Raw genomic sequence first — 71,566 nt, forward strand, 5'->3', positions numbered from 1 at the left:
AGGGCCTATTGAATTAATTTCAATTTACTGATTTCCTTATATGAACTGTAACTCAGTAAAGTCTTAGAAATTGTTGCCTGTTGTGTTTATATTTTTTGTTCAGTGTACTATACAATCGAAGTTACCTGCTGCAGTTTATCTCCGAGTTCTGTGCTTAGCTCTTTTGCCGTCAGTTGCTCTCGGTGTATCATACAACGCGTCCATATGGCAGAGGGAGACACATTAATAACTAAAGTGCAGAGGCCTGCCCGCCATCCCGCCATAGATGGAGCCCCATCCGTGCAAAAGACCACCATTCAATCCCATGGAATATGTTTTTCGTCAATATAGCCATGCAGCACACTGAACATCCCCTGTGCTGTTTCATGCTTGGGGAATCGTGAGACAGAACAATATGTTCTCATGAATATTATCCCCTGACATGTATAGCGAACAAAGGTCAAAACATMGGCATCTCAGCCCTCACAGCTAATGTCCACTTGGAGAGCATAAYCTGGGGAGTTTTTGAGTCGTTCAGTCAGTTTCCTCTTGATTGCTAGCAATAGCATAAATTCTTCTTTTAACAGTGTTATCTGACAAAGGTATTGATGTGAGTTTCTGTGCATCTGTCTCCACACACATAGCTTTTACTATATCAATTGTGGCCAGTAATATCAAAGTCTCTGCAATAGTGTGTGGTTTCATAGCGTAGCAGGCCTAYCCATTCACCGTGGGAATGATTCAAGTGCAATGGTCAACTGCGGAGTTTTCTCATGATCTAAGGGCGCTCTCTGGTTGAATTTTATCTTTTAGATTTGACTGATTTTCATTTAGATTTTTAAGGTTAACCACATTACAATGACTTTAAAATACAAAGACCACATTTTTTTTGTATAGATACAGTATATGCAGTGCATTCAGAAACTATTCAGACCACTTTACTTTTTCCACATTTTGTTACATTACAGCCTGATTAAATAATTATTTTCCCAATCTACACACAATACCCCATAATGACAAAGCGAAAACAGGTTTTTACATTTTTGATAATTTATAAAAAAWTTWAAACAGAAATATTCAGACCCTTTGTTTTGAGACTCGAAATTGAGCTCAGGTGCATCCTGTTTCCATTGATCATCCTTGAGATGTGTCTACAACTTGATTGGAGTCCACCTGTGGTAAATTCAATTGATCTGACATTATTTGGAAAGACACACACCTGTCTATATAAGGTCCCACAGTTGACAGAGCAAAAACCAAGCCATGAGGTCGAAAGGAATTGTCCGTAGAACTCCGAGACAGGATTGTCTCGAGATACAGATCTGGGGTAGGGTACCAAAACATTTCTGCAGCATTGAAGGTCCCCAAGAACACAGTGGCCTCCATCATTTATAAATGGAAGATGTTTGGAACCACCAATACTTCCTAGAGCTGGCTGCCCGGCCAAACTGAGCAATCGGGGGAGAAGAGCTCCAGAGTTCCTCTGTGGAGATGGGAGAACCTTCCAGAAGGACAACCATCTKTGCAGCACTCCACCAATCAGACCTTTATGGTAGAGTGGCCAGGCGGAAGCCACTCCTCAGTAAAAGGCACATGACAGCCTGCTCTCAGACCATGAGAAACAAGATTATCTGGTCTGATGAAACCAAGATTTAACTTTTTGGCCTGAATGCCAACCGTCACGTCTGGAGGAAACCTGGAACCGCGCAAGGTGGTGGCAGCATCATGCAGTGGGGATGTTTTCAGAAGCAGGGACTTGGAGACTAGTTAGGATCGAGGGAAAGATGAACGGAACAAAGTACAGAGAAATCCTTGAAGAAAACCTGCTCCAGAGTGCTTATMACCTCAAACTGGGGCGAAGGTTCACCTTCCAACAGAACAACGACCCTAAGCACACAGCCAAGACAACACAGGAGTGGCTTCGGGACAAGTCTCTGAATGTCCTTGAGGGGCCCAGCCAGTGCCCGGACTTGAACCCAATCTAATGTCTCTGGAGAGACCTGAAAATAGCTGTGCAGCGACGCTCCCTATCTAACCTGACAGAGCTTGAGAGGATCTGCCAGAAAGAATGGGATAAACTCCCCAAATACAGGTGTGCCAACACTCAAGGCTGTAATCGCTGCCAAAGGTGCTTCAACAAAGTACTGAGTAATGGGTCTGAATACTTATGTAAATGTGATATTTCAGTTTTGTATTTGTAATAAATTTGCTAAAAACTGTTTTTGCTTTGTCATTATGGGGTATTGCGTGTAGATTGAGGGAGAAAAACAATGTCAATAAATGTTAGWATAAGGCTGTAACGTAACAAAATGTGGAAAAAGTCAAGGGGTCTGAATACTTTCTGAATGCACTGTATATATTTTTTCTTCAGAGTTCTGGGTCTGAATACTTATGTAAATGTGATATTTCAGTTTTGTATTTGTAATAAATTTGCTAAAATGTATAACCTGTTTTTGCTTTGTCATTATAGGGTATTGCGTGTAGATTGAGGGGGAAAAACGATTTCATAATTTTTGAATAAGGCTGTAACGTAACAAAATGTCGAAAAAGTCAAGGGGTCTGAATACTTTCTGAATGCACCGTATATATTTTTTCTTCAGAGTTCTGGAAATTCTCCCATGACCCCATTTTCATTTCAGGGATGCAACCCTTAGTTTGGGAATCGCTGATATAGCCTATTCTTGTACAATCATCCTAGCACCTGTGACCCAGTACACATTATCACTGAAGTCAGAGGGTGCATCCATCAATCAGCCAGTTGTAAACAATATGGTGTTTTTGTTATGGGAAAGTGCAATAGTTTGAGTCTGAAAATAGTCCGTCACCTTGCAGCCTTGCACTCACAAATAAGAATGCTCTGCATTAGTCATCTCCCCATTAGTCACTCTTCAATGGCCTCTTCGAGGTGGTGGCTGTTGAGGTAGAAATATGCTGAGTAGAGTAAAACTGAGGTTGGTGAATACCACAAGAGGTTGGTGGCACTTTAATTTGGGAGGACGTGCTCGTGGTAACGGCTGGAGTGGAATGGTATCAAATACATCAAACAAATGCACTGTGTTCGAATACTCATACTAACCGTACTATTTGTGATGTAAATTGAGTATATAGTATGTTTATTGGTCATAGTATGGATATAGTTAATATGCCAAAAGATCCCGGATATCGTACTAAATTCTCCAAAATACGAAATATACACGCAGTGGACAACATTTCCGTGCTTTTGGGGCCCATAATGCAATTCTTCAGAAAATGGCGTGGCTTCACAAAGTTTTCAGATTTGAAGAAATTGGTGGAAAATATGCAGCCGAAGTCCGACGAGAGCGGATAGAAATTAATTGCTTTAACTAATTATGACAAATGTTAAGAAAATGTTGAGCAATGTAATAAAGTAATGACTTTTCAAATAAGTTATGTTACACGTTATGTTGGCTGTCAATTTGTTTGCTACGCTATCCTTACGAACCGCATAGCATTAAAGCAGTATGTACCGGTATGTTACTATTGTTAGCTAAGTTAGTTACCTAACGTTAGTTGGCTACTAATACACCGAACAAATGCCAGGAAGTATATTAACTATCTGCTATCTAACTAACTACCCAACGTTTATTGACTTGATTATTCACATCATTCTTAGCTAAGTGGTAGTATGGATATAGTTAATATGCCAAAAGATCCCGGATATCGTACTAAATTCTCCAAAATACGAAATATAGTCGTTGTGCGCTCTCAATGGACATTGTTAATTCTGGCTATCTACTACGATTTCAGAGCACTCTCGTCTAAGTGTGCCAGAGCACAGAATAACTGATTAATTTACTAATGCTCAACACCTGTTGAATATGGCCGGTGTCAGTAAACGTTGGCAAAAAAAGTGGAATTAAATTGTTGCCAGCAGCACAGTTAGTTACCAACTTTCTAGATAACATGAAAASAGCCAAACCAGCTTTGCTAGGGCGAGTAAAATGGTCACAGTGAGGTGTTCTCTGTGTCTGGAAGTAGCTAGCCAACGTTAGCCAGTTAGCGTGGGTGCTTGACTGCCGTTGAATGCTTGGATCAATCCTACTCCTCGGCCAGAGCGGTCCAGTGTGCGCTCTGCACACTCTGAATTTACGAATGGACAATCTGACAACATTAGGGATTTACAGACACCCAGAGTGCACTCTGGCACTCCAGATTGAATTAACGAACACTTCAAAATTGTAAAATGTTTAGCTAGTCATTTGTTATGCTAACAAGAGGTTGCATAGCAACAGCATAATTTCCCAGTAGACAGGCGAAGCGCTAGTACGCTCAACTGAAACGATACCATCCATTTAAAATATACTTAAATTAACTAATACTATATAGTATATTGTACAAAAGACTATTGAGAGTAAATATTAGTTCATCATAGGAGAGCTGTAGCTCCGCCCACCGGTGATGTGACGCAGAGCTTGCTGCGCAATCTCTAACTGAGTAGGGAGTAACTAGAGAAAGTACACAGGCCGTGATAAGTTGCAGCCATCTCCTGTGATTACCACTAGTTAGTATTCTTTGTTTTAGCCAAGGCCAGTGTGTGTCCTTCAGAAATGTGAGTTAATATTTCTCACAATTCATGTCAATTCACGCACTCCTTTGTTATGCTAATTATAGTGTTTACTGCGAACTAGCAACTGTAAGCTTGCTAACCCTGTTGTTTTTGTCATCTCATTTCAGACATTTAGTCACAGCCATGTTGTTAGGTTGTATTGCACTGTGCAGAGGATAACATATTGTAGCCATATTATTTATAGCTTATGTAATTGGAGGTTGTATTAAGCCTATACCTGCCATTTGCGATTGTATTTAATTTCCCCTTTTTCAGAACCACACACACTCTTGGTTTACACAATTGTCAGGCCATACACTGTGCTGAGCTACCACAAAGAGCCACCAGCCAAAGGCAACCAGAGCACCCACCAGGTCACTGACCAGGTCAGGTTCCATGGATACCTAGGCCAGACACTCAACCCCATCCGCAGCCCACTAGAGGCTTCACTGCCGCAGCAGCAGTGCAGACCTACAGAGGGCCTAGGCCAACCATCCATAACTTCAACAGCCGAGACCCAAGTGAGTTTGCTCTCCTGAAGATCATACTAGGGAACCTCATGCCAGCTGACGGGAACGAGCTCTTCTTCTGATCCTAGTGGATCACTTAAAGCTAGAAGAAACCTGGCTAGTGGCAGATTCATACCTCAACTCCCCCATGCCTTACTCAGACACTATGGCAGCCCTGAATGAGAAGTTTGGACAGCCACACCATGTCGCCCTGAAGAAGATAGCCAGTGTCATGGACTCTCCCGATGTACGCCGTAAAGATACAGCTGCTTTCGAGAAGTTCACACTACAGGTCCAGTCCTTAGTGGGCATGCTCCAGACACTGGGTCCAGATGGCAACATAGAGCTGATGTGTGGGTCTCATGTGGCATGCCTACTCAGCAAGCTACCACCCGAGATGAGGTCAGACTTCTGCCGTTGCATGTTTCATCAGTCAGGTACCACATACACCTTACTCGAGTTCTCAGAGTGGTTACAGTATGAGTCCTGGTGTCAACACTATGATGGCCAGTCATCAAGCAAAGGGCATAAGGACAGACTTCAGAAATCAGAAGGGCACCATGGGAAACGTGCAACGTCCATCCTTCACTGAGCTAAAGACAACCCTGAGAGTGGAGTCGCTGCCTCAGCATTCAACAGTTCAGCTGCAAGAAGAAAGGCAAGGTGAAGCCATACTGTCCTTATAGCAACAGCCCCGAGCACTATCTCAACAGTGCTCAGCCATCCAGACACTCACCAAGGAGCAAGTAACAGAGTGGATCAAGACCAACAAGAAGTGCTGGCGTTGTGGAAGGGACCATCAGGCATCCCAGTGCACCTTCAAGAAGCCCGGCAGTCTCTGCAAGTTAACGCATCTACAAGTCCTTCATGAGGTCAACCCCCAAAGAGGCACCCAAAGAGGAGAGCTGCCTGGTAAGCACAACCACATAGGTGCTCTACCTAGACAGACCAGCTGACTGTAATCGCATCCTACTGAAGGTGATCAGGGTGCTCCTACACCACGGAGACCGTACCCTCGACACTTACACTATTCTGGATAACGGGCCCGAGCGTACCATGCTCCTTCCAGATGCTGCACAGAAGCCTGGGTTACAGAGGATCCCAGAAGAACTAGCCCTCAGAACCATTCACCAGGACATCCAGACCCTCCGTGGTGCATCAGTGACCTTCCGCATCTCTCCTGCCGCATCTCTCCTGGTTTCGGAGAGGATTCCCACAGATGACATCACAAGAGGCAAGACTCTGAAAGACCTTGCAGAGCCCAACAGATGGAGCCAAGGARCACCGTTTCTCCTTCAAAGTCCAGACGAGTGGCCAGCTAAGCCAAACGCTCATCCTAAAGAGGACATGTCTGAACTCCAGAAGCCCACCTTCTGCGGTGTCACTGCAGTTGCTGGTCCCCAAGACCCAGATGTCAGCCAGTGTACCACATGGAAGGAGCTTCGAGAAGTCACTATGCAAGTGCTACACAGGGCGACAGGTCAGGGTAGTGACCCTACTGCCGAAGACTACCAGAAAGCGGAGACCGTCAGCTACAAGAGAGCCCAGCGAGAGTTTCCCAGGTGAGCTCCGTCTCCTGAAAGCTGGTAAGCCTGTCCTGTCCAGCAGTCGCCTACTTACTTTGTCACCTGAGCTTGACAAGTCCGAAGAGCTCATCGGAGTTGGTGATAGACTACGTAGTGCCGAAGATCTAGAACATGCTACAGTTCATCCCATCCTCCTTGATCCTGGTCATCCATCCACCAGACTCCTGATCCAAGATTACGACAACCATCTGTGCCATCCTGGCCCTGAGAGGGTGTTTGTGGAGATCCGCCGCACCCTTTGGATCCTCTGCGAGCGGGAAGTCATCCGGCGCTTCCACCACACCTGTACAGAATTCTGTAGATGGAAATCCAGACCTGCTGTCCCCAAGATGTCTGACCTGCCAGCTGCACGCCTGCACCTCTTCAAGCCAGCCTTCCACTCCATGGGCATGTACTGRTTTGGGCCCTTCCAGGTCAAACTGGGGCAGCGCATTGAGACGAGATGGAGGATAATCTTCAAGTGTCTCACCACGAGGGGTGTATACTTGGAACTCCTGACCAACATCGATGCCGACTCCTTTTTGATGGCCTTTAGAAGATTAATAGCCTGCCATGGGATGCCGGCTAAGCCGTTCTCTGACCAGGGAATGAACTCCCGGAGAGGAGAGAAGGCCTTTGCTGTTTTGGCTCCCAACCTGCAAGAGCAGCTTGCAAAACAGAAGATTCCCTTCCTCTTCAACCCCCCTGCAGCACCGCACTTCGGAGGAGTTTGGGAGAAAGAGATTTGCTCTCAAGACTGCCCTCTACACTACAGTGGGTGCCCAGTCAATGACCGAAGAAGTGCTCAGAACTGTCCTCATTGAAGTGGAGGGTATCCTGAATTCAAAGCCCTTGGGCTATGTGTCCTCCAGTATCGCAGACCTGGACCCCGTGACCCTTAACCTCCTGTTGATGGGGCGGCCAGACGGATCCCTACCGCAAGTGGTGTACCCGGAGACTGAGCTCCTCAGCAGACATCGATGGAGACACTGCCTGTTCCTGACGGATCACTTCTGGTGCAGCTACATCAGGTACTACCTCCCCAGCCTTCAAGCCCGCCAGAAGTGGCATGCCATCCCTGCCGACCTCAAAATGGATATGGTGGTCATGTTGGTGGACCCCCAGCTTCCGAGAGCCCTCTGGACCATCGAACGTGTCATTAAAGTTCACCCAAGCGCAGATCGTCATGTGAGATCTGCCGAGGTAGGATCAAGGACAGAACATACACCCGTCCTGTTGCCCAGCTGGGAGTCCTTCCAGCTCTCCCAGACAGAGAATACGAAGACAGTACGCCTGCCGTAACCACTCCCAAGAGCCCTAAGCCTTTCTCAGGAGCAAATTGACGTTGCAATTTGGGGTATGAAAGACTATTGAGAGTAAAAATTAGTTAATCATAGGAGAGCTTTAGCTCCACCCACCGGTGATGTGGAGCAGAGTATGCTGGGCGATCTCTAACTGAGGAGAAGGAAGTAACTTGAGAAAGTACACAAGCCGTGATAAGTTCCAGCCATCWCCTGTGATTACCTCTAGTTAGCATTCTTTGTTTTAGCCAAGGCCAGTGTGCGTCCTTCAGAAATGTGTGTTCATATTTCTTACAATTCGTGTGTTGTGAACGCACTCCTTTGTTATGTTAATGAGCGTTTTTACCACGTCCTAGCAACTGTACGCTTGCTAACCCTATTGTTTCTGTCATCTCATTTCAGACATTTAGCATTTCAGTGTCTAGTCCTATATGCCCTGTGGATATATGGATGTATACTGTATAGATTATGTGGGTATTTTGTTAGCAATGTGCCTTGTGGATGCATTATACATTCAAGTACATGCAGTTTTGTGAAGATGATGGTGSTGCTCAGTYGTGCTGTGTAGTTGCACTCATTAGTGAAGTCACAGCCATGTTGTTAGGTTGTATTGCCCTGTGCAGAAGATAAGCTATACATAATATGGCTACAATTGGTTATGTAATTGGAGGTTGTATTAAGCCTATACCTGCCATTTGCGATTGTATTTAATTTCCCCCTTTTCAGAACCACACACACTCTTGGTTTACACAATTGTCAGGCCATACACTGTGCTGTGCCGTTACTGCTCTATGTGAATCAGCGTCATTAAACAACCACAACTGGAATCCTACCGGTCTGTCATCTGTGCCCTTACAAGCACCTAGGAGAGAAGTAACCCTTAAGAATATACAGTCCACCAAGTCCTCAACTACATCATATATACGATTTAAGTATGTTGTATGTTAGTATGGGTATTCAAACACAGCTCAGGTTTCTGTGTTTTCCATTCGCTCCATTCCGGCCATTATCGAGCCATCCTCCCCTCAGCAGCCTCCTGTGGTGAATACATATAGTATGCCTATACTAGTGTGATAAGAACATGAATCATTTCCATTTTTACATGTGGAAACATGACACAGGAAATAAACAATATTTGACCAAGTCTGCACAACTTCCCAAGTGCATGGAACCCCACGGTGGATGTTATATGGTACGGCAACTGCTCGGCCTCCGACTGCAAGGCACTACAGAGGGTAGTGCGTACGGCCCAGTACATCACCGGGGCCAAGCTTCCTGCCATCCAGGACCTCTATACCAGCCGATGCCTGAGGAAGGCCCTAAAAATTGTCAAAGACTCCAGCCACCCTAGTCATAGACTGTTCTCTCTGCTATCGCACGGCAAGCGGTACCAGAGCGCCAAGTCTAGGTCCAAGAGGCTTCTAAACAGCATCTACCCCCAAGCCATAAGACCCCTGAACATCTAATCAAATCACTAACGAGACTATTTGCATTGCCCCCCTCCCCCACTACTGCTACTCGTATCTATGCATAGTCCCTAACTCTACATGTACATATTACCCCTATACTCCCTGTATATAGCTATTTAATGTTATGTGTTTTCCCCTTTAGGTATTTTCTTAACTGCATTGTTAGTTAAGGGCTTGTAAGTAAGCATTTCACTGTAAGGTCTGCACAGGTGACAAATAAAATTTGATGTCTGGGCTGCATACTGAAACTGGTTAATTCCTTTAGCCTTGAAAGTGAGAGTAGCGCTATTGCTGTTTTCACTGAAAACTCATATTTCCTTTGCCCTAATCCTTCATGACAATAATGGAATCTTATTACTGGTCTGTTCAATTCACTGCTACCAATAAAATAAAATAAAAAGCACACATTAGATGAGAATGAATGAGAACATTTATTGAAAATGTTAGAGCAGTCAAAATAAAAAAAATTAAAGTCAACAACGCCACTCCGTAGCAACACCCCTTTATCCCTGGCAGAGCATGGAAAATGTAGTGACAACCAGGTTACAAATATCTTTAATATTAGTCATCCAGATCCTGTGCCAAGCTTGGATGTGTGTAAACACCATTCTTTTTTGATTGAATGGTCTCCCCAAGGCTGTCACATAACATCTACCCTCCCCTACATTCTATTAACCCCTGCCCTTCTCTCGCCATACATGAACCATCTCCTCTCTATGCCTTCTCTGACTGGTACTGTTGGTGCAACATTAGGACATCTGACTGGGACACTCTGGTCCAGCCCTCACTGTGGACGTGGTAGAGGTTGACCTGTCCTCCACTGTAGGCGTCACGGTATGTGGCCTGATAGATGGCCCTGCGACCCAGATCACAGGCCTCCTCCACTGTCAGGTCCTTCTGCTTCAGACCGCTGTCCACGATGCCATACGCGTACATGGAGCCAGAGCCCACCGCAAACAGGTCCCCACACACACGGTTCCCCTCAGAGTCCACGTAGTAGAGACCTGGAAGGGGGAGAAAGTGAAATGTTAATATTAGCGAACGTTAGCCATGTGCAGTAAATCACCTGTTGGTGTCGACGAATGGAGGAGATTGAACATGTAGAATCGTTGGGAAATAAAAATAAATGACGGCTGCTGTACTGTGGTCTGAGGTGATAGGACGGTGTGTTCCTCTTTTCGATTTTTGTCTTTAGTGCACCTTAATAGGAGCTTTCCCTCCCTAAGGGGAAGGATGTGCCATACATTTATAAAATCATGGGAGATATGACATTTACGCTACTTCAACATGTAAACTCAGCAAAAAAAGAAACATCCCTTTTTCAGGATCCTGTCTTTCAAAGATAATTTGTAAAAKAAAAWAAWAAAAAATTAAGCTTCACAGATCTTCATTGTAAAGGGTCTAAACACTGTCTCCCATGCTTGTTCAATAAACCATAAACAATATAGAACATGCACCTGTGGAACGGTCATTAAGACACTAACAGCTTACAGACGGTAGGCAATTAAGGTCACAGTTATGAAAACTTAGGACACTAAAGAGGCCTTTCTACTGACTCTGAAAAACACCAAAAGAAAGATGCCCATGGTCCTTGCTCATCTGCGTGAACGTACCTTAGGCATGCTGCAAGGAGGCATGAGGACTGCAGATGTGGCCAGGGCAATAAATTGCAATGTCCGTACTGTGAGACGCCTAAGACAGCGCTACAGGGAGATAGATGGACAGCTGATCGTCCTCGCAGTGGCAGACCACGTGTAACAACATCTGCACAGGATCAGTACACCCGAACATCACACCTGCAGGACAGGTACAGGATGGCAACAACAATTGCCCGAGTTACACCAGGAACGCACAATCCCTCCATAAGTGCTCAGACGGTCCGCAATAGGCTGAGAGAGGCTGGACTGAGGGCTTGTAGGCCTGTTGTAAGGCAGGTCTTCACCAGACACCACCGGCAACAACGTCACCTATGGGCACAAAACCACCGTCGCTGGACCAGACAGGACTGGCAAAAAGTGCTCTTCACTGACGAGTCGTGGTTTTGTCTCACCAGGGGTGATGGTTGGATTCGCGTTTATTGTCGAAGGAATGAGCGTTACACCGAGGCCTGTACTCTGGAGCGGGATTGATTTGGAGGTGGAGGGTCCGTCATGGTCTTGGGCGGTGTGTCACAGCTTCATTGGACTGAGCMTGTTGTCATTGCAGGCAATCTCAATGCTGTGCATTACAGGGAAGACATCCTCCTCCCTCATGTGGTACCCTTCCTGCAGGCTCATCCTGACATGACCCTTCAGCATGACAATGCCACCAGCCATACTGCTCATTCTGTGCGTGATTGCCTGCAAGACAGGAATGTCAGTGTTCTGCCATGGCCAGCGAAGAGCCCGGATCTCAATCCCATTGAGGACGTCTGGGACCTGTTGGATCGGAGGGTGAGGGCTAGGGCCATTCCCCCCCAGAAAGGTCTGGGAACTTTCAGGTGCCTTGGTGGATGAGTGGGGTAACATCTCACAGCAAGAACTGGCAAATCTGGTGCAGTCCACGAGGAGGAGATGCACTGCAGTACTTTATGCAGCTGGTGGCCACACCACATACTGACTGTTACTTTTGATTTTGATCCCCCTTTGTTCAGGGACACATTATTCAATTTCTGTTAGTCACATGTCTGTGGAACTTGTTCAGTTTGTGTCTCAGTTGTTGAATCTTATGTCCATACAAATATTTACACATGTTAAGTTTGCTGAAAATAAAGACAGTTGACAGTGAGAGGACGTTTCTTTTTTTGTTGAGTTTGTGGCTCACATGTGTGTAATTCAAAATTCAGATCCCTAGTTGTCCAATCTTGCAGTCTAAGACCGCAAGATCTGATAGAGATTAGGGTCTAGATTTCATCCAGACCACGGAATATCCGCATTATAGTGATTGAAATTTAAAGATGTTTGCCGTAAAAAATGCACGTCGGCTCAATCGGAAAATCCCTTTACATTTCAATCGCGCTATAACATGGATCTTCCATCCTGATTGAACCTAGTTTTAGATTTATCAGGGCTGATCTTATGTTTGATAGAATGGGTTAGCTAATATATATTGTCCCTATCCAGCTTAGACTATGACGTCAGTTGGTGCACGTGTAACAGAGACAAGATCGTACTGTAAGTTCACTCCACAGCTTCAAATGTCTCCACTCATGTTGCTGAATGGCTTACTTTTTGGTGGAGCAACTGGCTAGCAAGTTGTCAAGTGGGCGGTCCTGTGTGTTTGCAAAGCAGAGGATCACTTGTTTGAGCCCAGTAAGAGGACATCGACAGTGAGGGATACTATACTGCTATTAAGCTAGAACAGTGACGCACACAGTTCATATCATATCCATACCTGGTCCAGTCTTGTCCCAGCCACACACCATGGTTCCCATGCTAAGGCCCATGCCTTTGTACTGGTACACCATGTTGGCCAGCAGTTTTGAGGCAGCTGCCACTGAGATGCGTTCCTTGTTGCGGAGTTCATAGACACGGCACTGGCGGGCCAGCAAGCGCTCCCAGAAACTGCAGTCAGCTGCACCTCCAGCCATGGTGCCCAGCAGGTAGGGGTTGATCTCTATCACCTTCTTCACTGTCTGGGAGGCGATGTAGGAGCCGGCTGTGGCTCTGGAGTCCACAGCCACAATGACACCATGCTGAAACTAGGGAGAATGGATATGAGGCAGAAGACAATGGTTAGCCTTGATTATTTCAGATGTAATAGTTTAAACAAGTAGCCTATCGAGATGGCTCCTCCATGGCCATTTTAGCTATTTTAGTCTGACTATGTTCTCATTCAATATGTTGTTTGTGTTGTCTGTCTAAGGATGTTACTAGGAGCCCTTTCACATGGGGTTATAGGTCACTTGTAGGTACACAGGTGACCTGGAAGTGTTAGCTGTCACAGGTGAGAATTGCTTATGGGCTGCACCTCACGTTGGTTCAGTAAGTTAATGTTTTTGCATTGGAACGCTGTAGTTAGTTATTTCATATTCAGTAATACATGGCCCAACTAAAGATCTAACTAACGTTAGCTAGGTATAGAAAGCAAAATGTACGTGGACGCGTGATTAACTTCTCTTAAATTGTGACAATGGCGTTTCATAACGTTAGCGTTACAGTTAATTCCTTGATGATACAAGCTAGCTAGCTATCGTGCAAACTGTTGGCGAACTATTCTTAACTAACTAAAGTTAGCTATGTCGATAGCCACCGTTCGCTAGCAAGCATATTAGCTAGCTACCATGAAAATTAGCTAGCATACTTACTTTGAAGGCTAAAGTGGTTGTGCCATGGAGGAATTCAATCTTTCTATCTGGTCCATCTCCGTTAGAGCACGAAGTTCTCAGAGCGAAAGAGAGGCTATCTCCTCCAACAGACTCCAAACCCAACTCTGTTTCATACAAACCACTGGCGAAGCCACGACGCTGGCGACCATAGTTGGAAAAATCTACTGACTCACTCTGCAACACACTAGCAAGAGCCATCTTTGAACTACGGATGATGATGACGATAGGGTAGGGCTTCTGTTGTTATCGAACCAATTTTGCCGGRAAAAGGAAATACGTCACTGTTTTGAACATCGTTCGGGGTTATCTCAAGATAGCCAAAGGACGCAGCATTGTATCCAATGATTATTTATAAATAATGCCTTGTTCAAAATCACTGGGAACTCGGAAATATCCGACTTCCGTACGTTCAAATCTACTGGGAATTCGGAAAAATCGAGCTCCGACTGGAAAAAATCGATTTGGGGAAAAAACGATTTGAACGGTCATCCAACTCTGAATTTCAACTRGGGAACTTAGACCTCTTTCTGGAGCTCCGACTTTTCGACCGGAACGGATCACCGATGTCATGATTTGACCTCGTATTTTTCCGATTTCCCAGTTGTTTTAAATGCGGCATTTTATTTAATTTTTTCATTTTATTTAACCATTATTTAACTAAACAAGTCAGTTAAGAGCAAATTCTTATTTACAATGACGGCRTAACAAAAGGCAAAAGGCCTGCAGGATAKAAAATAAAAAATAAATACAATATAAATATAGGACAAAACACACATCACAACAAGAGAGACAACACAACACCATATAGAGACCTAAGACAACAACATAGCAATCAAAAGCTTTGGCCAAGTCAATAAAAATAGCAGCACAATATTGCTTAGAATCAAGGGCAATGGTGACATCATTGAGGACCTTTAAGGTTGCAATGACACATCCATAACCTGAGCGGAAACCAGATTGCATACCCGAGAGAATACTATAGACATCAAGAAAGCCAGTCAGTTGATTATTGACAAGTTTTTCCAACACTTTTGATAAACAGGACAACATAGAAATAGGCCTATAACAGTTTGGATCAGCTTAATCTCCCCCTTTAAATAAAGGACAAACTGTGGCTGCCTTCCAAGCAATGGGAACCTCCCCAGAAAGCAGAGACAAGTTAACAAGTTTGGAGATAGGCTTGGCGATGATAGATTCAGATTTAGTGTAAGGGGCCAGGAGAGAGCTTAGGGCAGGTAGGGTACAGGCCGGTGCTGATGGAGGACGATAGCACCCAGCAACAGTCAACAAAGAGCTATTTGAAAGTTTAATGCTTAAAACCAACAAATCAAATTGTTTTGGGAGAGAATTGGTGGAGACAACTGAGCACTGAAGTTGATCCTTGGTAAAGATTTCCACTCCCCCACCTTTGTAAGATCTGTCTTGCCAAAAAAGGTTAGAACCAGAAAGGTTAACATCAGTATTCAAAACACTCTTCCTTAACCACGTCTCAGTAATGACCAACACATCTGGATTGGAGCTGTGAACCCACACTTTCAATTGATCCATTTTAGGTAATAAGCTTCTTGTGTTATCATACAGAAAACCCAGGCTTTTACGAGAGCAGAAATCAGTGAAGCAGATATCAGCACAAGTCAGAATTGAGGCTAGCAACAGAAGATGGGCCAGGGTATACATGCACATTTCCAGATGTCATCAACAGTAATACAATCAAGGCACGGCATAGGACAGGGAGAGCTCTGCAGTGCTGATTTATGACATCTGAATGTGCATCAGATGGCAACAAGATCATATTGTACAGCAATTTCATCAGGTAACATGATTACAAAGCGAGAGGTGGTTAGAATAGGATGGGAGGCCAAAGTCTGAGTAACCAATAGAGAGTCAGAGTCCCTAGTGTGGGAACATACATAGTCTGTCCCATGGTTGGGMAAAGAAAGTTTGTAGTCAACAAAGTGTGCAGGAGTCATGAGGCAAATAGCAAAATGCAGAAGAAAAAAATTAAATATATAATGACTTTGGGATAGCCATTGTAAGTTCAGAGTCACTCACCCCAACAGTGTGTGAGTGCTGGAGGCGAGCGAAAGCTCGGGAGAGAGTGGTGAGTGTGGTGGGGGTACCTGTACCAGACAGGGGAGACAGGCCATGGCAGACTGTGAACAGATCGCCAGGTGGAATCCAAGCAGCAGTGCAGCAGGTACCGGGAGTAGGTGTCACACCCACTTGGGAGAAGCTTTTATTTCTGAGGCAGATTTCTTGTAGAAAATGGCAGTGAATGGTCTTTGAACAGCAGGAGGGGGCTTCAGAGGATGCTTCAAAGACTCCTGCCACTTGTTGGGCCCAAAGGCCTCGACACCTTTTACTTCACTCCTTAGTGCTAATTTAATTTGTATCTGGTCTGTCCTTGCAAGCCTGGGAGCCTTAACTCAGCATTTAGTCCCCATAAAGTAAAATATATCATTGCCATGTACTTTATTTTGATTTTTGATTTTTATTCTTGGCTTTCAAAATAGCATCAGACCAAACACTACTCACTCAGTTCCAGGTTGGATGGTGTCCTCAGGTCTCTGCTGTTTGTTTACTAGAGTACCCTCTGTATGGCTTGGCATGATCCTATCTGTGTTGTATCTGTCCCATTATGGCGTCTGTGAAAGCATGGGCACCACCATTGAGGCCATCTACTTCTATAAGTTGGTAAACAAACTAAAAGGGTATGTACTGCCACTTGGAGTGTGTTGTTTGAACCGGTATAAAGCCAAGGTTGGCGATTTACTGCCACCTGCAGTTATGGAATGTTTGCTCACAAGTATAATGCATTGGSCGATCCCTCCTGATGACCTGTGTGGAATTATGTGACCCTTCCTTAACGCATAGGAAATCGCACCCAGCTGACTACTTCAAAATGGAGAAAGTCCTCAATGGGGCTGCCCATGCTAAAATGGGATTTTGGACATTAGAGTCCTTCATCTCRAAGAGATGACCCAGTAATTGTAGTTGGCCCCACTAAGATATTTGGATGATTCCCTATAGTTCATTGTCAGCTACAGATGGGTTACGAAAACGATGCACATGCTTCAATGGGGCAGAAGTCTGTGTGTTGTTGTGATTCTGGATGGCCAGATAGCTAGCCACAATGTCAAGAAGCTGCCATGTGTGGAATCATAGGTGGCTTGTTCTTGATACCATGTCTTGTTTTGAGATGCTTTGACTGATGTCAAGTCTATGCTAATATGGCAAAAAAATTGCTCGCTAGCTAACCAACAACTGTAACAATGTATTTGAGAGACAACAACTGCTCATTGTGCACATTTATTTAAAAATMTTCAATAAACATTGGTGACGAAATATAGTTTTTATGTTGTCAACAATCTAAGCCAACCCCCTTTGTTTTGCCCCATAGTTCTATAGGCAGAGAGGAAAAGGGTATTTCGATATTATAGAAGTTCATTATGGGTTATTATTTGGTAGAAGTTTGTTTACACATGATAAAGAAAAATCTTTATGAAAATATGATGGTTCACAATGATGAAAATGCAGTATTAGGCTTCATGATACATATTTCTTATTTGTTGAGAGAAATGACATGTAGTTTTACTGTACTGAAGATCTCTGAACACACAGTATGATTGATTTACCTTCAAAAATTATTTTATGGATTTTACAGCCTCACCTCATCTTCAACCTTGGTTGACCTGTCATGATATATTGCTTGTTTGTTTTTTTGCTCTTGAAGCGCTTTGAGATTCTATGAAAAGCGCTATAGAAATGTAATAAATTCATATCATTATTATTTTTATTAACCTATCCCGCCTCCACATTCTCCCCTCCTCCCGTCAACATACCTAAACAATGAATGACATCACAGTTCTTATAATGTCATAAAAGCTGTATTGTGTTCTGTTTCCATGGCAATTTTTTTTGGTATTTTTCTTAAAACTGCATTGTTGGTTAAGGTCTTGTAAGTAAGCATTTCACTGAACATGTTGTATTCGGCGCATGTGACAAAAATAATTTGATTTGATTTTGATTTAGATTTGAATTATGCTTCTAAATTCTTATTTTATTTTATAAAGACAAGAAACTTTCCAAGAGCTTAATTTTGAAAATTGAAAATTGAAAATGAAGAGGAAAGGCGTGAGTACATGTTTCTTATGGATAGTTTCAGAGATTACCTGTRTGCTGGTGACTGTTAAGTCTTGGAAGTCTCAACCATACTACCCCAAGGAACCATGCATATCCTTTGATAAGATGCAGGCGCACCCAACAGTGACCTCTTGGCCTTACTTCTTTCTACTGGCAGATCGTGCCCCTTTTATCTCCCGAGAGGCACAGAGCCTCCATCATGTGGACAGGGCCCGCACATCCTCATCCAGCCCTGCAGCCTGGGCCGACCCCAGAGGAGAGGAGCCTCCTTCACAACCTCTATGAGCCTTACCGTAGACTCCCTGTGGTTGTCTCATTCACAGGAAACAAGGTAGATGCAGGTTGAGGACCAGGTTGTGGCCCACCTTCCTTCTGCAGTCCAGGGACATCTTGCATTAATGCCTCCAGAGACGTCTTGGCAATTCTCCGAAATTATTTTTCTGATGAATTCTCCGAAATAAATATGTTTTTAATTCAACGTCATTGTGGTTCAAGACTAAATTCTAAATCAAGCACTACATTTCTATCAAGAATAAATGTGAATAATGTGAATAATCTAGTCCATAATCTGGTTTTGAACATAAATTAACATAAATTATGTTAATTTAATTTATGATGTTTACAAAAAGGATCAATATTCATTGGTCTACAAACAATCTCAGTAAAACCCTGTAGGGTACAGTTTTTGGTCGCTTACAAGTTTCTTGTTTTCTTTCTTCTTCTAAGCCTTTATTTCCAACTCTCTTTATCCTTCTTTAGTTTCACTTCTTTCTACCACTGCTCTGCCCATCTTCCACTCCTTCCTGTTTCTCCCTCCTTTCCTTCACCTTCACTCTTTCTCTCTCCTTCTCTCTGTAATACTCCTCTCTCAGTTCCTCTCTGTCCCTGCGAGTCCACCCATGTGAGGTGATATGGTACACATCGACACAGTTCCCAGAGTATGCATCCCTGTGTGTGGCCCTGTACACAGCCTCTCTGGCCAGTGAGATGGCCTCCTCCACCGTCAGCCCCCACCGTACCCCTCCGTCCAGCACAGAGTAGGCATAGGGCGAGCCAGAGCCCACAGAGAACAGCGCTCCCTGCAGGCGAGTCCCGTCACTGCAGACGTAGTACAAGCTGGGGCCAGAGAGCCCTAGCTGTTTACCTCTAGCAGAACAGTGCTGCCGACTCATGGCTGGTGAGAGGCACGGATTCCTTCCCCGTGCCTCTGCTTCAGAGATTGAGTCACTTTCTGATGTCTTTGACAGATCGTCTGTTTCATTCCCCATCTTTGATCTGTTCTCTTGCTGATCCGCCCCTTTGCTGCTATGCTCAAGAGGACATGTTTCCACCTCACCTCCGTCCCAACCACACAAGATGGCTGCCACACACAGCTCAGTGCCCTTAAACGGGTGCAGCATGTGGGCTAGTAGCTTGGCAGCACCAGCTGTGGACAGCCTTCTGCCATGGCGGAGCTGGTAAAGCCGGAGCTCCCGAGCCAGGATCCTCTTCCATAGGGCACAGTCGGCGGATGTGCCCGAGGTGGTGCCCACCAAGTGGGAGTGGACAGGCAGGATCTTCTGGGAGGCTGGGCAGGCCACAAGCCCATTGCAGCTGGACCGTGTGTCTGCTGCAGCTATCACTCCCCCCTGGAACATGAAGGCCAGGGTTGTGGTACCATGAGACATGGGGAAAGGCAGAGGGACAGAGGGAGAGGAGGAGGGAGGAAAGCCAGGAGGAAAAGAGAGGAAAGGTAGGTTTGAATCCTGGTGAAGGGGGGTGATATGGTTTGTTGCAGTGTTGGGGTTGATTTGGCCAAACTGTATTGGGCTTTCACTGAGGTATTCCGCAGCTGGTATATAAAGATGCAGTGGGCTCTCACTGTTGCTCCACGACAATCCCCTGCTTGATATATCTCTGGTTCTCTTCCCAAAAAGCATGCAGGTGTCTTCCTGGGCCATGCGATGTGAAGCTGGAAAATTCCATCTAGAGTTGAGAAAATAGTCCTTGAAACCGCACAGATCCTGTAATGCCATTGAAAAATGTGTCACTCAATATGGAAAGTAACCTATTTATCCATATTTAATTCCCCTCCACTGTTAATCATTGATTCTTATGTTTTTTCTTCTTTGAGAGTCCAGGTCGGGGTCTGTTTGTCTCTGTGATTGGGGATGCACTGACCTAAATGTAGTAAATTGCATCCTTTTTATATAGTAAATGATCCCTCAGTTGTATTGTCCAAACAAGTAGCATGACATCAATAGCATTACATTACCTCATTACTGGGACGCATAAAAAGTGTGGAGTAAGCCACGCCAGTCATCGAAAACTGTGCTTTTGAACACGATACCTGTCTCATAAATCATATTGATATGCTGATTGTACTGGCGTTGATTTAGATTGATGAAATGAGATTATGTGTCTGTAGTTCAGTCTATCCCCTATTGGTGAGTATCACGCCCTGACCTTAGTTCCTTTTTTATGTCTCTATTTTGGTTTGGTCAGGGTGTGAGTTGGGGTGGGCATTCTATGTTTTGTGTTCTATGTTTTCTATTTCTGTGTGTTTGGCCGGGTGTGGTTCTCAATCAGAGGCAGCTGTCTATTGTTGTCTCTGATTGAGAACCATACTTAGGTAGCCTTTTCCCACCTGTGTTTTGTGGGTAGTTGTTTTCTGTCTTTGTGTCTGTACCAGACAGGACTGTTTCGTTTCATTCTCTTTGTTATTTTGTTTAGTGTTCTGTTTCTTAAAAATTTAACAGAAACACTTACCACGCTGCGCTTGGTCCGACTACTCTTCATCCGACGACGAAAAACGTTACAGAACTACCCACCACCAACGGACCAAGTAGCGTGGTAACGAGGAGCAGAGGGTTCAGGACTCCTGGACTTGGAGGAGATATTGACGGTAAGGGACCTGGAAGACAGGCTGGGGAATATCGCCGCCCGAAAAAAGAGCTGGAGGCAGCTATAGCTGAGAGGCAGCAAATGAGGCAGAGCAGCGCAGCAGGCACGAGAGCAGCCCCAAAACATTTTTTGGGGCACACAGGGAGATTGGCGGAGTCAGGCCGATAGACCTGAGCCAACTCCCCGTGCTTACCGGAAGCAGCGTGTAGTGGTCAGGCACCGTGTTATGCGGTGAAGCGCACGGTGTCGCCAGTGCGCGCTTCATAGCCCGGAGCGCTATAGGCCAGCCCCCCGCAAGTGCCATCGAGAGTGGGCATCAGCCAGGGTGGATTGTGCCAGCTCAGCGTGTTGGGTCTCCGGTGCGCCGTTTCGGCCCAGGGTATCCTGCGCCGGCTCTGCGTACTGGGTCTCCGGGGCGCTGGGAGGGTGCTGTTCGTCCTATACCTGCGCTCCGCCCGTGCCGGGATAAAGTGGCATTGAGCCTAATGGAGAGGTGCGAACGGTAAGCACCAGATCTCCAGTGCTCCCCCACAGCACGGTTCGACCTGTGCCTGCACTCTGGAGGGGCCGGGCTAAAGTGGGGCATTCAGCCTGGAGGAGTGGTGCCAAGGCTGCGCACCAGAGCTCCAGTGCTCCCCCACAGCCCGGTTTATCCGGTGCCTCCTCTACGCACCAGGCCTCCTGTAGGTCTCCCCAGCCTAGTGGGCCCTGTGGCAGCCCCACGCACCAGGCTGTCTCTGCGTCTCTCCCTCCAGAGTCGCCCTCCAGCCCGGAGCTGCCAGAGTCGCCCTCCAGCCCGGAGCTGCCAGAGTCGCCCTCCAGCTCGGAGCTGCCAGATCGCCCTCCAGCCCGGAGCTGCCAGAGTCGCCCTCCAGCCCGGAGCTGCCAGAGTCGCCCTCCAGCCCGGAGCTGCCAGAGTCGCCCTCCTGTCCGGGAGCTGCCAGAGTCGCCCTCCTGTCCGGAGCTGCCAGAGTCGCCCTCCTGTCCGGAGCTGCCAGAGTCGCCCTCCTGTCCGAGCTGCCAGAGTGCCCTCCTGTCCGGCCAATCGCCTCGTCCGGAGCTGCCAGAGTCGCCCTCCTGTCCGGAGCTGCCAGAGTCGCCCTCCTGTCCGGAGCTGCCAGAATCGCCCTCCTGTCCGGAGCTGCCAGAGTCGCCCTCCTGTCCGGGGCCCGCTGCGAGGGTCCCCGTCCGGTGTCGGCGGCGAGGGTCCCCGCTCCAGAGGCGCCACCTAAGTGGGCCACGCCTAAGGTGGAGCGGGGTCCACGTCCCGCACCAGAGCCGCCACCGCGGATAGATGCCCACCCAGACCCTCCCCTATATGTTTAGGTTTTGCGGTCGGAGTCCGAACCTTTGGGGTACTGTCACGCCCTGACCTTAGTTCCTTTTTTATGTCTCTATTTTGGTTTGTCAGGGTGTGAGTTGGTGGGCATTCTATATTTTGTGTTTCTGTGTGTTTGGCCGGGGTGTGGTTCTCAATCAGAGGCAGCTTGCTATCGTTGTCTCTGATTGAGAACCATACTTAGGTAGCCTTTTCCCACCTGTGTTTTGTGGGTAGTTTTCTGTTTTTGTGGCTGTACCAGACAGGACTGTTTCGTTTCATTCTCTTTGTTTTGTTTAGTGTTTCTGTTTTAATAAATTAACATGAACACTTACCACGCTGCGCTTTGGTCCGCTGATCCTCATCTTCAGACGACGAACGTTATGAGCCAAAAACTTGCACACCTGTGTTAAAAAATGGTAGGCTACACTGGTCAGGAATCGTGAATTTGCCCAAGGTGTGGAAACTCTGTATACAAGGATAAGGCGAACAAATTCTATAAAGGTTTATTAGACAAACAATAGACAGACATATCCGTATGGGGAGACAAACACGTTCGTCCTCCAAGTGTTCAGGGCCCCTGGTCAAAACATTAAATCAGAGCTGAGACCATTCTGGTCAAAGTAGGCTACACAGGCTCAAAGTAGGCTATACATTTGAACATCTTAATTGCTGGAGAATAACCCTGACTGGATTACAGCTAAGGGCCCGGATACCAAGCAGGTTCTGCTTTATGGTGACCTCTGACCCTAGAGAGGTTACGCAGAGGCTAAATTCCAATTGGGAATAAGCATACATTTTTTTTATTCTTAACGTTACACACTTTTTCTTTGGAGGAAAGTGACTCTCTTTTCCTCCTCTCTATCAGGACATTTCAAACAGTGGGAGAATGAAAGCAGCTTCCATGAACCCAAAAATCCTTCCAGAAAATGAAGAATGATATAAGGAAGGTAAATAGACTTCATGGAACTAACCTACTCTATTGAATAATTGTACTGGATAGGAAGAAAAGCCATTGACCCTGAAGCGATGTTGTGCAGAGGGGCAAAAATCAACATCACATTATTATACTTTATTAAACATCTCATGCATCATGGTACTCATGGTCTATCAGTTGAAGTCAAGTGAAATGAGTGTTGACTGTATGGTTCATAGTAATATGTTATTAGTAGCTTTCGGCAAACACTTTAAMAATGCAATATCTTAGTAAGATCAAGTGTTGACAGCATTCCATTGTTTGATTTTATTACGCTCCTAATCGAACTGAGGGATCGAGGTTGCCATTCCTCTCCCTCCCCAGCACATCTGGTGTTTGGGTGAAAGATAAGATGTGCTCCTGGCGTTGTGAACTCAAACAGGCTGTAAGAGACGGTGGAAAATGTTTAACATACGTAGGGTATATAAATAATTGAATAGGATGCGTTTTTGTTACAGTTTCTGTTTTATTTTGAGTGTGTTTCCTTAGGTTACTGCTGGATGGCCTTGTTTCTAGTTTCCAGTTTACCCTAATTGTTTCTTATTGGTTTCACCTGTGTGTGATTGCCCTCTCTGGTTGCCTGGCTATTTCGGTTCCTTTGTTGGCCTGGATCCTTGCTTAGGTCTTATGTTTTGTTTAGTGCACTCTTGTGCTATTGCCTTGTTTCTGTCAAGACTTTAAGTAAAGATCTGGATTTACCCTTACCTCTGCTTGCTGTGTTTCTCTGCGACTGGGATCGAGTTCGTACAAGCATCACTGTAACAGTGTTTGTTAATCTGACATGATTTCAAATGATTATTTCTCAATTCGATAGAGTTTGAATAACTCCAGTGAATTAAGTGAGACGGTAATTTCAAATAAAACATTTATTTTCCATTGCGTGGAACACTATCCAAAATGTCTTTATGTGTTTCTTTTTCTTTTTTGGTTTTGTATGTATTGCTTTGAATGATGTATTACTGCCACTTTGGAGCTAGAAACATAAGCATTTCGTCCCACTTGCGATAACATCTGCAAAATATGCGTACATGACCAATAAGATTTTATTTGAAAATTTAATTAAATAGATCCAAAGAAATGTTTTTAGTACAAGGGTTGTGAAACAAAAAGAGCTGATAAGCTGGCACCTACTTTTTCAGGCCTTAGCAGAATTGTTAAACAACATATTTTGACTACTTGATCTCCCAGGGACAGAAAGTACAGAACTCAAGCCATACGTCAATGCAACAGGTCTAGACGATAAGATTACAAGTGGAAGGAGGTCTGGGATTGTTTTACTTTAGTAGGTTCCTATTTGCTTAATGGGACCATGTGTTGTCTGATGTGTCTCCAGTATGAGTATATGTATGGTTTTATCTAGGTTTCCTGACAAAATGCAGTAAGATTGATTAGAAAAGAGAGGGAGGTACAGTAATAGGCCTAGTAATAGTGAATATTGACTTTTTTTGGACTGATTTAAGATTTAGCATACTGAAAACAAATTAAAATATATATATTCCAGGAGAGGATGTGGGGTCCCCTACCCAGTATTCTGATGAGTTTAACAATTATTCTGTATCACTCCATTTGAAATGCTTCCTGAGGCCTGCTGCCTTGAGAGAGCAGTTAGTGAAATTCTGCAGCTCTATAAAGGTACCCAAAACTGGCCATTAAGGGAGCTCCCAATTAATTAAGGCCTGGCCATTTGTTTGTTTTTGCCCCTACATTTTCTGAAGTATCGATTGTCTGAATTTTGGTTTCACGCATACAAGTTCTCCTGATGAAAAATATACTGGAAAACAATGTGAGACCTTGGAAAGTGTTCTATATTTGTTATTTGACTTAGAAAATGTGGAGTAAATTGTGTAGTCCAGTAGGGGAAAAAATCTAATTTATTCTCTTTGAGGTTTAATTTTAAGGCAGCAAAATATTTAGACTATGCAAGGGGTGTGTAGACTTTCACTAGGGACTGTATTTCTACCTTTCTGTAAGTGTATGTTCTGCTAGTGTCTGTTTTGTGCTAAATTGGGTCTTAAATTCGAATGGTAGACTCATAGTTAATTTTGACGCCAGGCTATTGAAGGTAAGGACAGTTTCTAAACCCAGATGCGCAACATCGCGAGACTTCCGGGAACGATTGCGAAACAGACCAGGCATGTGTTTGAGAAGTCAATGAGAGAGGTGAACAATTCTTCCTTAGTTGTAAATTTTTTCAAAATCTAAAGGCACAACCTAGATTCCAGCAAATGTTTTACATAGTTGAGCATGTTATTACTCCAACCTCGTGAAAGTGACAAACTGACACATTTTCATTTGAGTCAAAAACAACTTTATATCGAACGAGTGCCTAGGATTGTAAGACTTGCACATGCGCAGTTGATGTGATTCTGCACAGCCAACACATCGCCTACAAGTGTGATCGGGGATTTCTGTTGGAGAAGCACTTTCTGCTTATCTTCACACTGTACTGTCTTTGGCTTTATCGTGTGATAAACTGATTTCCTCGTGTTTATAGAACATTGGTGCTGTGAGATTATGATGTATGAGGAGAAACGTGTTGCTGAAATACTGCCTAGAAATATATCCAATGATGATGTTTATGAGATGTTTAATAAATAATATGTTTTGCCACTCTGCACAACCTCGCCAAAGGATCACTGGCTCTGTCGGAGGCGAACGACAGAGTAGCGGAAGGATTTAGTGTGTCGTCAGGCTAATTTTGCACGGCGTAATAGGCTCCACCTGCAGAACAGGTGCTACCACATAGCTCCACCTGTATCACGGAAGTGAAGAATAACGAGGCAACGCAACAGAAAACTGTATTTGGATTAATAACATTGAATTGATCACATTAATACAATTATAACCACGATTTGAACATTAAATAACATTCGATATAGTCCTAAAAAAATCGGGAAGACAGAATTCAAGGATTGTATGAAATGCACACTTGAAAATGAAAGTTTTTGAAAGTTTTAACCTTTGTGGACATGCTGTCACCGTTGTAATTGTTTTGTCGCTGGTAAGAAATATACATAATTGAGTATCTAATACAAGAATAATGAATATGGCTATGTAAACGGTAGTCTATTTGAATAAATTGCAAACTTGTGTAAATATTTGTGTGTAGTTTACAGACTACCACCACACATCACAACTCACAACTAATATCCACAAATGTCACATTTAGTGCCTGGTCATTAGCTGACCTCGTTTCAAATGTGATGTTTAATAGGTACATACCAGGCTAGGCCCACGATGCTTTTTGGCCATTTTCAGCAATTTAAATCTGTATGAATATGCATTTTACCAGTCTTAAATTCCAACAAAAGTGATTATATTTCAGCCATAACACACTGATAGTCACCAGTGCTGCCTGGAGGCATCTCCGAATGAATCTTACAAACAAGTTAGAGTGAGGAAAATTCCCACAGGCTTTACTCATTATTTCAGTTTTCTTGGTTTTATAAAGGGATAATACACTAGAGACATTACCCATTTATTATAGTAAACCATTCAAGGAGAGGTCTTCTGAACACCAAGCAAGCATGCTATGCAATGGACATAACGTTACTGTTGAATCCAGCTAATTTCCACCTATATTTAATTAATCTCGACCAGGCACTATGTGAGTCTTCATCCCACATCATGCCTACCTCCTCATCCCCAGCTGGAGAGAGCTCAGTGCTGCATGGCGATTCCATACAGTTTGACTTGGTCCCAGACATAGTGATGCATGGCTCAGTGGTCCAAGTTAGTTACCAGTGCTCCAGGGCCTGTGAGGTGGGAGTGGAGGTGGTGGTCTCCACACAGACCAAGACAGGAGTGGCTGTCTTCAGGAGGAGATGGACCAACCACAGACGCCTCCATGTCCCCAGGACTCATCCAGTGAAGCTTTGGTTCCCTCCAGGCATGGCCTACAGAAAGGACCTTTTCATGAGGCGCACATTGGACGTCCATAATGTGATGGTTCGAGCCTGGTTGGACCACCTTGAGCAAGGCATAGGAGACAAAGGCCATGTGAATAGGACCAGCACATACAATGGGTCCCTGGTGAGAACGTTCAAAGTGCTTCAGGCAGTACTTCCCTCTGAGCGTCCAGCTAGACATTATCCTGGGTGCCCCTCCTGGATGGCTGATCTTATGTGGCAGCTGACCAGAGACAGAATCCGCCAGTGCCCACATGAGTCAGGTCTGGTCTCAATCAACCAATCATGTTTTGTACTATATGTGTGTGTTACAATTAGACTCACATTGCTGTCAAGTACACTTTATGATAAACAGTTTGGTGCCAGTGAATTGAGACATAGAAAGAAAAATACTGACATATTATTTATTTTGTTAAAGAAGGTATTCTCAGTCCTTATTATAGTTGTAGCGTATACTAATATTTTCTTGAATTGATTTGTAGACACTGTGGATATGTTGACATTTCCAATGGTTAGCACTGGAAAGAGTTTTGGAGTGATTCGCAAGATCCACCCTTTCATCAACAGAGATCTTGAGAGAGATCGTGTCCTCACTGTGGAGCAGCCCAGGTTTGAATTCAACTTCCCTCTAAATAGTATTTATTTGCATTCATGACACATTTCCCTACGTTATCATGAGAGCTGATCCTTTGGGTAGTCTTGTGGAAAACAACTCAGCAAGTGCACTGACAATGTCACCTGGAATGACTCACATAAACATGAATAGTTATAACCAGTATAATGCCAAATTAATTATACAATATATTGTGACCTCTCTTACAAAGTGAGTTATTTTAAAGTTCAACTAAAAGGGTCCATGATTTAGCATTTTGAAAATGATAGTTTCAGTCATCTGATGTTTCTGACTCCATGCACCTCCTTAGGTCAGTTACAGAAAGATCTCTGTCTTTTCAATGCTGACAGCTCATTTCACTTCCATTTTTAATTCACTTAGCATATACATTTCCATATGCTACAGTTCTTTATTGTTTACATGCTTTAAACAATGCATTGAACGATCAGCGAACGAACCTATGTAGAAGATGATACCAGTGGGCATGCTTTATGGATGCATAATCAAAAATTTAATTAAGATATAATCACAGATTACAACTACACAAATTCATTAAATCTCCTCCCTGTGGCAGCTATGGAACAGTGACACAGAAAATTGAATGTGAAAGATCTCATTAATCTCCCTTTCCCCAGTATCACAGTGTCTATATGGGTCTTTCTGGTGCAGTGGTGTGACAAGAAACTGTGTGGAATCATCCATCATGTTGATCAGAACAGCAAATACGACACTCCTCTGATACAGCTCACTGACACAGGTGAGGCATAGCATGGAAGCTTGTTGTGGATTCACCTGATAGGATGTTAGTGTGTATTTGTTCTGTTTCGGTCTCACTTGATACTTATGATGTAATGTTGGGCTGTGAATGTGATCAAGCTGCTGTGTCTTTGAGCGGTAGGTAGTGTTATGATTAGATATCAGCATGCATTATGGTAGATGTCTGTCTTATGATTTAATAAAGTACTGTCTAATGTTTAGGAGATATCATAATTCAGGTTCGTGTGGTGTCTGGGGGAGATCAGGCATTCAGAGCCCACACAGCTCTGCCTCTCTGGACCTGGATCAGACTAGACTGCTTCATACAAGGCTCTAAGGTACCATACAATTCAATTTAATAAACTATTATTCCAATGATGGGAAATTGGATTTGTCACCAGCAAGATATACTGAAAAGAAATCTAAATGCAACATGCATCAATTGAAAATATTTTACAATGTTGCATTTCATATAAAGAAATCAGGCAATTTAAATGAATTCATTAGGCCTTAATCTATGGATTTCACATGACTGGGCAGTGGTACTAGGGAGCCAGGCCCAGCCATTCAGAATTTGTTTTTCCCCACAAACGGCCTTTATTACAGACATAAATAATCCTCATCACCCACCGCCCCTCAAACGATCCCACAGGTGAAGATGCCGGATGTGGAGGTCCTGGGCTGGCGTGGTTACATGTGGTCTGCGGCCGGTTAGACGTACTGTCAAATTCTCTAAAACGACATTGGAGGCAGCTTATAGTAGAGAAATGAACATGAAATTATCTGGCAACAGCTCTGGTGGACATTCCTGCAGACAGCATGCCAATTGCATGCTCCCTCAAAACTTGTGGCATTGTGTTGTGTGACAAAACTACACATTTTAAAGTGGCCTTTTATTGTCCCCAGCACAAGGTGCACCTGTGTAATGGCCATGCTGTTTAATCAGCTTCTTGATATGCCACACTTGTCAGGTGGATGGATAAACTTGGTAAAGGATACATGCTTACTAACAGGGATGTAAACACATTTGCACACAACCTTTGAGATAAATAAGCTTTTTGTGTGTATAGAAAATGTCTGTGATTTTTAATTCAGATGATGAAACATGGGACCAACACTTTACATGTTTTGTTTACATTTTTGTTCAGTGTACATACAGCAACAACATATGCATACAGTACATCAGAGACACACTTGGTAGCTTAGGGTGCTACAGTTAGGAATGGGGTATATCATTAAAGTCCCATTTCAGAATCTACATACCATCTTTTCACATCATGATATTTATACATACTTTATATATTGGAGTTTGTAGTTGTGAATTTATGAATTCATGTCTTGTGTGTCTTTCAGGTGACACTGCAAGTTAAACCTGAAATGACATCGGGAGGAATGGTGGGGCACACGCACATATTTGAGTAAGCCATCAAAGCTTTTTGGATAATTACAAACTTTTTTTAGCCATAAATATTTTGATATGTAAACACAGAAAAGGGATTGGAGTGAACGTAGGTGTTTTTAAGACTAGCTCACTTCAAACTGCACCAAAAGCCTTGAGGAGGACTTTGCATAACTTAGTGTCAATATTTCTTTCAAATGTTGAGTGTTGAATATTTTGCAGCTTTCAGAGTGACATCCATTACAATGACACTGGTGGATACTTTGTGATTGGAGGGGGCAGGTTCATGCCAGGTTTCCATGGCTATTTTGGACCAATCAAATACTATCGTTTGGGCACAGAAAAGGTGTGTCCAAATGCCTTGAAACTTTTTTTTWAACAATTGTTCAATATGAGAAATGAAAATGTACAGAAATGTATTATATAGGCCTTACTGTACTACTGTATTAAGAGGTATAGGTTCATGTTGTTACAGTATCATGACAGTTAAATATATTACAGGTGATCAACTTCCTTTCCCCTGCCAAGACATTAGAGGGCCTGGAAAAGACTCACAGAGAGTGTGATGTTATCAGAGAAGTCACTGCAGCCTTTCTTCAGGCTGTGACACACAACCAGGAAGTCTTTATGACAGGTGAGCTCTATACTGTGTAGATTCATGTTTAGTCTGTGTGAGTGGTGTGCCAACACCAAATGGATCTGTGTCTTGAAGGCAAACCCTAGCACTGTGAATATGGAGTCTGGGGGAGTTTTATGCCACATTATTATGGATAAACCAGATCTGACTGAGTTAGATTTTTCAGGTTTGTGTCACTCTCACTACATCAGTTTATGGAGAAGGTTTGGACAGAATACATGTAGGCAGACATGGACCTGGGAAGCACAGAAGAAGCACCGTGCACTTTTCACCTTCTTAGAGACCCAGCAAAAGGACTTCCCCACAGGTATATTACCTATAGGCTACCCATCTCATACAGGTGCCTTATGTACTACATCACCTGCAGGTAGTGTTTGACTGCACCTCACATATTCTTGGTTACATTTACAGTATCTACTCCATTGATACCTGTAGGAACTAAGAACAGGAGAACACCCCTTCACCTTGGAAGCAGATTGTTTGAGCATGTAGTGAATAGACTGTCCAATAGAGGAAGCAACCAGATGGACTCCACCTCCTCCTCCCTGATAGCCCTGCTGCAGATGTCCTCCTGCTATGGCTACCACCACGCCTCCTTGCTGCTCTCCACCATCCATCTGGCTGGCCTGGGGGGCCCTGTGGACCAACAGCAGGTAGCGACCAGTCATCTGACCTCATCACTAGTAATGCCACCTTTGTCATGAGCTGTATGTGACCCCGGACCCATGATGAGTGACCTTGTTATGACCTCTGTGTATTCCAGGGTCATGTCTACAGTCTGATTGGTGCACTGGGAGACAACCGTTTAGCCCTCATGCATTTGGGCTACAAACACACACAAGGAATTGACGGGTTCCCCAAAGACTTTGACATGGCGTACAGTTACTACTCCAATGTTGGGGCACAGACCAGTATTGACCAAGGGCGGGTACTGGGGAATCAGGTGAATTTATAAAAAAAGGACTTGAGGAACTTTAGTTGTACTGTTACGTTAGTATAACTGTTAACCATACATTTCCTCTCACCCCAAGCAATATATCACTGAGCACATTCTTATAAGCAACGAGAACCACCTGAACAGCCTAACCCATGAGACAGGTGACACCTTTCAGTATATCAAACTTCAAGCTGACAGAGGAGACGTTGAATCACAGGTACAGTATATATCAAAATACTTAGAAATCATTGCGCTTTTAGTCTATACTAAAGTACTTAGAAGTGTCTTCTACGTCAAGTTAGGAATGATTCAAGGGAATTAATCGGAAAATGACACAACTTCATTTATGCAGAAACTTCTAGCAAAGCTTCTATTCTGGGGTCAAAATGGTGTCTCTAAGGATGTTGGGAGTGCAGTTAAGTGGTACGCTAAGAGTGCCATGGAGCTGGAGGATCCTGCAGCCATGTATGAGTACTCTATCTTATTATTTAAGGTAAGCATCATGTCTTGTGTAAGTAGGGGATATAGGACTTCAATATTGCCAGATATGTGTTGTGTATGTGTAGACTGATTAGAGGACTGATTGTTAATGGTCTCTCCAGGGACAGGGGGTGAAGAGGAACATGACTCTGGGTCTTCAGATATTGGAGAAAGCTGCAGCCAAGGTATGTGTGCTGTAATACTCTACCTTGTGGTGTGTGTTTATGTGTGTCTATGTGTGCTTGCCTTTAATGTGCATCTCTGACCCCTAGGGTTCAGTCCAAGCCTTGAATGGGCTGGGATGGTATTACAGCACCATACTGAGAGACTACAAGACTGCCTACAAGTACTTTGAACAGGCTGCCCACAATGGCAGTCATGACGGCATGTTTAACCTGGGTGTGTATCACTTAAATGGGAAGAACCCACACAACCCAGAAAAGAATGAGGTAGGACCAACCTCACCCATCCTTTTTAAAATCAACTTGAGTTTTAAGTTGGAAGCTTTTTACAGATTTATGAAGGGTCTAATACTCATTGTGTGTTCTGTACTCCCCAGACTGCTGCGTTTCATCTCTTCCTAAACTCCTCCCTCTATGGTCACGTGGACGGGGCGGTGGAGGCGGCCTGGTACCTGTCCACAGGAAACATGGAGGGGGTCTCCCGGGACACAGAGAGGGCTGTGATGTAAGTCTCTTCCGCTCAGCTCAGGGAGTGAAGAAAACTCCTGTATGATCCACTGCACCAGAGGGTAGTCTGCAGAAAAGTGTCATCTGACTAAATGCTGGACTAATTCAAGGACCTGTGTATTTGCATTTGTAAAAAATAAGTGCCACTGTCACAGCGTGGCTTAGAGTGAGAGACCCTGCGTAGTGCTGAGTTACTCATGTCTTATGAATCCCCAGATGAAGCTGTTAGTGTCACAAAATATCTTAGATCAGGGCTGATGTGTCAGAGTAAGAGTAAACCTTTAGTCACTGAGCTTATTGTAGTCCTTAGTATTTTGTACCAAATGTGTACAGTCGTGGCCAATAGTTTTGAGAATGACGCAAATATTAATTTTCACAAAGTCTGCTGCCTCAGTTTGTATGATGGCAATTTGCATATACTCCAGAATGTTATGAAGAGTGATCAGATTAATTGCAATTAATTGCAAAGTCCCTCTTTGCCATGCAAATGAACTGAATCCCCCAAAAACATTTCCACTGCATTTCAGCCCTGCTACAAATGGACCAGCTGACATCATGTCAGTGATTCTCTCGTTAACACAGGTGTGAGTGTTGACGAGGACAAGGCTGGAGATCACTCTGTCATGCTGATTGAGTTGGGTGGTGCTTGGAACCATTGTTCTTCCTCTTCCTTCCTCTGTCAACTGTGGTTACCTGCAAGGAAACACGTGCCGTCATCATTGCTTTGCATTACAGGCAAGGATATTGCTGCCAGTAAGATTGCACCTAAATCAACCATTTATCGGATCATCAAGAACTTCAAGGAGAGCAGTTCAATTGTTGTGAAGAAGGCTTCAGGGTGCTCAAGAAAGTCCAGCAAGCGCCAGGACCGTCTCCTAAAGTTGATTCAGCTGCGGGATCGGGGCACCACCAGTACAGAGCTTGCTCAGGAATGGCAGCAGGCAAGTGTGAGTGCATCTGCACGCACAGTGAGGCGAAGACTTTTGTAGGATGGCCTGGTGTCAAGAAGGGCAGCAAAGAAGCCACTTCTCTCCAGGAAAAACATTAGGGACAGACTGATTTTCTGCTAAATGTACAGGGATTGGACTGCTGAGGCCTGGGGTAAAGTCCTTTTCTCTGATGAATCCCCTTTCCGATTGTTTGGGGCATCTGGAAAAAAGCTTGTCCGGAGAAGACAAGGTGAGCGCTTCCATCAGTCCTGTGTCTTACCAACAGTAAAGCATCCTGAGACCATTCATGTGTGGGGTTGCTTCTCAGCCAAGGGAGTGGGCTCACTCACAATRTTGCCTAAGAACACAGCCATGAATAAAGAATGGTARCAACACATCCTCCGAGAGCAACTTCTCCCATCCATCCAGGAACAGTTTGGTGACYAACAATGCATTTTKCAMCATGATGGAGCACCTTGCCATAAGGCAAAAGTGATAACTAAGTGGCTCAGGGAACAAAACATCGATATTTTGGGTCCATGGCCAGGAAACTCCCCAGACCTTAATCCCGTTGAGAACTTGTGGTCAATCCTCAAGAGGCGGGTGGACAAACAAAAACCCACAAATTCTGACAAACTCCAAGCATTGATTATGCAAGAATGGGCTGCCATCAGTCAGGATGTGGCCCAGAAGTTAATTGACAGCATGCCAGGGCCGATTGCAGAGGTCTTGAAAAAGAAGGGTTAACACTGCAAATATTGACTCTTTGCATCAACTTCATGTAATTGTCAATAAAAGCCTTCGACACTTATGAAACGCTTGTAATTATACTTCAGTATTCCATAGTAACATCTGACAAAAATATCTAAAGACACTGAAGCAGCAAACTTTGTGGAAATTAATATTTGTGTCATTCTCAAAACTTTTGGCCACGACTGTACTTTCTGTTGATTTACGGTAATAATGATGTCATGATAATAACAATACTTTGTTGTTGTCGTTATGTGATGAACCTCTGATTCAATACTTGTTTTATGTATTATGTTGTCCTGCCCTCTAGCATTCTGAAACAGATCTGTGAGCAGAATGGTTACCTGGGATACATCGTAAGAGAGGCTCTCCAAGCCTACCTCCAGGGCTCCTGGTGAGAGAAGCAAAATAGACTCTAGTTCATCAGTCCAATTTCCCTCATTCATTTGATTTGTCAAATCGAGTTACTGATGTTACAGTGTTTGTTTGTGTGTGTGTGTGTGTGTGTGTGTGTGTGTGTGTGTGTGTGTGTGTGTGTGTGTGTGTGTGTGTGTGTGTGTGTGTGTGTGTGTGTGTGTGTGTGTGTGTGTGTGTGTGTGTGCACATGTGTGTACATGGGTATGGGTTAAACTTAGTTTGTTGTACTGTTGTAGCATTTTTTCTGTATTGTTCCTAAAGGGGCGAGGCCCTGGTCAGGTATGCCCTTGCCGCTGAAACAGGTTTGGGAGTGGCCCAGAATAACGTTGCCTACCTATGTGAGGTAAGGAGTCTGGCATTTGAATTCTTATTTTCTCATGGAAAGATACTGCATCTCTCATATTCTTCTAAAGCCAATTAGTTCAGATTTAGTGACACATTCATTTGAGAGACACACAAAGACACCCCAGAGCCTTGACAGAGACATTCATTCCCATAAGCCATATCATACACTTGAGTTACCACTCTTTTTTGATTCCAGGAGTTGAAGCAGAGCTATGATTGTCAATGGAGGTATTATAACCATTCCACAATGAACTATGCCCCACATGATTCTGGTGAGTTCCTGTCCTACAGTGTCATCACAGCCTCTAGTCAGTAGTGGAAAAGCTAGTTTACATAAAGCACCTGTTTCTCTGTTAGCCTGGTCCCAGATCTGTTTGTGCTCTTGCCAACTCCATTGCTTTCATTGTCAAGCCAAACATTTGGCATTACAAAGAGTGACAATGAGTTGGCATGATGGCACAGACTGACACTCAGGCTATCGCTCTGGTTCCAGGTTTGCTGAAGATGGGCGACTACTACTACTCAAGCAGCAGGCTAGGAGCTGTTGATCAGGCTATATCACTGTACAGCAGAGCAGCCCTGGCAGGCAGTTCTCAGGTGTCTTACCATGTATTATCACTGTCATTTACATGCTACAATTAAGCCTCCAGAATCTTTGATCCTTCTGTAACAGTAACAGTAATCAGAATTACAATGCATTCAGACATGTCAGTTTGCATGCTTTTGATTACTGTTCTCATAATGATTTTTCCCTTATGAACCCTCAGGGAATATATACATTGGTGGTTTTGGCAGAAGAGGGACATGATGTCCCATTGATCATCAGAGAAAGATTAAACATATCAATTCATGATGGGCTGGACATTGTGGTGGAGAGACTCTTACAAAGGTACTTCCCCTTCTACTTAGCAGAATCATATCAGACTCACTAATGAATAATGGACTGTGTATGCCAATGCTTTGTTTTTGTTTTGTTCTGTTTTCCCCACATAGATGTGTAGAGTTGGATGAAGATGAGGATCTGACACCATGTACTTTAGCTCTACTCAGAGTCCGCATGGGAAAATCCTGGAGAAAAATGACTCAAGACCCTATACAGCTGTCACTGGTAGGCCTTTATCTTTAAGTATGACAAGGATCGCCGTTTCTCCTGCTCATCATGTGATCTGACCATGGCTAGTCAGAACCATATGACAATGCCTTTATCAATCACATCCCACTGGCCACAGACGTCAGTTCAAATTTCGTCATGTCATTGGATTTGGGTTAAAATTTGGGTGAAAAAAAGACGAAATGGCCTCATGTTGATGACTTTTTGCAAATCAAATCAGTTTTCCACATTGATTCAACCTCTTCACATTGATTATTTTGGTTGAAATGACGTGGGAACAACGTTGATTCAACCTGTTTTTTGCCAAACGGGATAGCTCATGGTTTTTAACAAAATGAAATGCAAGACAATTTCAAAGTTGTCTAATGGAATGCAAATGTGATCCTGTAAATCCTGTCTTCCAGGTTTATATATCTGTCGTTACTCTCATCATTGCTCTGATTACTGTGCTAATCCAAAGTGCTCTGGGTAAGTCAGTTTCCTGAATACCTCCTTGCTAAAATACTGTTACATTTCAGTGTAATAATGAATAGTCTTGATGTCCACCTATCATAATCACATTTCCATGTCTTAACACCACCTCTGTATAGGCATCTACATATGTATGCCACACGGTGGTACTGTTGCCTCAGTTGGTTATCTGTCACAAACTTGGTGTGTTACAGCTACAGCCTAATGTTAAATACATCAGAGGAGGCTGGTGAAGGGAGGACCGCTCATAATAATGGCTGGATTGGAATCAATGGAATGGTATCAAAAACTTGGAAACCATGTGTTTGATAATGTCCCATTTATTTCATTCCAGCCATTACAATGAGCACGTCATCCGATTTAAAGGGTCACCAGCCACCATTGGAATACTGTGCCGTTCTGCATGTGTCATATTTATTTTTGTCCCCTCCATTGTAAATATAGAAAGCCTATGTTAAATTGTAAAACCGGCCCATTGTTTTTTCAAGACAAACTCTTGTGATTTATTACATCAATGCTTGACTGGTAAACAGTTTCTTTGCCCCCAGAGTGTGTCCAAGTGCACATCCCAGCTAGACAACGTAGGCATACCACTGACTGTGCAGTAGATGACAGGACAGGGACATACCCTGTCAATCAAGCAGAAGTCAATGGTAATGGACAGCAGGATCAGAATGACCCCATCAGGAGAGAAGACAGAATGTCCAGAACTGTTAGAATGGCCCAGGGTCTATGGTCCATTCTACTGAGGGATGGACAGACAGTTGACCTGGCTGTTACTGTGTCTGGGGTGTTTCTCTGTGTCCTCTGCACATTGATCCTCCATCATCTGCTCTGATAGTTGTCTTACACGGCACAGGAAATTACAACACAGGAAATGCCTGAGACAGGAGATAACATATAAAGGAATGTATATGCTTTATGTTGGGAAGCAAGCCTGTAAATATTATAAAACTGAATTTTCTGAGATATCTGACTAATTTTAACTTGACAGGTGGGAGTGAACAGACTCATATGACTGATACAGATGTAAAATCTTAATATGATCACTCTTTTGTTGCTGAGAATTTTTCTGTACAGCAGGAAATGCAGATGAACTATGTGATTTGCATAAATTCACTGAAAACTCACATTTACAAACGGTTACATTAACAGTATTGCACATTTCATGTAGCCTACTTTTGGCCAGCTAATAGCCTAACCGCCGAGCAACATTGTGGACTAAATGTTCAAAACCTGTTGCTGCAGGATTATTTTGCTGTGACAATATAGGGCAAATTAAGATCCTACATCTGTAGGTGTATGAGTCTGCTATCTGGTTGTTTTGTTTCAGCCGCATGGTGCTGAATCACACGTTTTTTCTGGGGCTCCTAAACGTCTGTCTGTTTGGGGCCGTTACGTTAGGTTAGTCCAAGGCCGATCAGAAGGACTAGTTTCTGCTGGTTAACTTATTACAGTTTTTGTCTGAGCAGTTGTCCAGAATCTTCTTGATTTATTGGTAAGGGTTATGAATCATACGTACAGTTGAAGTCGGAAGTTTACATACACCTTAGCCAAATACATTTAAACTCAGTTTTTCACAATTCCTGTCATTTAATCCTAGTAAAAATTTCCTGTCTTATGTCAGTTAAGATCACCACTTTATTTTAAGAATGTGAAATGTCAGAATAATAGTAGAGATAAAGATTTATTTCAGCGTTTATTTCTTTCATCACATTCCCAGTGGGTCAGAAGTTTGCATACACTCAATTAGTATTTGGTAGCATTACCTTTAKATTGTTTAACTTGGGTCAAACATTTCGGGTAGCCTTCCACAAGCTTCCCACAAAAAGTTGGGTGAATTTTGGCCCATTCCTCTTGACAGAGCTGGTGTAACTGAGTCAGGTTTGTAGGCCTCCTTGCTCGCACACGCTTTTTCAGTTCTGCCCACAATTTTTCTATGGGATTGAGGTCAGGGTTTTGTGATGGCCACTCCAATACCTTGACTTTGTTGTCCTTAATCCATTTTGCCACAAATTTGCAAGTATGCTTGGGGTCATTGTCCATTTGGAAGACCCATTTGCGACCAAGCTTTAACTTCCTGACTGATTGTCTTGAGATGTGCTTCAATATATCCACATAATTGTCCTTACTCATGATGCCATCTATTTTGTGAAGTGCACCAGTCCCTCCTGCAGCTAAGCACCCCCACAACAGATGCTGCCACCCCCGGGCTTCACAGTTGGGATGGGTTCTTCGGCTTGCAAGCTCCCCATTTTTCCTCCAAACATAACGATGGTCATTATGGCCCAACAGTTCTATTTTTGTTTCATCAGACCAGAGGACATTTCTCCAAAAAGTACGATCTTTGTCCCCATGTGCAGTTGAACCGAGTCTGGCTTTTTTATGGCGGTTTTGGAGCAGTGGCTTCTTCCTTGCTGAGCTGCATTTCAGGTTATGTCGATATAGGACTCGTTTTACTGTGGATATAGATATTTGTACCTGTTCCCTCCAGCATCTTCACAAGTCCTTTGCTGTTGTTCTGGGATTGATTTGCACTTTTCGCACCAAAGTACGTTGATCTTTAGGAGACGAGAACGCGTCTCCTTCCTGAGCGTATGACGGCTGCGTGGTCCATGTATTTATACTTGCGTACTATTGTACAGATGAACGTGGTACCTTCAGGCATTTGTAAATTGCCCAAGGATGAACCGAACTTGTGGAGTCAACAATTTTTCTTGAGGTCTTGGCTGATTTCTTTTGATTTTCCCATGATGTCAAGCAAAGAGGCACTGAGTTTGAAGGTAGCGCTGTGAAATACATCCACAGGTACACCTCCAATTGACTCAAATGATGTCAAGTTAGCCTATCAGATCTTGTTCTTAAAGCCATGACATAATTTTCTGGAATTTTCCAAGCTGTTTAAAGGCACAGTCAACTTAGTGTATGTAACTTCTGACCCACTGGAATTGTGATACAGTGAACTATAAGTGAAATAATCTGTCTGTTAACAATTGTTGGAAAAATTACTTGTGTCATGCACAACCGAACTGACTTGCCAAAACTATAGTCTGTTAACAAGAAATGTGTGGAGTGGATGAAAAACGAGTTTTAATGACTCCAACCTAAGTGTATGTAAACTTCCGACTTCAACCGTAACTATGATGGGTTACCCAGAGTAAATATGGTGGGTCCGCAAGAGTATGTGCAGTGTGTGCAGCATTCCTAGACCCTTGCCCAGGGTTTAAGTCTGATTTTTTTTCATGCAATGAACTGTCTGTTCTCCATATGTGGGTCAATGAGTGAGATATGATTGTATTCTGTGAAACACACTAAGCCCCATCATGTAGATACAGTACTTCAGATAAGGATTTCATATTATGGGGATGGTAGAACTGCTACTCTGTTTCTGAGTTATGGATTTCATAATAGGTTGGGGAACTTCTAGGAGCTAAACAGCAGCATCCTTTCTAGTATTTGCTTGATCAGCTGTTATTTACAGCATAAACTGCAACTGTTGGAGGGCTTTCTCTTTCTCTCTCATTAATATGCAGTTATTTAATCATTATATGACGATTGATATTACCTTGAATCTTGACAACAACAAACACTGATGAACAAGATTAATTGCCAACAAACACTGTTGCCAAATGTAATAAATGTGACAGTTGAACTGCTATCACGTTGTGCTTTGTAATACTATTCTGTTTAGTCAAACTCATTTAATAGAAATGTTTCCCACGGGCAACCTTTATAATCATTTATGGGTATTTTTTTTCATGGAGACTTTTCGACTTTGTCAACATCCAAGACATACAGAGATTGAGTTGATGTGTGGTCTAAGCGATGCATTAAACCATAGTTTATAAACTGTCCTTTCAGAAAATAAAGACCAACATGTATTTGAAACAGCTGAGTATTCAACTATTTATCCAGTTCCAGAACTTTCTCTACCTGCATATTTTCTTTCATTACTATAACATTACTCAGTCTGAAAGAATAGATCGAATTGGTAGTGTATGAATCAATATTTGAGAAATCATAGCAATGATAACTTTGTGTTTGGTTTTCTGATCTGCTGCCAAGGGTGCCAATTGATTTAGACACTGTAGTTAACTATAAAGTCCTATCACCGTATTCAGAGTTCTACTCATGAAGTGCACCTTGGCTTGAGCAGGGGTGGTCTCCCAGGTGAACTATAGGGCAAGACAGGCATGTGCGTGGCAGGAGGTGATGCAGCGTGTGTACAGTGTACCTGCTGGTCTCTATGGGCCAGCAGGATGTTGGCCTTCACTCCTGACCAGGGAAAAGTTCTGCCCAGATGGCTACTGTCCAAAGGCACATCTGATGCATTTCACTTACTACTATCAGTAGTACACACTGATACAACCTCCCAAAAACCAGCTACAGCATTGGAGCACAACTCACTCGGGGTAACCAGTCTACTGTACCCATTAGCTTACAGTTATGCATTATCAATCACATGACCAGGCATTTTGAAATCTAAAATATATATTCTACAACACAAAATATATCATAATACCAACTCAACCATGCAAATAACCTGTCAGTTTTTTACCTATAAGCATGACACAAACTGATGCATTGGTTTCTAATATTTATTGATGAGAGACAATACTGTGAAACTCCATATAAAACAAATACCAACATGTATTCAGTCCGACAGAATGTAAAATTACAGTCAGTCATGATACAATACACAATGCAATACAGTAAATTATCAATGAGGAACATTACACTAATTGGAAATATATCACAACATTCTGTTTACAACTAATAATTTGTATTATTTACAAATATCAAAAGGTAAAACATTTTTAAATAGTCAGTGATACATCAATTCAATAAAAAGTGCATGTTTATCACATTCTATTTCATCATGAAAGTTGAAATGATACATTCAATAAACATTATCAAAAATATATCTGTTGTATGATTCCATGGAGTGGTTTTAGCAATATATGTATTACGCCCCAATAAATATATACAGTGGATACTCAACACTTTTTGGTGATGTTCTGCTACAAGAAGTACAGTTGCCGTGTTCGGGCCTTCACCACTTCATGATACAGTATCACCGAAACAGAGACTGGTTAACTCCATAAAGCCTGAGCAAATGTGGAGGATTACATATATGTTACAAATAGGTTATATATGTCTTACAGATATGTTACAGTGAATTCATAACTGTGTCAGAGCTGTGTAGCTTTCACACTTTCCTTGGGAGCTTCTAGTGGCTCATCGTCTCTGGTTAGGGCTGGGTTATCATACATCTCTTGACTCTTCTTCCTCTCCTTACCACCCTTCTCTTCATCCTCAGTCTTCTGGCAGCACTTACAGCAGCAGCAGCAGCGGGTGCCGCAGAAGGCCATGCCAGACATCACCACTCGATCCCAGGGGGCCATGGAGTGCAGGGGGCGGGGCAAGAAGTCCCAGTTCCGGAGCCTGCTGGGCAGGTACCGAGGACAACGTGTCTGCATCAGGTTGACGATGATGATGAAGATGGCCAGGACAACGATGGGCACGGCCACCCCCACCAGGACCTGCCAGCCGGCCAGGGAGAGCCCCAGGATGGTCAGGGGCATGAGGAAGAAGCAGAGCAGGAGGTAGATCGCTGCGAACCAGCGGTAGTTGGCTGTGCGGTTCCCCAGGGCTCTGGCCAAGCGGATGGGGATCCGAGTGAAGGGGATAGGATACCACAGCAGGATCCCCGCTATGTTGAAGAAGAAATGGCACAGTGCAATCTGCAGAGGAGATGCAAACAGGGTGAGTGAGACTTCAATAACACTGATATATAGAGAGACAGAGTGGACAGAGAGCAATATGACACCGCCATAAAAATAAATGATAACTACAACAAACCTGCAGTGAGTTGGCCAGGGTTTCCCCGGGAGCAGCCATAGCAGCAAGAATAGCAGTGGTAGTTGTGCCGATATTAGAGCCCAATGTCAGGGGATAGGCTCTCTCAAGGCTAATAACACCAATACCTGTTGGACGATAGAGAGAAGGAACAAGACATGGYCCAGAGAAAAATAATACATGCAGGGTTACATGATACTGAAAGAATACTTGAGTGTTACCAGTAGGTTTGGATGCAATAGGAGACAGCTAAAGGTAAATGGATAGATAGACGCTAAACAAATTTGCCTAACTACTCACCAACAAGGGGCGTGATTGCAGAGGTGAAGACAGAGCTGCTCTGAACGATGAAGGTCATTCCTGCTCCAACCAGGATGGCAATGTAACCAGTGACCCAGCCGAAGGGGAAGGGGAAGTCTGAACAGACAAGACAGAGCAGGTTAAGCATGGGCTCCCGAGTGGCGCAGCGGTCTAAGGCACTGCATCTCAGTGCATCTCACTACAGACCCTGGTTTGATTCCAGGCTGTATCACAACCGGCCGTGATTGGGTGTCCCATAGGGCGACGCACAATTGGCACAGCGTCATCCGGGTTAGGGTTTGGCCGGGGTAGGCCGTCATTGTAAATAAGAATTTGTTCTTAACTGACTTGCCTAGTTAAATAAAATTTTAAAAGCTTGGAGACCTTAACCTTAAGATCACTTTGACTGTATTATGACCCCTTCAACATCAAAGTGAATTTTAGGATTACTTTCAACATGAACATCAAAGTGAATTTTAGGATTACTTTCAACATGAACATCAAAGTGAATTTGAGGATTACTTTCAAAATGAACATCAAAGTGAATTTTAGGATTACTTTCAACATAAACATCAAAGTGTTTTTTAGGATTACTTTCGACATAAACATCAAAGTGAATTTTAGGATTACTTTCAACATAAACATCAAAGTGAATTTTAGGATTACTTTCAACATAAACATCAAAGTGAATTTTAGGATTACTTTCAACATGAACATCTAGGTGACCATAAGAATCACAGGATAGTCATGTAACAGGACCAGAGCACCTGATGTGACCTTCAATCTGCAGAGTGGCTAATCCTGTGTTATCAAACAGGGCGTATGTTCTACCAGCGTTCTGAGTAGATTGGGAAGATAGCCAATGTCTTCTCACCTGTGTTGAGCACCTTTTTGATGACCACGGCCACCTGTCCCTTGAGCATGGAGTTGAGCAGCTTGACGATGAGGATGAGGCAGGTACAGAGGATGAGCAGGGACAGGGCCAACAGGATGAGGCCCACAGCCAGGTCAGGCAGGTTAGCATAGGCAAAGATATGGTTGCCTGCATGGGAAGATGCCAAATGTTATTAAAGATATACCTGGGACAAGGGTGGGATAAAATTGAAAGATTAGAGAGAAGGTAATTAGTTTGGTGGGATTAGTGATAAGGTAATTTTTCTGTCCTGACAGGGCTTCCACCGATTTGATGGAAAGGATAGGAAGAATGTTACTTCAACAGTCAACATGTTTTTTTCCCCATAGCTTCTACACTTAGCCCTGACATGTCTGGTGACCCAAAGTAATGGGTTACATTACAACAGGATCTGATCCAAGCCAAAATGAGAGTGATGACCCTTTCCCTTGTTTTGATTGGCTGATTTTCCAAGCATACAGGTATTCATTTTGTTTGGCTGTGTTAGACTTGGGAGTGCTGGCCCGTCGTTCGGCCTTGGGCCACTCAGGTGCTTCTGCTGGCCAGAATGAATGGGACTTTTAAGCGGGTAGAGGGGGTGAGGGGAGGGTATTTGAGCAGGTAGAAGAGGTGATGGGAGGCGATGAGTCACTAAATAGACTGAATGGAAGTCATGGTCCTTGTGTCAGGTGGTGGTGGTGGGGAGGGGGGGGGGGGTTGTTCTCTGGTTTCACAGATGTTTGACTGAGCGTATCAGGTAATCCAAATTGCTCTGTATAGGCCTTTTATGTGATCATGGGCACAGTGATTGTGCTGTACTTACATCTCTCTAGATTGATCGTCTCAGTCACATTTATCTGCGTCCATGTCTTGTTGCCTTCCACCCAACAGGGGAAGCTGATCGTGCAGTTGGCAGCTGAGGGAACTGTTATATTTAAAAGAGTCTAAAAAACAATAATACAAGTTTTTTCGCCAATACAGATAAATGCACAGTGCGTAATCATTGTAATCAAAACCTATGGAAACAATAACATCCACATTGACTAGTAAAGAAAGGGCATTTTATTAAATGTCCAACACAGCCATTTTTATCTCAATATCAAATCCTTTCTGGGTAACAGTTAAGTACTTTACTGTAATTTAATACAATTACAATGGTCAAAAAGAAACAAAAATAGCTTCTTAGCAAAGAGCAATTTTTCAAGCTGGTATTTTGATAGGACTGTCTGGGAGTGATCTGAGTTGGGAGGGGCAAACTGAAAATGTGCTGTTATTAGCAGAGAGGTTTGGAACTCTCTTATTGGTCTATTAACTGATTTACCACCTGGTGATGTCACAAGGCATGCCAAAACAGGCTGACACCAAAACAGGTTGACATTTCAGGCGGTCTATTCAAACAGCGCCTACACTAAAAGGGAATTATAATAATTTTCACAATTTCACAGTATTATTCCAAACTCATAGTGGAAAATATATATAAAAACACAGGAAATCACGTTTTGACTGCGCTGCCGAAAATCCCACCTTCATTATGGTATTGTGGCAATAAAGCACTGGTCCTTATAAGTAGAATCACTCTGGCCAAGCTAAAAGCTGTCAAACATTAACCCTGCGACAGAGGGCTTAAGAGATAGCACTCCCAGCTGTACTACAGTGTTATCTTGTTTTTTTACTATCGGAAAAGTCTTCATCATCAATCATCACAAACTTGGTCAAAAATAACCCATTGTTTGACTATCTGATGAATAATTCCTGGTGTGACACGGCTATTATGACAGGGTCTTACCGTGATTTTCTCTGTTTTGCACCAGATTTTGATCAGACTCTTGTTTCTGGCCGCTGGGTCACCCGTGGCAATGTCACTGATGACCGTTTTATCCAGCTAGAGGGAAAGAAAGGTTTCTGTTCAGTTGTATATAATTTTATTATAGCCTACTAAAGTTCTCTATCAACTCAAATGTAATATTATTAAGCTGATGTTTCAAATATGTTTCAGGGTTGTAAAGGTGTCTTGCTAGCCTTTGGAAAGTATTCAGACCCCTTGACTTTTTACACAGTCTTATTCTAAAATGTATTTAAAAAAAATATTTCCTCATCAATCTACACACAATACCCCCAAATAATGAAGCAAAACCAGGATTTTTTTGACATTATTGCTAATTTATAAAAAAAAAATAAAAAAAATGAAATATAACATCTACCTACATAAGTATTCAGACCCTTTACTCAGTACTTTGTTGAAGCACCTTTGGTAGCGATTACAGCCTTGAGTCTTCTTGGGTATGACGCTACAAGCTTGGCACAACTATATTTGGGGAGTTTCTCCCATTCTTCTCTGCAGATCCTCTCAAGCTCTGTCAGGTTGGGCGGGGAGCGTTGCTGCACAGCTATTTTCAGGTCTCTCCAGAGATGTTCGATTGGGTTCAAGTCCTGGCTCTGACTGGGCCACTCAAGGATATTCAGAGACTTGTCCCGAAGCCACTCCTGCGATGTCTTGGCTGTGTGCTTAGGGTCGTTGTCCTGTTGGATGGTGAACCTTCGCTCCAGTCTGAGGTCCTCAGTGCTTTGGAGCAGGTTTTCATCAAGGATCTCTCTGTACTTTGCTCCTTTCATATTTCCCTCAATCCTGACTAGTATCACAGTCCCTGCCGCTGAAAAACATCCCCACAGCATTATGCTGCCACCACCGTAGGGATGGTGCCAGGTTTCCTCTAGAAGTGACGGTTGGCATTGAGGCCAAAGAGTTCAATCATGGTTTCATCACACCAGAAAATCTTGATTCTCATTTAGGTGCCTTTTGGCAAACTCCAAGTGGACTGTCATGTGCCTTTTACTGAGGAGTGGCTTCCGTCTAAAGGCCTGATTGGTGGAAAGCTGCAGAGATGGTTGTCCTTCTGGAAGTTTCTCCCATCTCCACAGAGGAACTCTGGAGCTCTGTCAGAGTGACCATCGGGTTCTTGGTCAACTCCCTGACCAAGGCCCTTCTCCCCCGATTTCTCAGTTTGGCCAGCTCTAGGAAGAGTCTTGGTGGTTCCAAACTTCTTACATTTAAGAATGATGGAGGCCACTGTGTTCTTGGGGACCTTCAATGCTGCAGAAATGTTTTGGTACCCTTCCCCAGATCTGTGCCTCGACACATTCCTGTCTCGGAGCTTTACGGACAATTCCTTCTACCTCATGGCTTGGTTTTTGCTCTGACATGCACTGTCAACTGTGGGACCTTATATAGACAGGTGTGTGCCTTTCCAAATCATGTACAATCAATTGAATTTACCACAGGTGGACTCCAATCAAGTTGTAGAAACATCTAAAGGATGATCAATGGAAACAGGATGCACCTGAGCTCAATTTCGAGTCTCATAGCAAAGGGTCTGAATACTTATGTAAATAAAAAAATATATATTTCTGTTTTATATTGTTTATAAATTTGCAAAAATTTCTAAAAACCTGTTTTCATTTTGTCATTATGGCGTATTGTGTGTAGATTGTTGAGGAATTATTTTTATTTAATCTATTTTAGTATAAGGCGGTAACGTACAGAATGTGGAAAATGTCATGGCGTCTGAATACTTTTCGAATGCACTGTAAATACATTCTAATACGTTTCACTTCTCATATTGTAGTTAATGCTTTATCAGGTGCATTGGGGACACTCATGTGATAATAATAAATGCCATTTAGCAGACACTTTTATCCATAGCAACTTACAATCATGCATGCATTCATTTTACATATGGGTGGCCCCAGCGGGAATCGAAACGACAGTATTTGCTGTTGTAAGCGTCATGCTCTACCGAATGAGCCACACAGGACCACCTATGTTATAGCAATCTGTCAGTCGATGACACAGTCGATGACGAAGCACGCAACCATTGGTTGATGTCTGCAATGTCTGGGCAGGAGCAAAAGTACTATCCTTTGCTTGCTCATAGTTAGTTAAAATCCCATGATGTACACCAGATGACATCATCCAGAATGGCATTTTATATAGTGATTAACAAGATGCTTCATGATGGTGAAATGCTGCTCCTACCTCTATGATGGCACTGGTGAGGGGGTCAGTGATGACGTTTAGCAGTTCAGGGGCATTGTCACCCCCCTGGATGTTAAAGGAGTCGATGACAATCTTGGTGAGTTTATACAGGACACCAGTGGCTGCCTCCAGTGGCAGCAGGATCAGCACAGACAGCCAGTTAAAGAAGTCATGTACGGTGGCACCAGCAAATGCCCTGGAAGAAATAACACCAGGATCTACATCTCACTATTTATCCAGCATGATACAATTCTGCTTGTTACCAAGCAACAAATTATAATGTTTTTTCATAGTCCAAAATGGTGAAGTAAATTTCTATCAATTTAGGCTGCTTAGAAAGTTATCCAGTCAGATGTACCTGCGGAACTCATTTCTGTCTCCTGCCTGCATCATCGCCACGATAGTGTTGGTGACTGAGGTTCCAATGTTGGCTCCCATAATGACAGGCACTGCAGACTGGACCTCCAGCACTTCAATGAAGATACAATCACTTTAGGATTAAATGAGACAATAATCACTTGGCTTTGATCATGTAGTTATGTATACAGATGTGTATGAGTGAGTGAAAATGTGTTTGTTTATATTTTAGCAGACGCTTTTATCCAGAGCAACTTATAGGAGCAATTTGTGTTAAGTGCCTTGTTCAAGGACAKATCTTTCTCACCTAGTTGGCTTGGGGATTCAAACTAGCAACCTTTTGGTTACTGGCCTAACACTCTTAACCGCTACGCTATCTGTTTGTGTGTGTATGTGCATCCTGTACATGCGTGAATGTCTATGTGTGCATGTGTGTATGTGTTCCATGTGTACTTGTATGTGTGTGTATACTCACATCCAGAAGACACCATGCTGACCACAATAGAGGAGGACGTGCTAGAACTCTGGACTAACACTGTGACCAGCACTCCAATCACCAGGCCAGCCACAGGGTTGGACAGCACCGCGTTGTCCTGGAAGATGTCCCCGGCTGCCTTACCTATGGATACACAGTGACACACAGCCAAATTCATCATGAAAACATCCCATAAATGCTTTGATATCCATAAACAGCCCATTTTATGATATTTAGAAACAGAATAAGAGGACAGTTGTAATTGTGAATAATATTGTGTAATGTCATCAACATGAAAGTATGAGAGTATCATTAAATGAGCAGAGCTAAAACATAAGTATGGACAATAGGTCCCTTATCAGGACCTGGTTGACAACAAAGATTCACTTTTAATTACTTTAATTTGATTATGACTGTATATTATATGATTGGGTTGGGTTGAATTCATTTTCTCTACTCTGACAGAGAGAGAGAGAGCGGGTTTAATGTTACCTCCAACTAGCTGGAAAGCAGAGCTCAGGACGTCCAGAGAGCAGACGAACATGTAGAGAAATCCAACCAGCAGAATGAACTTGACGATGGAAGTCAGAACCCGCATAACCTTCCCTTTGGTATCCAACTCTGTTTCCAAAGAGAGACTGAATTCTTGTTGGTGTAGTCACACAGGTTCTCACTTCAACATTAATTTTCATCCCAGTGATAGGTAAAGAAGGTGAGCTAGGCTGTGTCTGAAATGGCACCCTATTCCCTACGTACAGTGGCATGCCAAAGTATTCACCACCCTTGGCATTTTTACGATTTTGTTGCCTTACAACCTGGAATTAAAATTCATTTTTGGGGGGGGTTTGTATCATTTGATTTACACAACATGCCTACCACTTTGAAGATGCAAAATATTTTTTATTGTGAAACAAGTCAACACTTTGTAGAGCCAACTTTTGCAGCAATTGTAGCTGCAGGTTTCTTGGGGTATGTCTCTATAAGCTTGGCACATCTAGCCACTGGGATTTTTGCCCATTCTTCAAGGCAAAACTGCTCCAGCTCCTTCAGGTTGGATGGGTTCCGCTGGTGTACAGAAATGCCACAGATTCTCAATTGGATTGAGGTCTGGGCTTTGACTAGGCGATTCCAAGACACTTAAATGTTTCCCCTTAAACCACTCAAGTGTTGCTTTAGCAGTATGCTTAGTGTCATTGGGACGGAGGTTCACCCTCCTGCTGGAAGGTGAACCTTTGTCCCAGTCTCAAATCTCTGGAAGACTGAAACAGGTTCCCCTCAAGAATTTCCCTGTATTTAGCGCCATCCATCATTCCTTCAATTCTGACCAGTTTCCCAGTCCCTGCCGATGAAAAACATCCCCGCAGCATGATTCTGCCACCACCATGCTTCACTGTGGGGATGCTGTTCTCGGGGTGATGAGAGGTGTTGGGTTTGTGCCAGACATAGCGTTTTCCATGATGGCCATCTGACCAGAGTACCTTCTTCCATATGTTTGGGGAGTCTCCCACATGCCTTTCTTTAAGCAATGGCTTTTTTTCTGGCTACTCTTCCGTAAAGCCCAGCTCTGTGGAGTGTACGGCTTAAAGTGGTCCTATGGACAGATTCTCCAATCTCAGCTGTGGAACTTTGCAGCTCCTTCAGGGTTATCTTTGGTCTCTTTGTTGCCTCTCTGATTGATGCCCTCCTTGGTGGGCGACCCTCTTTTGGCAGGTTTGTTGTGGTGCCATATTCTTTAAAAAAAATTATAATGGATTTAATGGTGCTTCGTGGGATGTTCAAAGTTTCTGATATTTTTTTATAACCCAACCCTGATCTGTACTTCTCCACAACTTTGTCCCTGATCTGTTTGGAGAGCTCCTTGGTCTTCATTGTGTCACTTGGTTGGTGGTGCCGCTTGATTAGTGGTGTGGCAGACTCTGGGGCCTTTCAGAACCGGTGTATATATACTGAGATCATGTGACAGATCATGTGACACTTAGATTGCACACAGGTGGACTTTAACTAATTATGTGACTTCTGAAGGTAATTGGTTGCACCAGATCTTATTTAGGGGCTTCATAACAAAGGGGTGAATACATATGCATAGACCACTTTTCTGTTTTGTATTTTTTAGAATTTTTTTAAACAAGTTCATTTCTCTTCACCAATTTCGACGATTTTGTGTATGTCCATTTCATGAAATCCAAATAAAAATAAATTTAAATGACAGGTTGTAACGCAACAAAATAGGAAAAACGCCAATGGGGATGAATACTTTTGCAAGGCACTATATTGCACAACGTTTGACGAGCGCCCAGTGGTCAAAAGCTGTGCACTTTGTTGGGAATGAGGTACAATTTCCGACACAATTTCCGATGCAACCACACTCTATCTCACCTGACCACTTGAGTCCAGTGTCCTGCAGTTCAGGGAGGTTCCAGGGGTCATCCTCATCCGGGTCCTTGTCCACCAGGTCCATGGTAGAATATGCCGACAGGACGACTGAGTCTTTAGGTGCCTTACCAGCATCATCTGTGAGATTAGGATAATTGTGAGTGGAGGTTGCCTCTGTGTATGGTGATGCTGCCTGGTGGTGAGGTATGGACTTCATAGATAGTAAAGCGTAGCCTACTGTACATACCAAGAGTGGGAGACGGAGTATCTCTGAATTCTGGATGAAGAGGCATTGCCCTATAGGAAAAAATAACTTACTTTGCAGTAAACCATGAAGATCATGTAGCAAACCTCAAGGTATATTGGAGTAAGGCTAAACAGTTTTGACTTGAATAAATCAATTTGGAAAGAAAAAGAATTAAATGTGAAAAGCCAGTACCTGTTCACTTTTTAAATATTTTTCTCTCCCAGAGGAAACAAATACACAGTCCTTTTATATTGAGACACCTCTATTTGATAGTTTCTAAAAAATATAATATTTTTGTATCCTCCAACGCAAAGCCAAGCAACCTTGTGCCTGTCACAAGATGTTACCAAATATGACAATTTCTACTTTAAATTCTGGAAACTTATTCCATGGGAATAACTCATGGTGATGTTGCTTTTTCACATCCACGTTGACAAAGTCCACAGAGAAATACAAATATGACTGTGTGCTAGGGGCCTACAATCCTCAAGAAACCATACAAAAAGTTGAATCAGTACAGCTCTCTAAGCTCAAAATTTCCAAGGATCAAAATGAGTTATCTCAAACAAAAATAGTGTACAACAGAGGCATACTATGTCTATTACTAGGCTAGAACTAATACAATGAATACCTATTATTCTAATAATAACAATAATAGTTATTTCATCGTTATCTTTGCAACATTTGACAAAAAGAGAGCGAGGTAAAACAGCAGAAGGTATCACTCCTGAAAACAAGCTCCACCAGTCATTGGCTCCACATTGTGTGTAGCTGCGTGCCAACAATAATAATAATCATCATTTAGAGGTTATAAGCGCATACAGCTATAGGTAACAATTCCTAACATATCCTTGTTTGTTTGTTGTAGTTTTATTTTGTTGTGATATTACCTGAATGAGTCTTGTTTCTAATGTGTGGTGTATTGCAGTATGAAGAGTGGTAATACGCACCTGCAGTGGAGGCTTTGCCAGAAGTCCTTCACCTGAGCTACCTGGATACCGCATGCTGCTTATAAAGCACAAAACACGCTGGACCCTGACTGTTCAAAGTCCGTGGCAAAAGGGGCGCTCTGACAGTGAGTGAGCTTACCTGAGCATCTGCAGTGAATGTAGGTCAGGCAACGTCAAATTATTAGTGTATGATGGAATATTCCTACTCTGGCATGAGTTTTTACAACTATGTTGGCACTAGGTAAAAAGTAGGCTAATGCCTGTCATAAGCTTTTTATTTTTTTTGCGGGATGATAGRAGCAGTCAATCTCAGAAAAGTAGCAAATGAACTAGGCTTAACCAAATAACCTTGATGATTTCAACATGGATTTACTGCATTGCCACATTTTCAAATATCTAAAAGGCCAGTCTGTTAATACTTATCACACTTTTATTGAGAATAGGGTATTCAAATAACGGATTTATAGAAGTTTTCACTAATATGCCTAATTGAATTAAGACTTTAAACAGGTTTAGACCATCTAGATTATTGCTATACCCTAGCCCTTTTCCTGACCTTAACCTAATTATCCTGAACTGCTACATTAATTATCTTAACCTGCTGCGTAAATTCCCCTAGAACCTGCTATGAAAAAGTCACTTTCGATTTGAGCTGTATCATAGTGGCATGTTTTTAGGTTGTCCTGGCCGGCTCAGTTTGCATTTGTGTGTAATGCATTTCTCTTCTGAGTGGAGAAAACATGCTCTCTGGTGGTGACTTGTGGTGGCCTTTGTAGGTTAAGCCAAATTCTTTGGCAAATATTGTAGAGAACAAAAACAACAGTAAAGTATGTTGTGGGTAAAAAAAAAGGTACGATCTATATAGGCCTACTTTATTATGTAAACAACCAAAGGACCATAGGCAATACACTTTAGTATATCAGAGATAAGACTATTATCTGATTAATGTTTGATATGGCTTGGCTTGATCAGGACTATAAGATAGACAATATTATCATGTTGACACTCTTATAATGGCTCTGGCTGTATGTGGGAATTTAAAATAACAGTTTCATACTGCATCATACAGGGTTGAAGAGCTCAACTGTGATTATCACATTATTATAACAGTCTAAGCAACTGTGAGGAAAGAAAAGTCTAAAACATGATAGCCCTACAGTAAGTAACTTCACGTTAAAATGTAATACAGTATGGCAAAGATAGACTATGAATCCAAGTTGGCAAATGTAATTACATTTAGTATCCCTCTCCCTCTCCCTCTCCCTCTCCTTCCCTCCTCTCCCTCTCCTCCTCCCTCTCCCGTTCTCTCCTCTCCTCTCTTCCCTCTCCCTCTCCCTCTCTCCCTCTCCCTCTCCTCTCCTCTCCCTCTCCCTCTCTCTCTCTCTCTCTCTCATGTGCACCCATGCTCACACAACAACACACACCACACACACACACACACCACACACACACACACACACCACACACACACACACACACACACACACACACCCTCTTATCAATCTGCTGTATCATACATTTGAAAGTACTTTAAGTTTTCCCACATGTTGTCCAGCAAAAACAAACCAAGCAACCAACCAAACAAACATGGACTCTACAAAATGTTGATTCCACAGGGATGCTGGCCCATGTTGACTCCAATGCTTCTGTCAAGTTGGCTGGTGGGGGACCATTCTTGATACACACGGGAAACTGTTGAGCGTAAAAAAKKCATCACTACAACTCCCCTATGGACTCGGGAGAGGCGAAGGTCGAGAGCCATGCGTCCTCTGAAACACGACCCTGCCAAGCCGCACTGCTTCTTGACATACTGCTCTCTTAACCCGGAAGCCAGCTGCACCAATGTGTCGGAGGAAACACAATCCAGCTGGCAACAGAAGTCAGCTTGCAGGCACCTGGCCCACCACAATGAGTTGCTACAGCACAATGGGACAAGGAAATCCCGGCCAGCCAAACCACCCTGACAATGCTGGGCCAATTGTGCGCTGCCTCATGGGTCTCCCAGTCACTGCCGGCTGTGACACAGCCTGGGATTGAACCCGGGCTGTAGTGACGCCTCAAGCACTGCGATGCAGTGCTTTAGACCGCTGCGCCACCCTGGCAGTTAAAACTTTTGTCTTGGCCATTCACCCTCTGAATGGCACACACACAATCCATGTCTTAATTGTGTCAAGGCCTAAAAATCGGTCTCCTCCCCTTCATCTACACTGATTGAAGTGGATTTAACTGGTGACAGCAATAAAGGATCATAGCTTTCCCCTGGATTCACCTGGTCAGTCTATGTCATGGAAAGACCAGGTGTTCCTAATGTTATGTACACTCAGTGTATATCAGATCAACATTCAGTTTTGGTTGAATTCATATAAATCAACCTCTGAAACCATTGGGTGACATGGTCACTTGCATCAGTAGCTGATTTTTACTTGAAATCTACCTTTAAATAAAACAAATGTTGAGTATTACAGCATGTTGCAGAGAGGTATCATTTATTTAGAATCAGGTTTAGGACCTTGTTTGTGCCATCATAAATCCAAGTGTACTTCAGTTCAAGCCTATATGCCACACACATTATTGGTGACTGATTTGTCATGAATGGCATTTGAAGTTCATAACCATGCAACCAACCAACGTCCAATCAATGGAAAATGCTTCATCAAGGATATTCCCCTACTGTTTTGTGCTTACATGTTTTTCTACTAAAGATAAAAAAAATTCAAGATATAGTGATAAATAGTAAAGACAAAATGTATTTGCAAAACACAACTCATCTGTTGAGGCTCTTGCTGAGGAAAATGACCTCTCCCTCAACAAAATGAAGGAGCTGAGCAGCGGAGAGGGTCAAAACCTGAAATAGTCCCTTTACACAGACAGTGTGGTGAAGAAGGCGCAAAAGCGCCTCATCAACCTCAGGAGGCTGAAGAAATTCAGCTTGGCCCCTAAGACCTTGACAAACTTCTAAACTTCTTCCTGTCGGGCTGTATCTCCGCCTGGTACGGCAATTGCACCATTCGCAACCGCAGTGCTCTCCAGAGGGTGGTGCGGTCAGCCCAACACATCACCGGGGGCACACTGCCTGCCCTCCTCGGCCTGTTCACCCCACTACCATCTAAGGAGGAGACAGTACAGGTGCATCAAAGCTGGGACATCAGACTGTTAAACAGTAACCACTAGCCGGCCTCCGCCCAGTACCCTGCCCTGAACCTTAGCCACTGTTACTAGCCAGCTACCACCCTGTACGCTACCCTGTACCTTAGAGACTGCTTTGCCCTATGCACATAAAGTCATTGAACAGTGGTCACTTTAATCATGTTTACTTTACATACTGTTTTATATGTATATACTGTATTCTAGTCAAGGCTCATCCTATATAAATGCTGCTGTTAACACCTTTTCTATTCATATACTGCCCATACAGTCTATACACACCATTATATACTGCGCATTCGGAAAGTATTCAGACTTTTTCACATTGTTACATTATAGCCTTATTCCCTCATCAATCTACACACAATACCCCATAATGGCAAAGCAAAAACAGATTTTTAGAAATGTTAGCAAATTTATACCAAAATAAAAAAGCTGAAATATCACATTTACATAAGTATTCAGACCCTTTACTCAGTACTTTGTTGAAGCACCTTTAACAGCGATTACAGCCTTAAATCTTCTCGGGTATGACGCTACAAGCCTGGAACACCTGAATTTGGGGAGTTTCTCCCATTCTTCTCAGCAGAACCTCTCAAACTGTCAGGTTGGATGCGGAGCATCGCAAAGCTTTTTTCAGGTCTTTCCAGAGATGTTAGATCGGGCTCAAGTCTGGGCTCTGGCTGGGCCACTCAAGGGCATTCAGAGATTCCTGTGTTGTCTTGGCTGTGTGCTTAGGGTCATTGTCCTGTTGGAAGGTGAACCTTCACCCCAGTCTGAGGTCCTGAGCGCTCTGGAGTAGGTTTTCATCAAGGATCTCTCTGTACTTTGCTCCTTTCATCTTTCCCTGGATCCTGACTAGTCTCACAGTCCCTTCCACTTAAAAACATCCCCACAATATAATGCTGCCACCACCATGCTTCACCGTAGGGATGGTGCCAGGTTTCCTCCAGACTTGATGCGTGACATTCAGGCCAAAGAGTTCAATATTGGTTTCATCAGACCAGAGAATCTTGTTTCTCATGGTCTGAGAGTCCTTTAGGTGCCTTTTGGCAAACTCCAAGCAGGCTGTCATGTGCCTTTTACTGAGGAGTGGCTTACGTCTGGCCACTCTACCATAAAGGCCTGATTGGTGGAGTACTGCAGAGATGGTTGTCCTTCTGGAAGTTTCTCCCATCTCCATAGAGGAACTCTGGAGCTCTGTCAGAGTGACCATCGGGTTCTTGGTCAACTCCCTGACCAAGGCCCTTCTCCCCCGATTGCTCAGTTTGGCCAGGCGGCCAGCTCTAGAAAGAGTCTTGGTGGTTCCAAACTTCTTCCATTTAAGAATGATGGAGGCCACTGTGTTCTTGGGGACCTTCAATGCTGCAGAAATGTTTTGGTACCCTTCCCCAGATCTGTGCCTCGACACAATCCTGTCTCGGAGCTCTATGGACAATTCCTTCTACCTCATGGCTTGGTTTTTGCTCTGACATGCTCTGTAGGACCTTATATAGACAGGTGTGTGCCTTTCCAAATCATGTCCAGTCAATTGAATTTACCACAGGTGGACTCCAATCAAGTTGTAGAAACATCTCAATGATGATCAATGGAAACAGGACGCACCTTAGCTCAATTTCGAGTCTCATAGCAAAGGGTCTGAATACTTATATAAATAAGGTATTTCTGTTTTTCATTTTTTATATATTTGCAAACAATTCCAAAAACCTGTTTTCGCTTTGTCATTATGGGGTATTGTGTGTAGATTAATGTGGAAAACAAATAATACATTTTAGAATAAGGCTGTAATGTAATAAAATGTGGAAAAAGGGAAGGGGTCTGAATACTTTCCGAATGCACTGTTTAGCTACAGTATATACTGTATATATATATATATAATCCGTATTCTGACATTGCTCGTTCTGATATTTCTTAATTTCTTTCTTTTTACTTTTTGAATTATGTGCGTATTGTTTTGTAAGGTATTATTACGGGACTGTTGGAGCTAGAAACACAAGCATTTCGCTGCACCTGCAATCACATCTGCAATCTGTGTACATTAACAATTCACTTTGACTTGATGTAGGCCTCCATGCATACCCTGGCTTCAAAAGTAACTACAATATTTAATGCTTGGCCATATCAATTGCAATATTTACCTCAAAATCTTTACATTTTTTGACAGGGATCATGTACAACAAACATTGCATCAAATTTGTCTCATCTGCAGTCCCATGACATCATACAGTGGCTATGACAGTAACTAAAGTTCACATCATGATGGCATAGAGAGATGCCCATTGCCCACTGATGAGCACGGCATTAATAAGCTTATCACAAGAGCGTAATCACTGACTCACAAATTACTATTACTACTGCAATACAATAATAAAAACAGATACGGGTGTGATTTATTATTGCCCCTGGTAGGCTATATAGTTCATCTTCTATTAAAGGTGATTAGTGTTATGGGTGTTACGCGGAGCAGAGCAGCTGAACCCAAGAGAACTCAGTCGAGGAGACTGGGATAAGGTAACCAAGGTATTTATTGAAAAACAGTGGGAAGATGGTGTGCAGGCCAGGATAAGCTTGGGCGGGTTGCAGGGAGCCAGATGCTGAGGCTAAGGCTGGAGTGATGGGAGTTGGGGCTAGGTAAGCAGGTCCGGAGAGGAATCCAAGGAAGCAGTAAAGTGGGGGGTCCGCGGCAGGGTAGCAGGACTGACAAGACGTGGYACTGGAGACAGGGACCAGAGTTAGAGCGGACAGAACTGTAGCTGAGAGGAAAACAGCATCAGGCAAGGGACAACAGGCACAACACGAAAACAGGATCTATGCAGGAACAAACAGCTTAAAACGCAGACTGAGCAGATTTTACAATCCGGCAGTGTGGAAGTGGCAGGGCTGAGTATTTGTAGAGGTCTTGATTATGGACAGGTGCAGGCTGGTGGGGATGCTGCTCTGCCTCCAGCAACACTGTCTCTGCGGCACCACCCCCGCAGCCAACACACACACACCACACACACACACACACACACACACACACAACACACAGCACACACACAGCACACACACACACACACACAACACCAACACAGTGTCTTGTACAGCTCCACCTTGTGGGGTACATACAATTCAGTCCCATTTCAAAATCTATTCTCCCTAACCCCTTAACCCTAAACCTAATCCTAACCCGTATCTTAAGCCTACACCTAATCATACCTAAACTAAAACCTAACTAAACACTAACCATAACCTAACCTAACCCAAAAACCTCACTTTATCCTAACCCTAAGAACCCTAACCTAGCTCCTAACCTAACTACTAATCTAGTTACTTAATTTACTAATTCTAACCCTAAACCAATTCTAACTTAACCCTAAACCCCCTAGAAATTGCATTTGACCTTGTGGGGACTAACAAAATGTCCCAGTTGGTCAATTTTTTACTTTGTTTACTATTATTGTAGGACTTCTGGTCCCCACAAGAAATCGTTAACGACCACAGTCACACAACACACACACACACACACACACACACACACACACACACACACACAACACACACACACACACACACACACACACACACACCACACACAACACACACACACACACACACAAAACCCTAACCCCTAGAAATTGCATTTGACCTTGTGGACTAACAAAATTGCCCCAGTGGTCAATTTTTACTTTGTTTACTATTCTGTAGGGACTTCTGGTCCCCACAAGAATAGTTAAATCCGTCCACACACCCACCCACACAACACACAACACACAACACAAAAAAACACACACACACACACACACAACAACACACACACACACACACACACACACACACACACACACACGCACACACACACACACACAAGCATCACACACACAACACAAACGACACACAGTCGCACACACAGGCACACACACGCACCACACGCAACACACACAGGGAGAGAGCACTGGGGGAGGGGTGGCAGGTTAGGGAGACACAGGATGAGCAGTAGAGGGTGTGGCAGGTGCAGATGTAACAATGGGTAGGGCTAGGCGTTTTGGTAATTTTTTCTGACAGAACATTTAGGTCATCCGACCTCAAGAGCCCTATATAGCACCTCCTCACAGCAAGTGTGAATGAATTGTCACGTGTGCATACCATCATCATCTAACATAATTATCCATTTAGTCCAAAATAAATTGGCAACAATGTGGATTGACTTCAAATTAAATTATTCTCATCAGCAGCCTAACTTAAGGCCATTATCAAAATAAATATTTAACTTATTAATTAGCTGTTGTATTGTAAACACATCGTTCGTGGCCGGTGTGTGCTTGTTTGCCTATAATCTGTTTTCGAGAAATGTAATCATCGAATATTATAAGAGCTTTCATTGTCTGTTTATATGTAAGAACGACCAATGTTCTGAATTCTGTCGCTGTACATTTCAAAAGTGCTGAACAAATAGTTATATTGACTACGTCCGTCGTCTCTCGCTCATTAATGTCTTTATCGAAATTACGGATTGCCTCTTATCCGCTTGTCCCTTTATACCATAGTTTGTACATCTCAATTGTCAGTAGAAACCACATTTGTTTAAGCAAGTCAGCCATATCAGCTGTGTTTCTTTTAAAGGCAGTAAATGAGGCTGAATAAACTGTAGCAGCGGTAAGGTGTTGGGACTGCTGTTGGGACTCTGCTGTTGGGACAGCTTTATGTAGGCCTAACAGTTTGTGGGCACCGTTTGTCACCGTTATAGTGCAATTAATGTCATGTTTAGTGTTGTGTAGGGGCTTTGCTGGCATGCATCCTACATGTTTTTGTTTGCCCCACCAAGATGTACATGCTAAAATCTGTCTGAAAATAGTCTACATTTCCCCCTCTACATTTTCTGATATAAAAATGCCAATCATACCTATATTTTAAGGACAGACAAAGAATATGTTGTAAAATATATTGTTCATTGATGTTGTCTTGTTATGTAAAGATGAGACTATTTCGCTATATCCTCCACGGCATGACCTGTCAGCTATCTAAACTGTCTTAGGTAGAAGCATTCTTCCTCGACACCATAATGTGTTTCTTTTATTTCCGATGGCTCTGTATCAGAGGAGGCTGGTGGGAGGAGCTATAGGAGGACAAGCTAATTGTAATGGCTGGAATGGAATTCATGGAATGGAGTCAAAGATGTGGTTTCCATATGTTTGATACTGTTCCATTGATTCCATTCCAGCCATTACAATGAGCCCGTCCTCCTATATCTCCACTCACCAGCCTCATTTGCTGTGTAGTCTGTTTTTCCATGTATAATCTAATGCTAAATTATAAATTTTACACAATATATTGTTGTCATCTGCAAATAACACCCCAGCGGGGTATTGACACACTCCTTTTTCAAGTGATAATCTGATTCTGGCTGGATTCATAGTCTCTCCCCTTTAACTGTCCTAATGAGGCTGTTTTTATAACCTCCGATGATCAGGGATTGTGTCTGTTGGAGAGGATCAGCTTGAGCAAAGTGAGGTGTAGAAACATTGAGCTACAAATAGTATTCCCTGCCAAATAATAGGCTTTGTGCGATTACATTTCACAGAGCTACGCCTCCCCTGGCTTAGGCGATCCCCCCCACCAAACACTCAAGCACAACCAAATATTGAATGATTGATTGGTGACAGCTTGTGTGAATTAAAGTGCATTTCTTAGGATTTTCTGCCTGCAGCAAACCCAGTGGATAATAAGGTTTGCTCCAGTGTGTGGAATAATAACCAGATAGGCCTAATAAGTGTCAGTTATTTTTTAACTTTCAAATGTCTCAATCAGTAAGACTAACTTTGTCAGTATCTTTTTTAAACATACCTTTTATTTTCAGGACTGGTACTGTCAGATTTATCCAATGCCAGATTATGTTGTCTCAAAAGCTAGTGTTTAAACTTTAATGTATGCAAATGTCTGGAATATTTTTGTGCCCTTTAATTTTCATTCCTCCAGACAATGTATACAAATGTCTGTATACTGTCCCAGGATAGATGTCCTTGACCTATTCTGAGTGCACACATTATTTTAATTTCAAATACACCCACAATGGAGATAAGTGTGTGAAAGGTGAAGGGAGGGGAGGTTGAGTGTCTGCTACCCTATAATACACGTCACTTTACACAGGGTTCATGACTAACATGTAACCTCAAATACTTCAGAAACTTTTATATGTGACTTTGTTTTACAATTCATCCAGTAATTTATTAACCATGGATACTGATACAATTCATTTTTTCCATATGACTTAAGGAATCCCACATTCTGTGGCACAACCTTTACCCTGCTTGGATTGGTCCTCCACCCACACTCTAATCAAATATACATTTCAATGGATGAAAACTGAGTTTACAGCATGATCATATACAATGTAACATGCTGAAACATGACCGTGCTTAAAATCTTTGGCATGGAATGAACTATTTTTTTCAAGAGGTCTTATCGAATTATATTTTCAAAATGGCATTGCATCTGATATCGTCTTATTTTATTTATTATGTTATGCGCAATTATGGCATAGTGGTTAATGATTGCCCAGAGCGCCTTTGAGTTGATGCTGTGTAGCTATCTGCCGCGCTGGCTCTGTAGTCCATGCGGGGTCAGAGTTTATTCTCTTGTCTCCTTACTGCTAACGTCCACCCAGCACTATAGTACTCTGTTAGGAGTCTATAAAGCCATAAACACTCTCAACTTCTTGAACTCGTCTCATCTAGTTCATCCTGGGAGGCTTTAGAGAGAGAGGCTGTATCTGCAGTCAAGGTCACCACATGGGCCTACCACCCTGCATTGGGATGATGGAAAACTACTTAGCAGCATCAGCACACACAGTCACTATGGACTGGACAGAGTTCCTTGCTTCTCATTTACCTTTTCAGGTTCGGGATTAAGTTCTGAAAGCCCTCAGTACTGTAATATAAATCCTTATTCACATACTGAATGTCAAGTTGAGCTTTCATTCATGTTCTAGTATGTTCTAAATTAGATGTCCTGTGACCATCTCAAACTGTAAAGGTTTTCTTCCAGGGGTGAAGGAGAGGACCAAAATGCAGCGTAGCCAGTGCTCAACATGTTTAATTAAAGAACAAGTGAACACTACAAACAACTTACAAAATAACAAACGTGAAAACCGATACAAACCTATCTGGTGCAGAACACAAACACAGAGACAGGTAACAAACACCCACAAACTCCCAACACAAAACAAGKCTCCTATATATGAGTCTCAATCAGAGACAACGACTACCATCTGCCTCTGATTGAGAACCCACACTAGGCTGACATAGAAACAGACAAACTAGACACACAACATAGAATTCCCACCCACTCACGTCCTGACCAACTAAACACATACAAAACAAGAGAAAACAGGTCAGGAACGTGACAGAACCCCCCCTCAAGGTGTGAACTCCGGGCCGCACCCCTAAAAACTCAAGGGGAGGGTCTGGGTGGGCATCTGTCCCGCGGTGGCGCTCCGGCGGTGGACGAGGACACCACTCCACCATTGTCTTTGTCCCCTCCTTAGCGTCCTTTGAGTGGCGACCCTCGCCCCGACCATGGTCCAGGAACCTTCACTAAGGCCCCTCCTACATAGAGGAGACAGCTCAGAAGAGAGTAGCTCAGGACAGAGAGGTAGCTCCGGACAGAGAGGTAGCTCCGGACAGAGAGGTAGCTCCGGGACAGAGGGACAAACTCTGTACTGAGGGACAACTCTGTACTGAGGACAACTCTGTACTGAGGGACAACTCTGTACTAATGGCAGCTCCGGACTGGGTGGGCAGCTCATGACTGGGTGGCAGCTCATGACTGGGTGGCAGCTCATGACTGGGTGGCAGCTCATGACTGGGTTGGCAGCTCATGACTGGGTGGCAGCTCATGACTGGGTGCAGCTCATGACTGGGTGCAGTCATGACTGGGTGCAGCTCATGGCTGGGTGGCGCTCATGACGGTGGCAGCTCATGACTGGGGGGCAGACGGGCAGACGGATGGCTCAGACGGCGCTGGGCAGACGGATGGCTCAGACGGCGCTGGCAGACGGATGGCTCAGACGGCGCTGGGCAGACAGGCAGTGCAGAAGGCGTTGGACAGACGGACAGTTCAGACGCCGCTGGGCAGACGGGCAGTTCAGGCGGCCGCTGGCAGACGGCAGACTCTGGCCGGCTGAGACGCACTATAGGCTGATGCGTGGTGCCGAACAGAGGTACCGGGCTGAGGCACGCACCTCAGGGCGAGTGCGGGGAGGAGGAACAGGGCTCTGGAGATGCACTGGAAGCCTGGTGCGTGGTGTAGGCACTGGTGGTACTGGCTGGGGCGGAAGGTGGCGCGGATATACCGGACCGTGAAGGAGGACACGCCGCTCTGAGCACCGAGCCTCTCCAACCTTACCAGGTTGAATGGTCCCGTAGCCCTGCCAGTGCGGCGAGGTGGAATAGCCCGCACTGGGCTATGCAGGCGAACCGGGACACCACCTGTAAGGCTGGTGCCATGTACGCCGGCCCGAGGAGACGTACTGGAGGCCAGATACGTTGGGCCGGCTTCATGACATCCAGCTCGATGCCCACCTAGCCCTCCCAGTGCGGCAAGGTGGAATAGCCCGCACTGGGCTAAGCACGCTACTGGGGACACCGTGCGCTTTACCGCATAACACGGTGTTGACCAGTACGACGCCCTCTCACTCCACGGTAAGCCCGGGGAGTTGGCTCAGGTATCCAACCCGGCTTCGCCACACTCCCCTTTAGCCCCCCCCCCAAGAAATTTTTGGGTGAGCCTCTCAGGTTTCCAGCCACTCTGCCTTGCAAGCGCCTCATAATGCCGCCTCTCCGCTTTTGATGCTCCAGCTCCGCTTTGGGACGGCGGCACTCCTCTGGCTCTGCCCAGGGTCCTTCTCCGTCCAGAATCTCCTCCCATGTCCATTCCTCCTTGTACTGCTGCTGCTGTTGCTGCTGCCCGTTGCCACGCTGCTTGCCCGGGTTTGGTGGGTGTTTCTGTAAAGGTTTTCTTCCAGGGGTGAAGGAGAGGACCAAAATGCAGCGTAGCAGTGCTCAACATGTTTAATTAAAGAACAAGTGAACACTACAAACAACTTACAAAATAACAAACGTGAAAACCGATACAAACCTATCTGGTGCAGAAACAAACACAGAGACAGGTAACAAACACCCACAAACTCCCAACACAAAACAAGCCTCCTATATATGAGTCTCAATCAGAGACAACGACTACCATCTGCCTCTGATTGGAACCCACACTAGGCTGACATAGAAACAGACAAACTAGACACACAACATAGAATTCCCACCCAGCTCACGTCCTGACCAACTAAACACATACAAAACAAGAGAAAACAGGTCAGGAACGTGACACAAACTGTGGACTGGCAGAGAGGTCTATAATTGTAAGGTTTCTTCCTGGGATGAAGGAGAGGATACCAAAAACGCAGCGCGGCTAGTGTTAAACATAATTTAATAAAGAATGTCTTAACACTACAAACAACAAAACAATAAATGTGAAAACCAAAAACAGTCCTATCTGGTGCAGAACACAAAGACAGAAGACAACCACCCACAATCCCCAACACAAAACAAGCCACCTATATATGATTCTCAATCAGGGACAACGATTGACAGCTGCCTCTGATTGAGAACCATATTAGGCTGAACACAGAAACAGACAAACTAGACACACGACATAGAATGCCCACCCAGCTCACGTCCTGACCAACACTAAAACAAGCAACACACATAAGAACTATGGTCAGGACGTGACAATAATGGCCGTGGTAGGCCGTCATTGTAAAATAAGAATTTGTTCTTAACTGGCTTGCCTAGTTAAATAAAGGTTAAATAAATAAAAAATATAAAGAGTTGGAACTCTCCACGAGGTGTGTCCTTTATTTTATTTAACTAGGCAAGTCAGTTAAYAAAAAAACATTATTTACAATGATGGCCTAGGAACAGTGCCTTGTTCAGGGGCAGAATGACAGATGTTTACCTTGTAAGCTCAGGGATTTGATCTAGCAACTTTTCAGTTACTGGCTCAAAACTCTAATCACTAGGCTACCTGCCGCCCCACTTTACTAGGTTAACTATTAACACCTCTTTCTATCCCTGTGCCTGCCGGTCTCATATAGATGACAGTCCTTTGGACTTTTCTATCAAAATAGTCTTAGACAGTAGACTTGACTTAGGGAGCTCATTTGCTCTCCACTGAGTGGTGTTACTCTGCCACCCTCATGGCCCTGTAGCCTCTCCCTATAGGAGTCTATCCTCAAGGTGGTCCAGCTCCTGAGATTCCCCTGATCACCAGCAGAGGGTAATGAATGACTGGTGATAACACAAATTATACTGCAACACTTGAACATACTGTATACTCATTTTACCTAGCTGTGGTAGATCTGATAGATAAGACCTGCCTTTACTTTCTACCAAAACAAGAACATTATGTTAGGACTAACATTTCTGCTTGTTTTTCCAGTTAATTCACAGTGTTCTGAGAACAGAAGTTTCTGCTGTGTTGAAGATTAACTGGGGAACACATTTGGAACACCCTCCACACCCCCACAGCCACTGCATTGTGTAGCCTAGCTCCTTCTGTCCCAGCAGCAGCAGGCCGCATCCCCACAAGGTACAGTATGTGGCCCCCCGGAGACCTAACTCATCCAGACATCTGCATACACACACATTACGTAAGCATGGCCGAGGCGAGGGCCATGGGAAACTCCAGCAGAAATTCACCCCAGATCAGATCAGTCTCGTTGTGTGTAGAACTTTATCCCAACCAGCTGTCACATGATACCTCAGGGTATGTCTCAATGTTCTATCCAATTTTACAATGTTTTCCAAGTGGATGTGGGCATAGCCTACTTTAGTGCATACGGTACTGATACCTATAATGTGTATCTTCAGGGAAGGAAAACTAGAGGGTAATCAGGCTACCATAGAAAAAAGAATAGGTACTGGGCCTATAGATTACTTAATAGGGCCATTGTCATCCCAAATACAATCCTGCATGGCGCTATAGGATCAGGCTATGTAGCATAATAGTGCTGGGAGCACTGCAGGTTACACAAGGGAAAGAGGTTTATTTAAAGTGACATCACCACACTGCGGTGAACGCTCGGTCCTGATCACAGAGTTCTGCCTGAGCAGAAAACTGCTGACTGGAAACCAGAAGGTCTTTTGACGGTAATCGTTTCACACTTTTAATATAGGCCTGCACAGCAACGTTTTAGAAAAATCTAATATAATGGCAGAGAAAAAAATGAACAGGAGGGGAGGGGCCTGGGGGGGTCTATATTTTCCATATCTTCCCTTGTTTGATCCAACCAGTGGAGAGTGGTAGCAATTTAAAGTCAAGGTTAGCCATCACCACCAATTTATCCACTGCCCCCCTCCCATACTCCTGACTCTGCTCTCTTCCCGCCCGTTCCACGGCAGGCTCGCCAACGCTGACACTTCTCAGGCCTCAGCGGTGATTGATCAGCAACGCTCCCTCCAAGGTGCTCCGTATGGACGGCCGCTCGTTTATCTCAAATCACACAGGAGATGAGGAATGAAGCCGTGACCCCGGAGCTCTTTTTCTCCAGGACCAAGAAAAATGCTGACAGGACTCATTCAGACAAAGGTAGCGCTGACAGGACTCACTCAGACAAAGGTAACGCTGACAGAACTCACGCAGACATAGGTAACGCGGACAGGACTCACTCAGACAAAGGTAACGCTGACAGGACTCACGCAGACATAGGTAACGCGGACAGGACTCACTCAGACAAAGGTAACACGGACAGGACTCACTCAGACAAAGGTAACGCTGACAGGAATCACTCAGACAAAGGTAACGCTGACAGAACTCACTCAGACAAAGGTAATGCTGACATAACTCACTCAGACAAATGTAATGCTGACAGAACTCACTCAGACAAAGGTAATGCTGACAGGTATGGTTTCTTTATACATTCACATTAAAAGTGTGTGACTGTAAATGTTCATGGAATGTGAATATGCACTGATCTCCAATAAACCTACTGATGAATGATTTATATCATAAGGTTTCCTGATACGCTACACTAAACAATTTATACTAGGTCTAATTGATATCTGAAAGCCTAATGCAACAATATCCCCATCATGTGACCACCAGGTTCACATGACCTTTTCCCCCTTCACAATGCTCCTCACCACAGATGTAGACACTAAAGTTTGCTATTCCTCCTGAGATGAGGGTGAAGACAGTTGATTTCTTCACCTCGTTACAGATACAAGAGGACACGAAGCTGGTCACACCCTGGACATACCACTTACCATCAGTACCCTTACAGTACCCTGCCTGCCTGCCTGCCTGCCTGCCTGCCTGCCTGCCTGCCTGCCTGCCTGCCTGCCTGTCTGCCTGTCTGCCTGTCTGTCTGTCTGTCTGTCTTTCTTTCTTTCTTTCTCATGTCCAGCCCCAGACACTGTGCTCTAATAGTCCCGTATACCGATATTAGCTGGGAATTACCTCCCGTTCCCTTAATGCTCACCTTACACTAACCTGTACTGTACTTTACTGGAGGTATTATGTCCCTCTGGAAATGTTGACAAGGAAAAGGGACGTGTGTGTGTGGGACGGGGGTGGGGGGACAGTTTCCACCATTTACCAAAGACGTTGGTAACCTGCATACTGTAACCGGCATATACTGTAGCTTTTGAGTACTCTACAGTACTTGACCCTATCCATACCAGTAGCCTGAACAGTACAAACTGTTCCCAACATTGACGGAAAAAGAGAGAGAGGGAGCAGTTGAAAGCCCTTGTAAAAGAGAGACAGAGTGTGTGTGAGGGACAGAGAACAGGAGAGAAAAGTAGAGAGAGAGACGTAAAGAGACAGAGGGGGAGGGAGAAAGAAAGAGTGATTGAGAGGGGGACTTAGTGTTGTCAGCTGTGTTAGTATGCAGTGGACTGAGAAATACATTTTCTTCCTGTGACCGCAGAACTGGATACGCTTGGGCTGCGTTCAAGAGAAACAGTCCTGTAACAACTTTTCTTTCTTTAATAAATAAAGTGGAGTACGTCTAAGCCGGGGCTGTGCTCCCAGTGAATCTGGAGCCAATTCTTTACGCCTCTCCAAGACAGTATCTTTTCCTCTTTAGGGGAATTAGCAGCGTTCTCTAGAGGAAACAGCACACATCCATAAATTTCCCCTTTAAAGAAGCACAGCGAATCCATATTTGCCTGGACAGCTAAAAGGCTCTGTATGTTTTCTCTCTGTGTTATAATTCTCCACGGCACATTTTGTGTACTGATTTATGGAGTAGACGTGCAAAATGTTTGCATAGCATGGCAATGATATAAGACATTTTTATTCTATAATGTACATGTATGTTTCAGGTATAGCATGTGGTTAAAATGTAACAGACTTATGATTTATGTCGTCTGTCTTCTGCTTCTCTCTGTGTGTGTGTGTGTGTGTGTGTGTGTGTGTGTGTGTGTGTGTTGTGTGTGGCTGGGAGTGTAGAAGGTGACATGCCTGCCCATCTTTATATGCTCAAGGGTTTCATCTGATTTTCAATAGAAAGCAATTCCTGCCTGTCCAGTAAATATGGGTGCTGAAACAACTTGAGCCTATCCATAAACTTCAGTAATAATTTTTTATTTTTCTATTAGGGCGACCTTCGAGAAATACTTTCGTAATCAAGACTTCCAAGGAGAAAACAGTCAGCCAGGCAGCCACAGTAGCTTGTCTGCTCTCTGGTCCACTCGTAGTTTGAGAAAAGATAAATGATGTTCTTCAACCTTCACAGTGTAAGGCCAACTGGCTAGGTATATCTGCTAAGGTTTTTCAGATATTGAACGGAATCTGAGTAGCAGCCCAGGGACTGCAGGGGAAATAGATTTAAATGGGCAGCTTTGATCCATTAATATATCTAACTGGTCAGATAAGTGGTGAATTCTGTTTCCTGTCATTGAAATTAAGGATATAATTGTCTTGCTTCATGTAATTTAATGAAGGTTATCAGTAACCTGTTTCTGTCATTTAATGAAGATATAGTTGTCCTGTTTCCTGTCATGTAAATGGAGGATATCAAGTTGACCTGTTTCCTGTCATGTAAATTAAGGATAATCAGGTCCTGTTTCCTGTCATTGAAATGGAGGATATCAGTTATCCTGTTTCTGTCATTGAAATTAAGGTATCAGTTGACCTGTTTCCTGACATGTTAATGAAGGATATCAGTTGTTCTGTTTCCTGTCATGTAAATTAAGGATATCAGCAGTCCTGTTTCCTGTCATTGAAATGAAGGATATCAGTTATTCCTGTTTCCTGTCATTGAATGAAGGATATCAGTTGACCTGTTTCCTGACATGTGTTAATGAAGGATATCAGTTGTTCTGTTTCCTGTCATGTAAATAAGGATATAGTTGTCCTGATTCTTGTCATGTAATGGAGGATATCAGTTACCTGTTTCTGTCATTGAAATTAAGGATATCAGTTGACTGTTTCCTGACATGTTAATGAAGGATATCAGTTGTTCTGTTTCCTGTCATGTAAATGAAGGATATCAGGTCTGTTTCTGTCATTGAATGGAGGATATCAGTTATCTGTTTCTGTCATTGAAATGAAGGATATCAGTTGACCTGTTTCCTGACATGTTAATGAAGGATATCAGTTGTTCTGTTTCCTGTCATGTAAATTAAGGATATCAGCAGTCCTGTTTCCTGTCATTGAAATGAAGGATATCAGTTTACCTGTTTCCTGACATGTTAATGAAGGATATCAGTTTGTTCTGTTCCTGTTCATGTAAATTAAGGATATCAGTTGTCCTGGATTCCTGTCATGTAAATGGAGGATATCAGTTTATCCTGTTTCCTGACATGTTAATGGAGGATATCAGTTATCCTGTTTCCTGTCATTGGAAATTAAGGATATCAGTTGACCTGTTTCCTGACATGTTAATGAAGGATATCAGTTGTCCTGTTTCCTGTAATTTACATGAAGGATATCAGTCATTAATGTGAGGCTAGGAAATGGTATAGGGAATAAACCAGCTACTGATTCATTAGTTCATAAAATAACAGATATTCGCCGCAGAGAGGAAAGGGGTGATACATCAAATGTTTATTTAAGAAGGATTGTGAATTATATTTGGCAACAAGCACTATTACTACCATGGTTATGTGTATAAGGTGAATTCATGTTTTTACATGGGCCCATATCTTCTTATCATGAATCATAGARTTTATTAGGCATGAATTCATGTTTTTGACTGAATCCTTGATATTAGCATGTCCTGTTTTAGGTATACTGTAGGCTAATGTACATGGAATTGATTTCAAAATGATGGATGACTCAATTAAGATTAAGATCACTTTATTGGTCAATTGCACTCCAGACGAAATGTGGCTTCCGCTTTTAACCCAATCCCGCTGAAAGACACACATACATACATAGACAGGTTTTGGTGCGGTGCGGAGAGCTGCTACACTGGGTGCCCAGGGAGCTGTTGTTGTGGGGAGTTAATTAAGTGCCTTGCTCAAGGGCACAATAGCAGGCAATGGCATCTAGGATTTGTTACCAGCAACCCTCCGGTTGCCAGCTCACTTCATGACAGATTTTTCCCGTCGGACCCTGGATTCGAACTGGCAATTCTCTGGCTACTGGCTCGCCTTTCTAATCGTTAGGCTACCTGCTGCCCCATCAGGTAATTAAGTGGTAGAATTACACTTTTCCACAAACATCTTCTCCTTACATCCATCCATCACCGCCCATCTTCCGGAATGCCCTAGCTTACTGCAGATATTTCAGATTTAAACATAATCAGCCCCATTTCCCATGCATAGTTTCCATCCTGTCTTTGGTATAGAAAAAAAATTATTCATTTGTAGCTTGTTCGCCTTCCCGTCTTCCTCTGTCTGTCTGTCTGTCTGTCTGTCTGTATCTGTGCATGTCTACAGTAGCTCTGATGAGCACCACCAGGCTGAGGATCTGTGTGGATGGAAAAGCAGGGTAAGGCAGAACCGTCTTGACGGCTTCAGTCAGAGTATGTTATGTCTAGTTGAGGCTCTATGAATCACACCCCTCAGGTTTGCCAACAGTTTAGAATCCCTTTTTTAATTTTTTTTTAATTTTTTATTTTTACATGTTATCCCCTCTTCCTGCTCTCTTTCTCTCCCCCACTCTCCCCTCTCCTGTTCCTGGCTAATGTTCCTGGCTAAAGTCTGATCCCTCAGGTCGGGTTCTGTGCAACCTGGGCCCACCCCAGTCCCTGCTTCTCTTTCCTTAAAGCCCACTACACTACAGTTGCCAAACATTAGACATATTATTTCTAATTACTAGCACAGATGTTGGCTTGAGTTTATCAATGCGTGGATCTGAAATACTTCAGGAAATCCCAACTAAAGTGTGCTCGACTGACCCTACAAAGGAGCCATTTAAAGTGTGTTAAGGAAGGAATGATCAAGAAATGCCACGCGTTGGAACTGCTTTGGGTGAAATGTTATACTGTATGTTTG

The 71,566-nt window shown here is 43.5% G+C and overlaps 4 protein-coding genes across 5 annotated transcripts; 1 reads left to right on the forward strand and 3 right to left on the reverse strand.

Annotated features, from left to right (window-relative positions):
* Nucleotides 1-9,802: 9,802 nt before the first annotated feature.
* Nucleotides 9,803-14,046, reverse strand: LOC111975877 (proteasome subunit beta type-5). Its single transcript, XM_024004544.2, has 3 exons — nt 13,676-14,046; nt 12,763-13,069; nt 9,803-10,394 (listed from the first exon to the last, which is right to left on the reverse strand). Exons 1-3 carry the CDS (start codon nt 13,892-13,894, stop codon nt 10,105-10,107), a joined length of 816 nt encoding a protein of 271 aa, XP_023860312.1. The 5' UTR covers nt 13,895-14,046; the 3' UTR covers nt 9,803-10,104.
* A 4,472-nt stretch (nt 14,047-18,518) lies between these two features.
* On the reverse strand, nt 18,519-19,976 carry LOC111976078 (proteasome subunit beta type-11-like). Its single transcript, XM_024004813.3, has one exon. It carries the CDS (start codon nt 19,852-19,854, stop codon nt 18,601-18,603), a length of 1,254 nt encoding a protein of 417 aa, XP_023860581.1. The 5' UTR covers nt 19,855-19,976; the 3' UTR covers nt 18,519-18,600.
* Nucleotides 19,977-25,776: 5,800 nt separating this feature from the next.
* Nucleotides 25,777-38,539, forward strand: LOC111976143 (protein sel-1 homolog 3). Of its 2 annotated transcripts, none has more exons than XM_024004899.3 (24): nt 25,777-26,017; nt 26,617-27,187; nt 27,407-27,533; nt 28,173-28,294; nt 28,516-28,631; nt 29,647-29,711; nt 29,915-30,038; nt 30,194-30,326; nt 30,496-30,636; nt 30,765-30,982; nt 31,093-31,272; nt 31,361-31,483; nt 31,619-31,759; nt 31,869-31,931; nt 32,019-32,195; nt 32,306-32,433; nt 34,425-34,508; nt 34,793-34,874; nt 35,073-35,148; nt 35,370-35,473; nt 35,644-35,765; nt 35,870-35,984; nt 36,392-36,455; nt 36,992-38,539. In XM_024004899.3, exons 1-24 carry the CDS (start codon nt 25,952-25,954, stop codon nt 37,294-37,296), a joined length of 3,447 nt encoding a protein of 1,148 aa, XP_023860667.1. In that variant the 5' UTR covers nt 25,777-25,951; the 3' UTR covers nt 37,297-38,539. The 2 variants fall into 2 exon arrangements, with proteins under 2 accessions (XP_023860667.1, XP_023860668.1); XM_024004900.3 differs by having other exon boundaries at nt 37,007-38,539.
* Nucleotides 38,540-41,081: 2,542 nt separating this feature from the next.
* Nucleotides 41,082-51,981, reverse strand: LOC111975362 (sodium-dependent phosphate transport protein 2B). Its single transcript, XM_024003603.2, has 13 exons — nt 51,945-51,981; nt 50,995-51,044; nt 50,751-50,885; nt 48,867-48,995; nt 48,375-48,518; nt 47,901-48,012; nt 47,543-47,738; nt 45,296-45,391; nt 44,333-44,453; nt 43,492-43,659; nt 42,618-42,734; nt 42,321-42,445; nt 41,082-42,202 (listed from the first exon to the last, which is right to left on the reverse strand). Exons 2-13 carry the CDS (start codon nt 51,038-51,040, stop codon nt 41,651-41,653), a joined length of 1,941 nt encoding a protein of 646 aa, XP_023859371.1. The 5' UTR covers nt 51,041-51,044; nt 51,945-51,981; the 3' UTR covers nt 41,082-41,650.
* Between the last annotated feature and the right edge of the window lie 19,585 nt (nt 51,982-71,566).

This window comes from Salvelinus sp. IW2-2015, linkage group LG16 (assembly GCF_002910315.2).
Source record: "Salvelinus sp. IW2-2015 linkage group LG16, ASM291031v2, whole genome shotgun sequence".
Classification (NCBI taxonomy): domain Eukaryota; kingdom Metazoa; phylum Chordata; class Actinopteri; order Salmoniformes; family Salmonidae; genus Salvelinus; species Salvelinus sp. IW2-2015.

What these genes read in the sequence shown, in the direction of transcription:
- LOC111976078 (XM_024004813.3), bottom strand. Translation starts at nt 19,854, where the DNA reads ATGGCATTACAGGATCTGTGCGGTTTCAAGGACTATTTTCTCAACTCT.
- LOC111976143 (XM_024004899.3), top strand. Translation starts at nt 25,952, where the DNA reads ATGAAAGTTTTTGAAAGTTTTAACCTTTGTGGACATGCTGTCACCGTT. An exon ending in GAGGAGACGTTGAATCACAG is followed by an intron (nt 31,484 to 31,618) that starts GTACAGTATATA and finishes TCATTTATGCAG; the next exon opens with AAACTTCTAGCAAAGCTTCT. An exon ending in ACCCTATACAGCTGTCACTG is followed by an intron (nt 35,985 to 36,391) that starts GTAGGCCTTTAT and finishes CCTGTCTTCCAG; the next exon opens with GTTTATATATCTGTCGTTAC.
- LOC111975877 (XM_024004544.2), bottom strand. Translation starts at nt 13,894, where the DNA reads ATGGCTCTTGCTAGTGTGTTGCAGAGTGAGTCAGTAGATTTTTCCAAC. An exon ending in CAACCACTTTAGCCTTCAAA is followed by an intron (nt 13,070 to 13,675) that starts GTAAGTATGCTA and finishes CATTCTCCCTAG; the next exon opens with TTTCAGCATGGTGTCATTGT. An exon ending in CTGGGACAAGACTGGACCAG is followed by an intron (nt 10,395 to 12,762) that starts GTATGGATATGA and finishes TCCCCCTTCCAG; the next exon opens with GTCTCTACTACGTGGACTCT.
- LOC111975362 (XM_024003603.2), bottom strand. Translation starts at nt 51,040, where the DNA reads ATGCCTCTTCATCCAGAATTCAGAGATACTCCGTCTCCCACTCTTG. An exon ending in GCAAAACAGAGAAAATCACG is followed by an intron (nt 44,454 to 45,295) that starts GTAAGACCCTGT and finishes ATTGTTTTTTAG; the next exon opens with ACTCTTTTAAATATAACAGT. An exon ending in CAAAAAGGTGCTCAACACAG is followed by an intron (nt 42,735 to 43,491) that starts GTGAGAAGACAT and finishes TTGTCTGTTCAG; the next exon opens with ACTTCCCCTTCCCCTTCGGC.